At 47.7% G+C, this 70,885-nt stretch overlaps 2 protein-coding genes and 1 pseudogene across 2 annotated transcripts; all 3 read left to right on the plus strand.

Annotated features, from left to right (window-relative positions):
• The first annotated feature begins 6,734 nt into the window (after positions 1–6,734).
• On the plus strand, positions 6,735–31,934 carry LEMD1 (LEM domain containing 1). Its single transcript, XM_035009518.1, has 5 exons — positions 6,735–6,816; positions 7,424–7,546; positions 10,415–10,485; positions 30,506–30,582; positions 31,736–31,934. Exons 1-5 carry the CDS (start codon positions 6,735–6,737, stop codon positions 31,932–31,934), a joined length of 552 nt encoding a protein of 183 aa, XP_034865409.1.
• LOC118013670 lies at positions 25,191–25,696 on the plus strand (annotated as a pseudogene).
• Positions 31,935–64,401: 32,467 nt separating the features above from the next.
• On the plus strand, positions 64,402–70,635 carry KLHDC8A (kelch domain containing 8A). The gene is made up of 5 exons (XM_035009519.1): positions 64,402–64,790; positions 67,586–67,750; positions 67,993–68,208; positions 68,746–68,847; positions 69,724–70,635. Exons 1-5 carry the CDS (start codon positions 64,415–64,417, stop codon positions 69,915–69,917), a joined length of 1,053 nt encoding a protein of 350 aa, XP_034865410.1. The 5' UTR covers positions 64,402–64,414; the 3' UTR covers positions 69,918–70,635.
• Positions 70,636–70,885: the final 250 nt, after the last annotated feature.

The following is a 70,885-nucleotide window of genomic DNA, read 5'->3' on the forward strand; positions in this document are numbered from 1 at the left end:
CCTTGCTCTCATCACTGAACACCCTCTGTCAGTGGCCTCAAGGGGCGACCCATCATTGTCATCAGAGGGCCCCAGAATGGGAGGAACCTGGAGGCACAATGGTCCTGGGGCCCTACACCTTAATAGGAAATCCTAGGGCTCTCTGGTTCAACCGCATCCATCCGCTTCTCTAAGCAAATCCTACTCCATTCCTTTGTTCATAATGTGTCCCTGCCTAGAATGCCCATCCTCCTGCTTCCTGCCTATCCAGACCTTGCCAAAGCGTTAGCTCACACTCTGAATTCCACCTCCTCCAGGAAGCTTTCCCTGAACACTTGCGACTCCCAACCTGTGCTGATTTTTTTTCTCTGCTTCTGAACTTCTGTGGCACTCATGGGTACCACTGTGTTGGTATTCGATTATGAACTTTGATTTACCTTTACCCGTGTGTGTTTTTGATTTCTCCATTTAGAACATAATCCCTTTGAGGACAAAAACCACATTTTAGATATCTATCATCCATGGATTATCCAAAATTTCTTGCAGGTTTATGCAGAATAAATCTCCATATGCAGGACTTATAGGACACCAGGAAGGAGGCCCTCAGGATCATAATTTGTCAGTATCTAAGGTTTGGTTTGTCTTCATAACACGACTAGAAGTCATTTTGGTTTTAAGAAGCAGTGCAGAAAACGGTCTAGATTAGTAGCTTCCTAACTTTGTGTAGTAGTGACATTCTCCCTTTAAAGGCAGGCTTCAGGGGCGCCTGGGTGGCTCTGTCAGTTAAGCATCCTATTCTTGATTTCGGCTCAGGTCATGATCCCAGGGTCATGAGATGGAGCCCCAAGTCGAGGCTCCGCTCTGGGCATGGAGCCTGCTTAAAGATTCTCTCTCTCCCTCCCCCTCTGCCACTTGCCCCCACCCCCACTCATGCTCTCTCTCAATAAATAAATAAATAAATAAATAAATAAATAAATAAATAAATAAAACAGAGGCAGTCTTCATAGGAGCTCAATATGGAAAGCAGACAGGGGTGAGGTTTCTCTGGTTGCCCTTGAGTGGGGCTGCTCTGTGCCTCTACCCCTCCATGGTAGCTCAGAGGAAATCTTGGGGCCGAAGTATTATAGCTTAAAAATCATGAGGGAGCATCACATCTTACTTCACATAAGAGGAATTTACAAATTTGAGTTACTGAAAGAAAAAACTGTATGTACTCATTTTATTAAAAGCATATTTTAGGGGCACCTGGGCGGCTCAGTTGGTTGAGCGCCTGCCTTCGGCTCAGGTCATTATCTCAGGGTCCTGGGATCAAGTCCCCCTTGGGGCTCCCTGCTCGGCAGGGAGTCTGCTTCTCCTTCTGTCCTTCCCCCCTCTCATGCTCTCTCTCTCAAATAAATAAATAAAATCTTTTTAAAAAAGCATATTTGCTGGTATGCTTAAAAAACAACAATTAAGTGACTTTCTCCCCTTTGTTTCATACAAATTTGTTTTTGTTTTTTTCTCCATAAACCTTGTTCACGCCTTATTCTCTTGAGAAGGTGCTGCTGGAGAGCCCTGACTGCATTTGATTTGAACGATCTGTTTACTCCTCCATTGTCCCCATTAAACAGGCAGCTCCTTGACAGCAGAGACTCGCTGTGTTTGTCTTATCTTCAGGCTTAGCCAGGTGCTCAGTGCATAGTAGGTGCTCAGTGCCTGGACTCCCAAGGGATTTGAGTCTCTAGTTATAGGTGCCTCTCAGTGAGCTAGACCCAGCTCATGGCCCCCACGGATGATTCACCCTGAATTTTATTTTATTATTATTTTTTTTAAAGATTTTATTTATTTATTTGAGAGACAGAGAATGAGAGACAGAGAGCACGAGAGGGAAGAGGGAGAAGCAGACCCCCGCTGAGCAGGGAGCCCGATGTGGGACTCGATCCCGGGACTCCAGGATCATGACCTGAGCCGAAGGCAGTCGCTTAACCAACTGAGCCACCCAGGCGCCCTCACCCTGGATTTTAAACATGAAGTGGTTTTCTCCTGCTGCTCAGCCTGAGTCTGAGCAGCTACCCTGCCCTCCCCTTCCCCTGCTCCTCCCCTCCCCTGCCCAGCTGTTACAGGCTCAGAGAGTATTAGTTAATTTTAATATTAACCTAAGAAAGATTAATTAGGAAGGCAAATTTGCTCTAAAAGATGTAATTAATTCCAAAGCCAAATAGAAGAGAGTTTTGGATTATGTGCATTGCTGCTGCCTTCAAGTAGTGTGGATAATCAAGGGCTGACGAGACGAGAACAGGATCATTTCGGTGTCAGTGACGTGTAGACCACACTCCATATGGTTCCTTCTGTAACTGCGCTCATGGCTGAGACAAAAGATTTAGAGGGAGCTCATGCCCGCGCCACTGAAGTCAGGAGGAAACATCCAATCAGACATCCTGTCCTGGCTCTTCCAGCTCCTAAATCATTCACGAATCATGTATCTTCCTCTCCAGTCTTCCCTCCCGTTGGCCTGGTCCAAGTCTGAATCAACTCCTTTCTGGACTGTTGTAACAACTCCCCCAAGTAGCCTCCAGACTCTGCACCACCAACTCAGTCTCTGCTCAGAACCAAACCTAAATTGTATCAAATGCATGAACACAGAACCCCCCCAGCCAGTGTCAAACAGAAATTTAATCTTGTGGCGTCCCACTTCCAAACTTCCAAATGTGCCCAAAGGTGAAGGGTTAACCCTTCCACATGGCCCACAGGCTCCTTCACAAATTAGCCCCAACTTGTCCCCCAGCTCATTTCCCTCATTTCTCTTCTATCACTATGCTCCTAGAATGGCTGTCCTCAATCCCCTTGTTATAGGGCAAACTACTGCTCATTCTGGAAGTCTCAGCCTGAATGAATCTTTCAACACTTAGGGGCTTCCGAATCTGGGCTCTGGTAGCCCTCTGTTAACAGCTTACCTGATTTCCCCATCATTATTTGTTCTCTTTTTCTTAAAGGAGACAGTGAACACCTTAAAAGGAGGACTGTATCTTTGTATTCTCCTCTACCACTCTCTAATTTAGGCCAAGCCTGATGTCTGTCCCATAGGAGATGATCAATAAATATTCGTTGAAAGGGATGGAGTCAGTTAATGACTCCAGTGATGACGCCAACTGAATTTGCCCATTTGAAACCCAAACTTCCTCTTTTCCCCCTAGTCAATAGTAAATGAAGTTTGAAATATCTGGGAAGATGCCTCAGTTCTCCACTTCCTTTTGCCCGCCTCGCTGAGGCTCAGAGGCAGGTGCCTTCAGGAGGAAAGTCTAGGATAATGGCAAGTGATGCAGACTTCAGCCTGACAGCTGCTGATCTTTGCTTTAGTTGATTTCCCCCTTTGCAAACGGTTATTGGCAATTGAAACTGCAAATCTACTATCTGCTCCCCTATGTAAATTGCATTTACATTTAAATTGTGCATTCTTCCAAAGGATGGGGTTGGTAAATAACAGCAGATTAAACTTGAGGAGAGGAAATTGTGCCCCACGTCAAACCTGAGACCAAAGTGACATCTGGCTTTTACTATTTCCGTTATTTCAGTTTAATAACAGCATGTGGCATTAAGGGAAAAGAAATTGGATCTACATTTTAATGAAAAGAGGAAGCTCTCAGGGTTTAGATACCTTATCATGTTGAATACCTTCTCGATTGGCAGTTAAAACTTGCTTCCCTCAAGAAATGGAATAAAATATCTTTGCAGCCATGGAGAGAATAATAAACAAAAAACAAGCAAATGCCCAGGATTTCACAGATAAAACTGAGGAAAGGGGGTGCTGCAAACATCAAAACCAAGTATTTCTGGATCCTGCAGAGTATAGGAATTCTTAAACAGAATAATGCTGAGAACAGAATCATGGATAGGCCAGTGGGCTCTTCGGGAGAATAATTTCAGACAGAATGGTTTGCACATAATAGAAGGCTCAACCCAATCAGATCATCTGATTGAATCCTTTGTCAACCTAGCTTCCTTTAAACCGCAGAGGTCTAAGAAATTATTCTAGAAATGCCTGTTTCATCCTAATAGTCTGTTTAAATGCAAGCAGTTCCACCTGCTGGCTGCTTTTTTGTTGAAAGCAATTCTGGGAAATGTAAACAAAATGCTTGTGCATCCTAATAACCCAAGCCTATCATTTATTTGCTTTGATTGAAACAAATGTGTCAATTTTCCAAGTCTTTGTTTGGTGAATCCAATGTTTGGATGTTGGCAAACGTTTGCATTACATGTTTGTTTGGAAACTGATGCTCTATTCAGAAACTCTGGAGCTATAGCCCTCGAAACTACAGCCTGGAATCAGTCAATGAGTCTCCCTGACGATACACACAAAGATGCTTAATCTTTTCCCAGAATCCTGATAATGTTGAAATGGTCAAGTCCCATGGGCAAGTGTAAATGGGATGGGGCCTCCTGAGGAAGAAACTAGATGTGGAGACTTTGAGGATATGGCTCACGAATAATTAGAATAATGGGAAACATTTATATCGTGCTTACTAGGTGCCAAGCATTTTATGTGTATTATAAACTCATTGCGACCCAGTAACAGTCCTGTAAGGTAGGTACCATTGTCATCCCCATTACAGATGAGCAAAAGGAGACACAGCGAGGTTAGTAACTTACCTTCCCGATGTCACCCAGCTGGGAAGAGACAGAGCTGCAATTTGACTCCAGGCAGGCTGGCTCACTGTCCCCTTAACCCTTTCAAGTGACTCCCTCCTATCCCTGGCACTTAATTAAGGCAGTGTGTTCTCCCATATTTACATTTCGTCTTGCATAATTGTTTCTAAAGTCTCAGCAGTCTTTTTTAAAAGACTCAAGCTAATAGTCTGAAGAATGTTCTTATTCTTCAATGAGCAATTCCTTGACAAGTTAATATAGCTGTCTTCTCCTTTCTTACTCTGCCTAGAGCCCGTGGCCAAATTACCCATCTACTACTATGGATCTTTTGAGGATGGCCGAGATGCTTGAATTTGTTTAATTTTTCCTTTATCTTCCCAGTTTCCTGGCACTGTTTGGTTGGGTAGCAGCACTTTCCCCCCACTTCCTGTGCATAATGATAACTTCTCTGCATCTCTTGACCTTTTATCATGGCAGGCTGCCTATAAAGTCAACCAGTGTCTCCTTCTGTCTGAACGTAGGTTAAATTAATCATCTGGCTTTCACATCAGTCTGTTGCTATGGGGTTTACTGATGTCACACTGTCAGTATTGTGATTACCATAATATCTAACAGGCAAAAAGGGACTGGTTGCTACTAGAAACCCTTGGGTGAAACTCCCCCAGCTTTAGTACCCAACCCAACTGCATAGCCTTTAGACAACCATGTAAAGGGGTAAGTGGATTAATCATCCAGTTGGATTCCATTTGAATACTTTTCTTCCATATGTGTGTTCCCTCTAGGCAGTTGTCTAGTGTCACTTGAAATTGATGAGGGTTCTTTTGGAGGTTATTTTGGAGAAGGCGTTGAAACAACAGACAGCTGTTCTCAGGAAGAAATGTCGCAGGATGGGCCTAAGCTAGCTTCTAAGGGTAATAACAGTAATGTATTGTCCTCTTCCTTTCTATATTAGGTCGTTTCCTAGGGGCCAAACATGTTAATTCAGCTTCCCCAACACGTAGAGAAGAAGGAAACTTCCATTTACTAAGCCTCTACTCTGTGCCAGAATGTGACTCTGGTCCAAGTGTAGCTTTAAGGAGGGGAACTGTAAAGCGAGGCGTTCTCCAACAACCCTGTTATACATGACAACTCACAGCTTCTTCCAGCTTGTATACAATGTTCTTCCTAATTGGACATTGATTGATCACCAATAAAGGCAAAGTCATGACTTAAAATTGGTCCAGATCCTCTGATGCTGAGTGATCTTCTTGCAGTTGTTTTCACTGCAATATTAAAAAGCCTGGAAATAGCAGTGAGGTACAATAAATAAACTTCTACATTACAAATCTCTGTTGAAAGGTGTAACAAATGTGTCTTTTTCAGGATTTTGTTAAGTAGGTGGAGGGGTCCTTTTAGGGGGATAAAGAGATCAAGGGCATAAATGTGATTGAACTTGAGGCTGGTGTAGGACAGGAAAGCCAATCAAGACTTGTGTAAGCCTATATAAGTCAATTTATGTGCCAGAGAATGAATAGCTGACTTTTTTTTTTTTCAAATGCCAATTCAGCAATTACAAAGTCTGCTGGCGGTTAATTAAAAACTACCATCTCGTTATGTTCCGAGTTAAATTACAAGTGTGAAAACTACTAGTGTTTGCAATAACTGAACACTCTGGACTCTCATCAAAAGGAGGGCAGGGATAAATAACTTTTATTTAACTCACTAGAAAATCTCTCTCAGCTCTTTCATATTTAATTAACTTCTTATTTTTTCAGTGCCTGAGTCTTACTCAGAGTTCCTAAGCAGTCATAGAAATATTTGTTCACGTGTTCATTTGGTGCAGAAGACTTTTCTCACATGAGTTAAGTAGAAAAGTTAGAAATAATTCAACCCCAGAGACATTGGGGAAAGTGACACCCACCCAAAGCCTTGCATTGAGGCAACCTAAACCCAAGAGAGATTTATTGCAGAGAATGCTGATTTGGGGGGTTATTGCCCGTGTACCTTCAAAACTGGAGAGATTGGGTTGTAAAGCACTTCTGTGGACTTTCGGGAAATTTTTAGTTCTTATTTGTAAGGCTGCTTTAAAGAACTTAATGTTTTCCTCTTTCATAGATTCCACTGTCTGAAAGAGACCAAACTCCTATTACGCCATGGTGGATGTGAAGTGTCTGAGTGACTATGAATTACAGCATGAACTTAGTAAGCTTGGATTTTCACCTGGACCAATACTACGTACGTATGAGGCAAATATTAGAGACTCGTCATTTATTACTTATAAACTACCTCCCAAGATTTAAAATTATTTACAGTGGAAGGAACATATGCAATAAAAAACATTAAAATGGAAATAGAAAAAATTTCTTAAAGCACAGAAAACCATAAAGGGGGAAGAAGTGATAAATACACCCAGATGTTACACACAGGTTACTAAGTATGGGGCCTGAGAGAAAGGATTGGTTTTTTCCAACAAGGAAAACCCATTTACTCTTGGTTGTATCACCCTGTTGGTTTTTTTTCGTTTCTAGGATGTGCACTATGTTAACTGTTTATGTACTTATTGTTCATATTCCCCATAGATGGGAAGTACAACTTTGTCAGTCTTACTTTTGGATATATCCAATGCCTGCCTCCCTGGCTAATCCATGGAGGCCTCAACTTCATTGTTTGTGGAAGGATAGGAGCGCGTTGAATAGCTGTGGGGTGGACCTGATTGTAAAGGCCGTAATTAACCAACAGTGTAAGGTACACGAATAAGGATCCCGTGGTGAAATACCGAGCGTGCAGTGAGATCGCCTACACAAACGGGATAACTTAATCTGTTCTCCACATTCTTCTTCAGCTTCCACCAGAAAAGTGTATGAAAAAAAGTTGGTGCAACTGTTGGTCTCACCTCCCTGTACATCACCTGTGATGAATGGACCTGAGGAGCTGGACGGAGCTCAGGATGATGACGACAGTGAAGGTACCATCAGAAGCTGTACTGCTAGATAGCAACTGTGTGCTTATTCTTACCTTGTCTGGGATGATCTGTGTAGCTTGAAATGCTATGCAGGGTGACCTATGAAATGTCCAGATGGCCTGTTTGCACGCAGAGCCTGGAGAATAGGCCCCCGGGCTGCAAGAGGAATCCGTTATTCCATGTCCATGTTCATGCCAGTGACCCCACTGGATGGAAAGTGGTGGTGGTGGGGGGGGGGACCTGGTCAATTTTCATGTCCTCTTATTAATCCGAGCCAAATCTGTGTTTGATTTCTAAAACCGGGAGTTCCTGCAGGTAGTTTCCACATCTCCTTTGAGGTCCCAACCTCTGTTTTGCCTCAATCAATAAATGGGACAATTATTTTCTTCAGATTAAATGATTTCAAATCCGTTCAGAAAGATGAACCAAACGGTACCTTCCGGAACTCTTATGCCTACCGCCCTCCTGACTTCATGGGAGCTGACCACAGCTGGTCTCTTGCGGGCCCCAGGGTAGGTGCAGAGCTGTGGGGATCCGGGGGCTTCTGTTCCAGTGGCCCCTACCCCCACGGGCACCATTCTCCTGTAGGAGGTGGGCTTGAAGATTCCTATAATCCATTCCAAGGCTGTTTCATTCAATAAATATTTATTAGGAGTCCTCCATGAGCCACAGAAAAATAATAGGAACTACCATGCCTTGAAGGCCTCCAGTGCATGTCTGCCCTTAAGTGCAATATCTCGTTTAACCCTCACAAACTTTTTTTTTTTAAATATTTTATTTATTTATTTGAGAGACAGAGAATGAGAGAGAACACATGAGAGGGCATAGGGTCAGAGGGCAAAGCAGACTCCCTGCTGAGCAGGGAGCCCAATGCAGGACTCGATCCAGGGACTCCAGGATCATGACCTGAGCCGAAGGCAGTCGCTTAACCAACTGAGCCACCCAGGCGCCCTAACCCTCACAAACTTTTAGCTGAAGTTCTGAGAAGCTGAGTGGCCCAACATCGAACACCTAGGAAGCGCCCCCAGAATGTGCCATGAAGAGCAAGGTCCGTCGTCTCTGTCACCATTACATGTCCAGCTCCTGGAACAGTACCAGACATGGAGCAGGAATGCAGGATGTGTTTGTTGAAAGAGGGTGACAGAACTGAGATTTGAACCTAGGTCTGGTTCTCATAACTGTGCTCTTTCCACCATATGCCTTACACTGTTCTCACAATTTCTATTGTGAGGATGAACACATTACCTTTTTGACCATGTTTGACCTACCAAAAAATGGCAATTTCATACAGCTCAAGTGAATAGTTTAACAAGTAAGATAAGTGCCTGGGGCCTTCTGAAAAATCCCCTGGTGATGCCTGGTATCGAGGTGGTGCAGTTCTGAGAGCTTTCCCTAAGTCCCGTGTGGCCGGCCTCATTTGAAAGAGCAGCAGGACTGGGATATGGACCCCACCGGCCCCTGAGCATACCCCAGACCCTTTCTGGATGGGGGATATGTTCAGAGTCCTGCCCCAGACCTGGGACTGCGTGTGTTTCCTGCCCTAGACAGGAGCTGAAGGGACTAGAGTAGCCCTCTAATGAAATGAAGGGCCAGGTTGGAAGATTCCAGAGAGGAAGCCTTGTGTCCTTACTGCTCACAGCTGCCCAGGACTGCGGGTCAAAGCTGCACAGCCAAGCTGTGGTGGTCCTAGGCCAAGCTCTCTTGCTTCCCAGCGTGCAGCCCTCCGCAGAGGGGCATGTATGCCCAGGCCGCGAGAATGGGTCCTTCAGTTTGTAAGCTTTGCCTTTGCCTTACAGACTGTATCCACCTGACGCCAGCCATCTTCAGGCAGTCAGGTCAGAGGAGAAAGCTCTGGGTCAGTCCCTCCCTTGTCACGCAATGCTACGGTGTCAGTGGACGGTGCTTAGGTCAAGTAGGCAATGACTGCTGTCTCCGGGTCAGGTCTGAATCAGATGTTTGAGTCTGCTCATTGGAGGAGCCCCAGAGACCCCGGTGTCATCAGAATGAAGGGGTTGCCACGGGACTGATAAGGTCCTGGGGAGATTCAGCCTTGGGCGCTTCACAGAAACACCTCGTCCTGGGGTGGGGACACGGTGGGGAGTGTGTGACAGGGGCCCAGTGCAGACCTAAGGCGAAGCAGTAGGTTATCCAGACAATGGGTAGGTTTGATTTTTTTTCTCATTTTCACTCATTGTTTTGGCACCAAGTGGACATAGCTTCAATGGTCGAACCTCTTTTCCAGCTTCCCAAATATTCTGGAGTTGGAGGGCTCCTTTAAAATCCCCTCCAACAGCTCTTCTGAGTGTGTAACAGCCCCTGATTGCTCCGAGTTTATCAAAATGCTTCTCCACCAGCTGAAGCCAAGGGTTGACGAACAACCACCTTTCCTGCCCCCAGCAGTTTCCCGATGTTAAAGCCTTTTAGCACAGGTCTGGCCTTCCCTCCTCTGGGGGCTTCTTCAGACACAGGAGAAAATCCTCCCGCCTGATCTAGACATTCAAGGATGCGTGAGGCTTGCAGCTGGTTCAAAGGGGCACTGACTAGACTGAAACCAGCCGCCCAGAGGAGCGGCCAGCTTGAGCTCAGCAATGTATACAGTGTATAGAATGTATACAGACATGACGGCCTTCCTGTTATGACGGCCTTCCTGTTAGGAGCCCTCCCGTGTCCCCCGGGGACAGGCTCAGCGCTTTGCACAACGGCCACTGCAGAAATGCCCTTTGCCCTCAGAAGGGCAAAGTGAATTTTCTTCCCCTCATGAAATTCTCCTGCCCTACAATTGGGAGAATTCACCCCGATGACTGGTGTTTATTTCCCTTTCTAGCTCGTATGTTCTCATGGCCTATTTTCCTTTTGTTTTCCATGATCCAGAGCTTAATGCCACTATCATTTTGAAAGGAAATATCATTCTCTCATCAGAAAAAAACAAGGGACCCAAAAAAGTATGTACAATTCTAATGCATGAATACTTTTACCCATAATATATTAAATATAGGAAATAGCACTCCCGAAGGTATTAAGAAAGGAAATAGCAAGTGACTCCATTCTGGTCTAGCGGTAAAATCCTAGTTTACAGCAGCTCGTTGTAATGCAGGTTTCTGTTTTGTGAAACTATTTCCATGTTCTGGCTCAAGACCCAGAGTCACCGTCCTCCTGCCCCTCCCTGAGATTGCGGCTACCCTGCTTTGCCCTCCGGCTGCCATTCCCCTCCCCTTTCCTGGGGCTCCAGGGTCCACATTGGCAGGGAGCCCTGAGCACGGTTCCAGACTCACCATGAGCGTGAGCGGAGAAGCAATGTGAGTTCCTGCTTCCTTGTCTTTCCCAGACATTGAGCTCTGGCTTCCACCCTCACTGCCGTGTTGAAGCTCATGGCCAAGTGTGTGAGGGTCAGAGGTTTTACAGTGAGGCCTCGCTGGCTTAGAGTCCCTGTCCTTCCCTGGGCTTCGTTCTGGGGCTTTGGGAAAGTCACTTAACAGATGTCAACTCCTTGTGCAGCTTCATGGCAATACCTACCTCACAGGGTGGGTGCGAAGGGAAAGCTCTAGAAGGAGGCATGTAATTAGTTCACATCATGAACTCTAAGACGCCAACCCCAAGGACTTTTTCCCAGTCTTCTGACCACTGTCCCTCCGTATTTAGAGACGCCTCTCTCTTTCCATTTTGACAACACTGTGCTGGCTCGGTTCCTGATTCTGCCCCTCGGACAGTTTCCATTCTTTTTTTTTAAAGATTTTATTTATTTTTTAGAGAGTGAGCGAGAGAGAAACAGCATGAGAGGGGAGAGGGTCAGAGGGAGAAGCAGGCTCCCCGCTGAGCCGGGAGCCCAATGTGGGACTTGATCCCAGGACCCCGGGATCATGACCTGAGCCGAAGGCAGACGCTTAACCATCTGAGCCACCCAGGCGCCCCGACAGTTTCCATTCTGACCCTGTCTTCTGGCCCCTCACTGAGATCTGTCTCTAGCCCCCCTCTCCTCCTGCTCTACATCATTTCCATTGCCCGCCTCCTTCCCTTTACCTCATGTCATCTTTCCACACAGAAGCCTCCACACGGGCTCCTTCCCCCTAGGCAGAGGCCTCCACATCCAGCCCCCTCCCAGAGAGCTCTTTACTTTTCCTTGTCTTTTCTTCCTTCCTCCCCTCCTTCCTGCATTCATGCAGCAAATGTTACTTATAATCATGAACATTTCATAGATTGCAGAAGTGTATTTATCTTTCTCTCTGTGGTGAGCTCTACCTCCGAGCTCCTCCCACTGAGGACATCCAGGACCAAGCTCATTTTTGCTCACCCCAAACCTGCATTTGTGGCCTCTGTTCACCTTGATGGTTTCACCACCTTCCCGCTGTCCAGGCTCAAGGCCTCAGAGTTATCTTGGAATACCCATTGCCCCTCACATATAAACAGTTGCCAGTGGATTTGAATTATGATTTTTAAAAATCCATCCCTCCTTTCTGCTATCCTAACTTGCACCCATATTATTATTATTATTATTATTTAAGTAGGCTCCCCGTTGGGCATGGAGCCCAATGCAGGCTTGAACTCAGGACCCTGAGATCAAGACCTGAGCGGAGATCCAGTCTGACACTTAACCGACTGAGCCACCCAGACGCCCCCATATTACTTTTTATTTTTATCGGAACAATTGTAATATCCTCCTAACTGACCTCCGCCTCTAACCTTTCCTGATTCCAGTTCAGATATACAAGCAGAGCTTGAGCCATGACACTCACTTCGCCTGGAAACAAGGCGCAAACTTACCACGCACCACCAAGAGACTCCAGTATCTCCCTCATCACCCTATAGACTCTTCCCTGGTTTCCCACCTCTCTCACTTCCTTCCCATGTGCCTTTGCCTCAGCCGTTCCTTATGTCTGGCATGCTTTTCATCCTCCGCACCCCCATCCCCTGCCCATTTTCTTCTGGTTCAAATCCTGTGATTGTTTAAGGACCCGACTCCAAAGCCATGCCTGTGCATCCCCTTAAAATTGCCCTCCCTCCCCTGCAGTAGCTGTTACAGGCTCTCACACAGAGTAGGAGCCCAGAGCTCACCTCATCCCATCTGCCAAACCGCTCTAGCAACAAACAGGTTAGTTTGCCAATATGGTCTAGTGTTTATTTATTTATTTTTATTTTTTTAAAAGATTTTATTTATTTGACAGAGAGAGACACAACGAGAGAGGGAACACAAGCAGGGGAAGTGGGAGAGGGAGAAGAAGGCTCCTGCTGAGCGGAGAGCCCAATGCGGGACTCGATCCCAGGACCCCGGGACCATGACCTGAGCTGAAGGCAGACGCCTAATGGCTGAGCCACGCAGGCGCCCCAATATGTTCTAGTATTTAAACTCCTCGCTGAGTTTCAGCAAGTGAAAAGGAAACCCCGAGTACACATTCCTATAGTGGATGTAGCTTTGGCTTCCCATTTGAACAGAATTCAAATCTGATGAAGTAATTCTGATAGCTTATCAAACTTTCTAAAAGGATGTTTTAAATCTTCCAAATGGCTCATCAGAGGAATCCTTTCCATTCAAAAAACCTCCTGTGGGCAGAGCACCCCTTTGTCTAGATCCTGCACAGACACGGAGGGGGGAACAAAGCAACCTGAGTATTTGCAGTGCAGGCGGGCGGGACCAGCGCCCTTCAGGTCTTTGCTTTCCATAAACCTGAAATAAAACCACATCAATATTTTGAATTGGCAATAGAATTCAACCGAAAGTTTGTGAGGGCCCGAAATGTTTGGATCTGAAGGATTTATATAAGCCGTTCTGATTCTCAGAAGGGCCTCAAGACATCTGTTCAACATTAAATTCTGAAGGAAATGTAAATAAGCATTTAAATTTCCATGTAAAAGGTGGTAAAAAGTGTGTTTATGGAGTCACTTGTCTAACACCATAGACTTTAATTACTTAAGAGCAGTGGTGTGTACCTAACTGCCCTCAGAGTAGCTGGAGAGGCAGAATTTGCATTTTTTTGAAACACCAAGGAACACCTATTCCCCTCTCATCCTAGCAGGGTTTCCAGTGGAATACAAACTACTTTGAGATTTTCATTAAGTCCATTTCCAGACACTTTGTAATCCTGCATGTGTGTGTGTTTTATCAGATCACGAATGCAGCCCACTGCTTTGGAGATTAAGATCACTCAGGAAGTCAGGCCAATATATATTTTTTAATTGGGGATTTTTTCATCAGATGGACTCGGGGCACAGCGGGTGCCTCCTGTGATGGAGAAGGCAGGAAAGCCAATGTGTGTAATGCAGGCTCTAAGTCCCTTCTACCAAAGAGGGGGAGATGGGATTTGGGGTGTTGGGGAAGCAGAATGATCTGCAATGTCAGGCTGCATAAAGTGGCCTCTGAGTAAAGTGACCATGTCATTTACACCCCCGGCAGGATGCTTTTGAGAATGAAAGGGGACACTTCTAGAAGAGACGCTGGAATAACAGGAATCAAACAGGACTGTCCTGGCAAACCAGGGCATCTGGGCACCCTGGGCTTAAGAGTGGTTCCAGGGGTGGAGATGTTTGCACGTGCACTCCCGTCTCTGGACGGCTGCTTGTCCAATCCCCAGAGGGCTGCTGGGCCTGGGAGCTGGGTGCTCCGGAGCGCCCCTGGCCCCTTCGGTGTCTCCTTGTTCACTCCCAGACACGCATGTTCGTTCCTGCCAGAATCCTGGTTCTCCTGTTCTCCCTGTTCTCCCAGCCCGGAAAACTCTTCTCATCTTGCCACCTATGTGACACATTCCTCCAGGAGCTTCTAAAAATGTGTTCTGTGGGTCTGGGTCTAGCAATCTGCCCTTTCAATCCGCCCCAACTCCCACCCTCTGCCTAAGAGCTTTGGCTTCAGGTTGTAAAACTCCGAGCGTGAAAACCGATGTCTTTGAATCCTCTGCATTGAATCCAGTGCCAGCCATATGGGGAGAGGAAGGAGGGAGTTACTCAGTCTTTGTTGGCTGAACCCAAGGGAACCTTTGTTATATATTGATGTTGATGATCTCCCTTTCTCTGACTTCCTATTCTGTACTATCTCTTTTGTCTCTTAGACATACCTTAACGTATTCTCCTGAGGGACAATGCTTAGGGCACAGTGAATTGATGACCACCCAGGGAATGGTTGCAACAGACCTTCCACCCCTGGGTCTCAGCCTGTGAGTTCACAACTATTTATACTGGGCATTGTGCTAGACCTTTTTGAGGAAGAAAATAGATGCAAAAGGAGCCATGGTTCCTGCCCTGGAGAAACTTTAAAATAAGCTCTGGAAACAAAGAATATGTGTATCAAAAATCTGGACTCCAGAGCCAGACTGCCTGGGTTCAAATCCCAGCTCTGAAACTGACTTGGACAAGACACCTGACCTCCCGGTCTTAATTTCCTCATCTATAAATCAGGACAATAATGGTCTCAACTTCATAGAGCGTTGCGAGGATTAAGTTAACATATGTAAAACAGAGTAGCGATGCTACATCATAAGAGCCATATAAGTACAATAATAACTACTATTATCATCAGTATTATCATGAAAAAAGCACGATATTTAATTATCTACACAACAAAGCAAACTGCTTAATGGAAAATAGTATGATGGCAACTGAATCTCAGTATTGAACTCCTAAGTGCTGCAGAGAAGGATTTATCAGAGTGCCCACAGGTATATTTATCTATTATATAATTATATAACAGGTATATTTATCTTTTTTTACAAGATTTTATTTATTTATTTGAGAGAGCGAGAGAGAGAGCACAAGCAGGAGGTGAGGCAGGGAGAGAAGAAGAAGCAGGCAGGCTTCCGGCTGAGCAGGGGGCCCGATGCAGGGCTCCATTCCAGGACCTTGAGATCATGTCCTGAGCTGAAGGCAGATGCTTAACCATCTGAGCCACCCAGGCACCCAATATACAGATATAATTAAAGATTGTTCTCTGTGAGTGCTGTGTGTTGAATGAGGCAGACCAACCTTTAAAAAAAAAAGTCCTATGTGCCCTCCTTGTATCTAAGGACTCCTTCTTCTTAATCTTATGCTAAATCCTTCCCCTGCCTTTAGAAACATTGAAAAAATAATTTATTTTGAAATAACTTCAAACTTAGGGACAGTGGCAAGATTAGCATAAGGAACTCCTAGATTGCTTCCACCCAGGTTATCCAGTAGTTGGCTTTTACTGCATTTGCTCTGTGTGCATATGTGCACTGCCATTGTGTCTTTGAACCGTTTGAGGGCCAGCTGTAGACGGGAAGTCTCTCAGCTCCCCTGCACGTCTTCTGCCTACCACCAAAGGACACTTTCCTCCATAACCACCATGTGACACTCCAAAGAAGGACATTCACATTGATTCAGTGCTACCATCTAATATTTAGACCCCATACAAATTTCACCAATTGTCCCCAAAATGTCTTTCTGCTTTCTGGTCCACGACCAATCCAGGAATGCACTTTGCCTCTCGGTCTGGAGGAACGGTACCTCAATCTTTCCCTGTCATTCACACCCTTGACTATTTTAAAAAGTAAGGCCTTTCATTTCTGTTGGGTGATTTTTTCTGTCTGATTTTTCCTTTTGACTATTCATAGAGGCCTTGCATTCTGGGCAGAAATTCCTCAGACGGGGTGCTATGCTCTTCTCAGAGTGTCACAACAGGGAACAATGTCATCCTGTCCCACTGCTGGTGATGGTAACCTAAACCACCTGGGAAAGTTGGCATCTGTCAGATGTCTCCATAAAGCCATCATTTTCCCCTTTGTAACTGAACTGTCTTTTGTGGGGAATTATTCTGAAATGATACCAACATAGTGTTCCTCATCAAACCTCATCTGTTAGCCCCAGTACCCATGGAGGACTGCCTGATTCCACCTCCATTATGATGATGGCCCATTAAGATTTTTTATTCCTAGGGGCGCCTTGCTGGCTCAGTTGGTAGAGCGTGTGACTCTTGATCTCGGGGTTGCGAGTTCAAGCCCCACGCTGGGCAGAGAGATTACTTGAAAAAATTAAAAATAAGGACAAAAAGATTTTCTATTTCTATTCTTCCTTCTATATTTATTAGTTGACATTCTACCATAAGGAAGAGCTCCCCGTATTCATTAATCCATATATATTAGCATGGACTTGTTGATTCCTTTTGATTCAGTAGGTTGTATTCATTGATATCATTTTAATGCTTAAATTGTTTCAGATTTGGCCAGTGGGAGCCCCTTCAAAACAGATACTGTGTCCTTTTAATATGTCTTCATTATTCCTTGAGGATTTTCTTAATTTCCAGCACAAGATGTTTCAGCCCCTTCTTGTGCTTTTCCTGCTCTGGGAGCCTTGGTTCCTTTTATTGGAGGGTGGTATTTGGAAACCAAAATCTAGGCCTTTAGGGAGCTCACTGCTACTGGGGAGTTGTTGCTTCCAGGCCCTCTCAGTGCATAGAGATAAAAAATAAATGTCTGCAAATGTACACATACACCTAAACGTCTGTAACTATTTTTATCTCTCTACATATAAAGTTAAAAGCCACGAGTCCACGTTGACCTCCAGTTCCAATCCACCATTTCAGTGTCCCTTCTAACCTTTCCCCTTCCTACGACTGTGAGAAACCTGGCTTCCATTATCCTCAATATATTTTTGCTCAATTTAAAAATTTTACTCAGTGTAACCAATCTCCCATCGTAACAGCCACCACCCCTTCTGCATAACCCCCATCACCCCCTTCCTCCACCACTGGACTTGCCAACCCCTCCACGTGACCGTCCCCTCACCGTCTCTCTTCCTTGGCACACTAATGCCTTCATGCTGTCCCCTCCCCTACTGTTCCCATTCTTCAGCCACGAGGCACCCCAGTGCCCCCCTCCATATACACAGCCCCCTGCACTCCATCTCTTTGGCCTCTGGACATGCTGACCCTCCGCGTCCATGTTCCCTCTTCCCACACTGACTCCCAGGGGAGGAAAAGGAAGGGAAGGAAAGCTTCATTTCTCTTTTTTGCTTCCAATTTTGAGGTCTGTTTCCATATCTTTGTGCCAAAACTTTAATAGGATTTTTACTCTCCTATTATTGCTGATAAGTTACCTTGTAGGCCTATAATTAGCATGTGCATTGACTACCCCAAATGCTGCCATCAGGAGGCCCAATGTGCCAAGGGAGTAAGTATTTTTTTTTTAAGATTTTATTATTTATTTATTTGAGAGAGAGAGAATGAGAGAGAGCACATGAGAGGGGTTAGGGTCAGAGGGAGAAGCAGACTCCCTGCCGAGCAGGGAGCCCGATGCGGGACTCGATCCCGGGACTCCAGGATCATGACCTGAGCCGAAGGCAGTCGCTTAACGAACTGAGCCACCCAGGCGCCCGGGAATAAGTATTAAAGGACTATTTAAGTGTGCAGTTTGAGTTGAGTTGCATGAAAAGGTTTTAGGAGACCGACGTTAAACATCACTATAACAGTTTCTTAATCAATTGAAAAACATCCTTATTCCCAGTAGTAGTTGTATATTCCAATTGGGTCAAAGTGAAGAGTAAATTACATATTCTATAACTACTTAATAAGCCCTCTGTTCTTACCTGTAACATGTGCTAATGGGAGCTAAATGCTGTCTTTACAAGGAATGTAATTCAACATTCTCCCTGTAAAAATACTAACCTCCTGGTAGATATGCTTAAATACGCTTAACGATCAATATGACTTTATCTTATTGATTATATGCTGATTCTTTCTATGTAATAGAACCCAGTTTTTGAAATACAGGAACAGCAGGAAGAGATAGTGAAACCAAACTCTGATTACAGTGATAACATGTTAATAAAGGTAAAGTTATTTTCATAAAACTGAATTATGAGTAGTGGTGTTCTCTTTCTACCGGAAAATATGAATTTATTTAGAAAATTCAGCTTCTCCTTTTCACCTCTGATTATAACCCTGACTTTAGCTAATTTATCCGTTGCATTATGGGTCTATGGCTGTATGTATCAGTTTAGGGAGAGGAGTTTCCCCGTTGTACCTCCCATACGAGAACCCCAGATTACTTTAATCTCTTGGGACTTGTTAAGGTTTTGCAAGAACCAGGCCCTGTTCATCACTATTCATGAGTTCAGGAGTGATTTATTGTAATTATTGATCATGGAATTTCCTATTTGAAAGTCTTCTTGAAGGAGGCTGTGTGGTGAGGAATGATGAGGAAAATGGCCGAGAGGGATTATGACTCACCCAAGACCACACAGAGAGGTAGCAGAAAAATCGGAAATGGACTTCCAGCCTCCTAATTTCCATCCTATTGCCATTTCCATTAGATCAGGCTGCCATAAGGGAAGGAAGGACAACCAGGCACCTGAGTAGTGAAACAGCTCCCCCCAGTGTCTCTTTCCGTGATATCGCAGAAGGACTTCTGGACATCTGTTCACCCATGGAAGCAAAAGGCTTCTTTTCTGATGATTGCTTTGTAATGAGAATCCATATGAGGCACTCTTTGGTGGCCCTTCCATTCACATGTAGAAGCCCTGGTACAGAAATCAGCACAGTTTAAATGGGCTGACAGATATGCAGATGGGTAGCTGGAATTTGCCCAAGGGAATAGAAAAAAATTCAAACCTGAAAATATTTTTTGATGGTTTATGATAATAGATCTTATGCATCTAAAAAAGGTATAAAGAATTCTATAATGAGCAGTTAGATTCCCATCCCAGAGATTAAAAAAATAAATCAATTCTGTTGAAGACCAATGTAGCCCTCCCTGATCATATTCCTCTTCCCTGCTTTCCCCCAAGGTAACCACTATCCTGAATTTACTACTTTTCATTCTTTATTTTTTATTTTTTTTATTTTTTATTTTTTTTAAGATTTTATTTATTTATTTGAGAGAGAGAGACTGAGAGAGAGAGCACATGAGAGGGGGGAGGGTCAGAGGGAGAAGCAGACTCCCTGCCAAGCAGGGAGCCCGATGCGGGACTCGATCCAGGAACTCCAGGATCATGACCTGAGCCGAAGGCAGTCGCTTAACCAACTGAGCCACCCAGGCGCCCACTACTTTTCATTCTTTTCCTTTCTTTATAGTATCCACAACTTTAGTTTCTCCTGATTTTAGATTTTATTTAAATGACATCATCATGGGGCGCCTGGGTGGCTCAGTTGATCAGACATCCCACTCCTGATTTAGGCTCAGGTCATGATCTCAGGGTCATGAGATCGAGCCCCGCGTCAGGCTCCACACTGGGCGTGGAACCTGCTTGGGATTCTCTCTCTCTCTCCCTCTGCCCTGCGCCACCGCCCCTCACTTTCTCTCGCTCTCTCAGTAAATAAATAAATAAATAAATAAATAAATAAATAACATCATCATGTAAGTATTCTTCTATAACTTCGCATTATCATTCAGCATTATGCCATGGGCTTCTTCCAATATCTGTAGTCCTGGTTCATTCATTTGCACTGCTGTATAGTTATTGTAAAAATATATTGATCCAGGGGCGCCTTGGTGGCTCACTTGGTTAAGCGACTGCCTTCAGCTCAGGTCATGATCCCAGGGTCCTGGGATCAAGTCCCACATCAGGCTCCCCCTGCTCTGTGGGGAGCGTGCTTCTCCCTCTGCCTCTGCCTGCCACTCCCCCTGCTTGTGCTCTCTCTCTCTCTCTCTGTCAAATAAATAAATAAAATCTTTAAAAATATATATATATATTGATCCATTCCTTATTTATTGGACATTTGGATTGTTTCCAAGTTTTTCTATTATAAGCAATGCTGCTACAAACATTGTGATGTGTGAACCATTGTATACATGGGCAAGAATTTTTTTCTGATTGAATGAATACACCTAGGAGTGGAATTGTTAGATAGCCAAGGACACAGACCTCTTCAACTTTAGAGATCATGTTAAATCACCCTACAAAGTGACTGCACCATCTTACATTCCTACTAGCAATATATGGAGAGCTCTGTCATTCTCAATCTTCTTCAAAATTTAGTATCGCCACACTTAATGTTTATCAAAGTAATGGGTATAAGATTGTATTTCATTACAATAATAATTTGCTTATTATTGCTTATAAGGTTGAGCATCTTCTTACATGTTTTTGGTCATTTGTGTTTTCTCATCTATGAAGTGCCAGTTCATGTCTTTTGCTCATTTTTCTATTAGGTTATCTTTTTCTTGTTAATTTACAGGATCTCTTTATATATTTTGGATACTAATCCTTTGTCAGTCATAAGTGTAGCACATATCTTCTAGTAGTCTGGGCTTATCTATTTTTTGTTTACAGGAGTTTTGGGTTCACTGCAAATTTGAGAGGAAGGTGCAGAGATTTCTTATCTACTCCCTGCCCCCACACATGCATAGTCTCCTCCATTACCATCCCCCACCTGGGCCTTGTCTTTCACTCTTTCCTCAGTGCCTTTAAAAAAAAGTAATGAAAAAAATAATTTCAAGCTTACAGAAAGTTTCTAACAAATAATTCTTCTGTGGCCTTAACCCAGATTTACCAATTTTTAACATTTTGCCATATTTGTTTTATAATTTTATCTATTCTTTTCTTGGACTAAATTGTAAACATCATGATCATTTTACTCCCTCCCCAAAACTTCAGTATGTATTTCCTTAGACTGAAGACATAAGGATATTCACACTACAGTGACAAAAATCAGAAATTCTTCTTTTTTTAAAAGATTTTATTTATTTATTCAAAAGAGAGAACATGAGCGAAAGAGCACAAGCAGGGGGAGTGGCAGAGGGAGCAGCAGAGAGAGAGAGAGAGAGAGAAGCAGACTCCCTACTGAGCAGGGAGCCCAGGACTCTGGGATCATGACCTGAGCCGAAGGCAGATGCTTAACCGACTAAGCCACCAGGCACCCCAGAAATTTTTCGACTAGGATTAAATTCACATAAAATTTACTATTTTATTTTATTTTTTAAGATGTTATTTATTTGACAGAGAGAGACACAGCGAGAGAGGGAACACAAGCAGGGGGAGTGGGAGAGGGAGAAGCAGGCTCCCGCTGAGTGGAGAGCCCAATGCGGGGCTTGATCCCAGGACCCCAGGATCATGACCTGAGCCGAAGGCAGACGCTTAACGACTGAGCCACCTGGGCACCCCTAAAATTTACTAAAGTGCACAAATCACTGGCATTTGGGGCATTCATAATGCTGTGACACCATCACCTCTATCTAGTTTCAAAACATTTTCATGACCTCAAAATAAAACTCAGTACTCATTAAGCAGATCCTCCCCAACCCCTTCTTGGCAACTACTAATCTGCTTTCTGTTTCAATGGATTTACTTCTTCTAGCTATTTCATATAAGCGGAATATTCAGTATGTGCTATTTTGTGACTGGCTCCTTTCACCCAGCTGACGGTTTGTAAGGTTCATCCACATTATAGCATATATTTGCATCAGGGCTTGAGTGAATAGTGTTCCATTATATGAATAGACCACAGTTTGTTTATTCATTCATCTGTTGATGGACATTTAGCTTGTTTATACCTCTTGCATATTGGGAAAAGTGATACTGTAAAAATTCAAGGACAAGTATTTGAATACCTGTTTACAATTCTTTCAGGTATACACCTAGGAGTGGAATTATTGGGTCATGTGGTATTTCTGTATTCAACATTTTTAGTAATAGCCAAACCATTTTCCACAATAGCTGCAGCATGTTACATTCACACTAATGTCTGAGGGATCCAGTATCACCATATCCTTGACAACACTTGTCCTTCTATGCCAACTTGTTTTTAGTAGCCATCCTGGAAGATGTGAAATGGTATCTCAGTGTGTTTTGATTTGCATTTTGATGACTAATGACTAATGATGTTGAGCATTCTTTTCATGTGCTATTGGCCATTCATGTATCTTCTTTGGCGAAATGTCTAGTCCAGCCCTTTGTCCATTTTTTAACTAGGTTGCTTGTCTTTTTATTGTTGAGTTGTAAGAGTTCTATATATTCTGAAAGCCAGAGTGTTACCAGATGAAAGATATGCAAATATTTTTTCTCATTCTGTGGGTTGCCTTTTTACTTTCTTGGTGATGTCTCTTGATGCACAAAGGTCTTCAGAAGTTTGATTATGATTTGTATTTGGCATAGATTTCTTTGCATCTGTCCTGTTTGGAATTCAGTCAGCTTCCTGAATCTGTACATTTATGTCTTTGGCCAAATTTGGGACATTTTCAGCCATTATTTTTTCAAATATCTTTTTCAGCCTGACCTCATTCTCCTCTCCTTTAGGGACTCTGATGACAGAAATGTTAGATCTTCTATTGTAATCCCCCAAGACTCTGTTTATCTGTTTTTTGTGCTTTTTTTTTTTTCTCTTGTTTTCTCTCTGGGTTTTGTTGTGGGTGATTTGTACAGTTCTATCTTCATGTAGATTGATTCTTTCCTCTGTGTTCCCCATTCCTCTGTCAAGCCCATTTAGTGAGTTTTTAATTTTGGTGATTGCATTTTTTTCCACTTCTAAATTTACACGGGGCTCTTCTGTATATATTCTACTTCTCTGCAAGGAGTTGATTTTTTTTTTCATTTGTTACAAACCTTTCATATTGCTCCTGGAAGCATTTTATGATGGCTGCTTTAAAATCCTGGTCAGATAATTCCCACATTTGTGTCATCTCCATTTGTTGATGTTTATGAGACTCTGGATTTCAGTTAAATCTTTTGTTTTAGCAGGCCTCCTCAGACTCCACACTGGTGGGGATAGAGGGGTGTCAGCTCTTTGCTGTCAGGTAGGGATAGAAGTCCGGGTCCCCCACTGGGCCTCCACAGCCACCCTGGTGTTCATGTGGGGTGCCTTGTTGCTAGGCTGCTGGGGGGGCTCCCACGTGGCCTCCATTGACTCCACCCCTGTGGGAAGAGGGAGGGTTTGACACCTGGGGCTGGTGGTCCAGGCTTCCCCCTTGCACCTTGGGTGGTGGGGACGGGGGTAGGCTCTGTGGCTGGGGTAGGACAGTGACTGTCAAAAAGTCTTCTGTCTTACTTGGCTGCCCCTTTCTCCTTTCCTGTCCTTTGGTTTTTCTGGGGACTTTTTCCATTTGCACCCATCACCGTTTTCAGGTTGCCAGTTTCTCCAGCACTGCCTCTGGGGGTATGGGAGGTAAGAGGAAGACCCAGGGCACTCACCACGCGTCAGTCCTTGGGTGCCAAGGTCCCTAGTCCCTCTGCTTCTCTCCACCTTTCGGTGTCTTCTTACCTTTGCTTTATATATAATGTCCAGGTTTTGGAGCGATACTCAGCAGAAGAAACTGAGAGAAGCATATCTATCCCATCTTGTTCCCAATCTCATTTTTGAAGTCTGTTCTTTTTCTTCTGCTCTGCATTGTTAGCTTTTGTCCTATATCAGATTTCCGTACCTACATGGGTGTTTCAAAATGTACCCAGAATTTGTTTTTATCAGGTATGGTGACAGACACGAGACACTACCACTGAGAGAATTCATGGCAGGCAGGGCCACGTGGGGAAGTATCAGGGTCAAGTGGGGGGGTGGCAGTGAGGGGAAGATATGGGCACCGACTTTATTGTGGTTTTTGCAGGAGGAAAATGGTCAGGCAAGGTATGCATTTTAGGATTGGCTAGTTTGAGCAATTTCAGTGGACTCCGGGCTACAAGACTGGTTCCTAGTTGGCCAGGAATGGGGCCAAATTAGAGCAGGGGAAAATATTGGCTTGGGATATGAGAGACAAAGGCGGTAGCTGGGGATATGGGTTTGGGGTTGGTTGACTTGCCTATGAAAGGCTTGCTCATGTGCATTCTCTCTAGGATTAGCAAGACTCGAGATGTCAAAACATCATAAACCACGGAAAACAAAAGCTGTGATTAATTCAACGGGGTCTCTATTCTGATCAGCTTGTCCAGCATGTGCCGACAGCAGAATGTTTTAATGACCTTAGCAAGCCCACATCCTCCTTGTTGTTTTATTTTTTTTTTAAGATTTTATTTATTTATTTGAGAGAGAGAGAATGAGAGACAGAGAGCACGAGAGGGAAGAGGGCAGAGGGAGAAGCAGACCCCCTGCCGAGCAGGGAGCCCGATGCGGGACTCGATCCCGGGACTCCAGGACCATGACCTGAGCCGAAGGCAGTCGTTTAACCAACTGAGCCACCCAGGCACCCCTCCTTGTTGTTTTAAAATAGTGTCTCTATTTTACTTATCCTTTTGTCCTTCCATATAAATTTTAGAATGAGCGTATTAAGTTCCATGGAAAATTCATATTGAAATTTTGATTGAAATGTTATTGACTTTATGAATTAATTTGGAAAGAGCTAAAGCTTTACTCTGTTGAGTCTTCCTGCTCATGTTCTTTACATTAATTTAAATTTTCTTTAACGTCCTTCAGTAAGATTTTATAATTTTCTCAGTGTAGGTCATGCTCATCTTTTGTTAGCTTTAGTAGGTAGCTGTGCTAGGTTTTTAAATTTTGTTGCTATTGGGGATAGTATCTTTTAAAAATTATGTTTAAATGGTTTGTTGTTAGTATATAGAAACAAAATTGACTTTTGCATACTGATCTTATAACAATGACCCTCTGCAATTATAATAATTTTTCTGTAGATTTTTTTAGTCCAGTTTGTATACCTTTCATTTTTGTGGTCTTGTTTTGTTTTACTGGACTGACTAAGACCCCCTTTATTGTAGTATTAAGTAAGAGTGATAATAAGAATTCTTTCCTTAGTCCCATCCCTCACACCAGCGGCTCACTCCACATTTTACCATGCCTTTCACCCGAGACCCCTTCCAGCACCCTACGTTGGATAATGATGTTACCTTCCTGGGAAAACTCCGGGCTTCCAAGAAACTGCCATATAAGAACCCAGTTCACCTTGCTCAGCAACAGCAACCCTGGAGTCGGCTCAGCTCAACTCCCACAATCACCTCCATGAGGCAGGATGTTTATTTTTTTGATCCTGAGATACCAAAGGATGACCTGGATTTCCGCTTAGCAGCCTTGTACAACCACCACTCAGGGACATTCAAGAACAAAAGTGAGATACTCAGGAGACCACCCAGGATACCCATGGAATCATCAAGACCCAATTCCCTGGAGAACTTTTACCCCCTCCTCCGCCACCTTCCATCACTTCCCGAGCTAACATCAGACACTGGATCAACCCTAAGAAGGAGTCTATCCACAGTATCCAGGGATCCATAGTGTCCCCTCACACTGCAGCCACCAATGGAGGCTACTCCCGAAAGAATGATGGTGGCTTCTCTACCTAATGTTGACAGGTCCCTGGACTAAATTAATCATAATGGAACATCCTGCTGCCCACCTCCATTAAATAGAATTGTGCTGGATGAAAAAAAAAAAAAAAGAATTCTTTCCTTGGGGGCGCCTGGGTGGCTCAGTTAAGTGTCTGCCTTCGGCTCAGGTCATGATCCTGGAGTTCCAGGATCGAGCCCCACGGCTGGCTCCCTGCTCCCTGCCCTGGGGAGTCTGCTTCTCCCTTGCCCCCTGCTCCTACTCTCTCCGTCTCTCTCACTCTCTCAAATAAAGAAAGAAAGAAAGAAAGAAAGAAAGAAAGAAAGAAAGAAAGAAAGAAAGAAAGAAAGAAAGAAAGGAAAGAAAGAAAGAATTCTTTCCTTGGTTCTGATTCTAAAGGAAATGCATTTAGCATTTTGCCTTTGAGTATGGTTTTTGGTGTAGGTATTGGAAGACACTTTTTGTCAAGTTAAAGAAGTTCCCGTTCTATTCCTGGTTTGCTAGAAGATTCCCTTAAAAAAAAAGAAACAAGAATGGTGATGATCATAAGGTTTTCAATCTTTCTTTTGTTAATGTGGTACAGATTACTTTAGAAGGCATTTAATAAATTCAAAATCATGACTTAGGTTAACAGAGCACAATGTTGAAAATGAGAGCTTTATTAAATCAACGCTGAGGTAAAAACAATGAAGAGTCTGAAATTACTGTAGGATCTTTTATTAACGGAATCATTTTTAGTCAATAAAGGGATTTGAGGTTAATTCAATTTTAAAGAGCTCTAAATCAAAAGGTTTTTTCCTGCCTGGGAGCAGGTTCACAATTACCAGTTTGCTAAGCCATTGGTAAAAATGTCTGCTTCTATAATATAAGCTGTTTTTGAAAAACTGCGTCCACGAAGCAGAGTGACTGGAAAGTGTAACGCATTGCAGTTAGGAGAGGATTTCGTCCACACCGCCAAGAACAGCACTGCCTCCTGACTCTTCAGAGGCCAGCAGTAAGAAGTCCTGGGAGAGGGGCACCTGGGGGGCTCAGTCGGTTGAGCAGCTGCCTTTGGCTCAGGTCGTGGTCCCGGGGTCCCGGGATGGAGTCCTGCATCGGGCTCCCTGTTCAGCGGGGAGTCTTCTTGTCCCTCTCCCTGTGTCTGCTTCTCTCTCTGCTTGTGCTCTCTCTGTCTCTAACAATGAATAAATAAAATTTAAAAAAAGAAGAAGAGAAGTCCTGGGAGAGTAAGAGAAAGGAACGGGGAGGAAGCTGGCACAGCCCACGACACGCCTCTCTGATTGCCTGTAACTGCAGGGGTCAGGCTATGACAACTCTGGCTAGGTTTGGGTCTACCTTGTCAAATATACATCTCGTGGAAATGCAAACACACTCGTATTTCCTCATGCCCCAAAATGAATGGCTTTAGTCAAAGGAAATTGATCGTTGTCAAAAACCAAATACGTTTTTTGATGAGTAAGGATTGAATGGGAAAACAAAATGATTCTTGTTCGTCTGGTTCTGGATATTAGCCCAGAGTTTTGTACTTCCCTATAATACAGGAGAACATAATATCTCATACACGCTCCACTTTCGGATGCCACAGATATACTAAGTGGCCCAGAATTAGCACAAAATTAGCCTACCTAGAAAAATCTTCTTGAAAAACAAAACAAAACAATTCATCGAAAATATTTAAGAAGAGATCAGATGGTTACAAGTGTCACTGACACGGGAAACGAATTAATGATTTGATCATTTATCAATTAGTGAAAACAGTTTTTAGAAACATGTTTTTGCTCCATTTTTTATGATGAGTTTCCCCGGTAGAAATATTATAAAACAAGAACAACAGGGCACTGGAGACAGAATACAGGGGTTTCAGTCATGGTTGTGCCTTTTCCTAATTGTGTAACCCAGGCAAAAAGTTTCACTCCCATAAACCTCTCTTTTCTCATCTATAAAATGGTCACTACAGAGTTGTGAGAAAGATTACGTGGCTCGGGGCATGTTGAATGCCCAAGACAACAGATGCTCAGAACACAGTATTTCTAATTCTCTTCTAGTAAAGCCTCATTATCCACCCTCTGCAGGACAGCAGGGTGGTCGTCAGCAGGGGCTCTGAGACTACACCACCTGAGTTGACTCCTGGCTCCACCATCTCACCAGCTGTGTGACCAAGGGCACTTGACTTAAACTCTCCACGCCTCAGTTTTGTCATCTGTGAAATGGGCACCATAAAAGCACTTTCCTCATAGGGTGGTATTGAGAATTAAATGGGTTTATTTATGTAAGATGCTTAGAGTGGTGCTTGGCACACAGGAAATAACTATATAAGTGTCAGCTAGGATTATATTAAGACACTCATTGTTTATTGCATTGCCATATCTCAGAATTATTATTATATTTGTAACTACAGCTGTGATCAATGATATGTGGATGGGTGTCATTTTCTGACTTGAATGCCAGGGGCGGTAATGAAGAGGGTGGGGAAGCAGAGGCGGCCCCACATCCCCCTCATGGTCAGCTGTGAATGCTTTGGAAATAGCCAGCTTTTTTTTTTTGCAGATTCTAGCTCTGGGCATAGGGAGAAAGGAGCATTACACTCCCCCATGGGTGCGATTTCACCCTCACTAAGCCATTGCTTTAATGAACACCAATATTTTTTCGTTCCATTGTAAATGGTGTTCATAGTGAAACCGTATTTTAACATTAAAAGAATTTTTTTAAATGAAAAATGAATGAACTCTAAACATGCCACCTGACACAAAAACTGTTTCATTGTTTCTCTTTCCCTCTAGTTGTTGTTTATGTGCATGTGCTGGATGAGTTTAGCCAGTTGCCATCACTGTGTGTGTACTCTGTTTACTGTGATCAATAATCCTTTCCCCTGACTTTATAATTATTATTATTATTGATGGCTACACAGTCAGGTTGATAGGCCGTAATTGCTCCTTTTTTGAAAATCACAATGTCCACCTTTTACATGCTGTAGGAGAACTCGACATGTGAATGATAGTAAAGGACAGCAATGATAAAAGGAAAGGCAATCAAAGACCTAACCCTGCTGTGGCAGGGGAGAAGAGAAGGGAGGGAGTATTGGATGGCCTAAGAGCTGTGAAATCCTGTAATTTGATTTTGCAAAAAGACTTCCACCCCCAGTGTTTTATTTAACAGACCTATTTTTACATGTAAGAGAATTAAAAAGAAGTTGCATGTGATGGGTACGTGGAGGTTCATTATACTGTTGTCTACTTCTGTGTCTGCTTGAAGCTTTCTGTAATTAAAAAGGTTGGGAAAAAAAGGATGTGCCTATAAACGATTTTCCTACACCCTTGGAAATAGTTTGACGTGTCTCTCGGTGAGCAAACACTAGCCCACGTGGCTCCTTGGTGAGAATTTTCAAAGTCCCTTTTCCTCAAGGGTCCCCCTCTTCCAGGAAATCATAGAGGTATGTACGTGTGCTCTGTCTGCAGTGAGCTGCTTCCTTGGGTGCAGCACCCTGTGCTAGGCACGGGTTCCCACCATCGGCAGAGGCCTGGCTTGGGTACCACTAAACCACTGTTAAGAACAACTTCTTTAAGAAGCTGAGGCAGGGAGTGGAGGCGAGGGGTGGAGGTCGTAGCTGCTTGGGCATCCGTGGCCAGTACCGGGAAAGGGGTGACCAGCCGTAAATGATGGTACACCGGGCCCTGCCCTCCCCAGCCCACCTTGGGCTGAGACCATCGGTCCTGCAGACACAACACGCCTGGCCTGGACATTGCAGACATTTGAGGATGAGGAGGCCTGCATCATAACCATGAGTGGACAGTCAAGGAAAACCAGGCCCGTGAGGAAAAACAGCAATGCGCAATGAATAATAATTACCAGAATCATAATCATTATTGCTAACGTTCATTGAAGGCTGACTATGTGCCAGAAGGTGTTTTCATGATTTTGTGTATGTTATTTTTTTTCTTTTTCTTTTTTTTTCTTTTTAGACTTTATTTATTTATTTCAGAGAGAGAGAGAGAGAGCACGCAAACATGAGCAGGGGGACGGGTAGAGGGAGAAGCAAGCTTCCCACTGAGCAAGGAGCTCAATGCGGGGCTCGATCCCAGGACCCCGGGATCATGACCTGAGCTGAAGTCCTGACTTCTATCCCTCTTACAGGACAACAGTTTCATTTTCTGAAATTACTTTCCAGTTTTGGTCCATGGCCAACTTGCTTTTTTATTTTATTTTTTTTTATTTATTTAATTTTTAAAAAGATTTATTTATTTTTTGAGAGAGGGAGCATGCATATGGGAGCGTGCAAGTCGGGGGGTGGTTGCTGAGGCAGAGGGAGAGAGGATCTCAAGCAAATTCCCCACTGAGCACGGAGCCCCACGCAGGGCTCAATCTCATGACCCTGAGACCATGACCTGAGCCAAAACCAAGAGTCGGTCGCTTAACTGACTGAGCCACCCAGGCACCCCCCCAACTTGTTTTTTTGTTATTCTTTATATAGAAATGACACCTGCTCATAGAGAAAGCTCCAAGCAATAAAGTACAAAAGCAAAATAAAGAGTTGATATTTAAGACCAGAATGCTACTTGCATCATGTGACCCTATTTACCAGTGTGTCTATTGTTAATGTGTGAGTCACTAAAGTAAAATATTACTCCATGGCACTTGAATGTTTTTGCTAATTATTGAGTAAAGGCAAACTTAAAGTTCATGTTACGAGGTGGCTAAATACCTGACATACCAAAAACATTTATCAGTACTCAGATTATATGGCTTTTTCTAGAATAAAAAAATAAAGTCCTTTGTACAAGACATTGGAAACAATAAATTCTTCTTGATATTTTCTTTCTGTTCATTAGAGACCCGAGACTACCATCACTAAACCAAAAGCCCTAGATATCTACTGCCTGGCTTATAAGACTTCTGAGGGAATAAGGTAATGCTTTGCTTAGTGTATGAGAGGATATTGTTGTCTTATATAACTCCTGGGGAAAAATTTGTTATTCAGATTTCTGTGAAAGGTTTGAGGCTGAAAAGAATCTGTTGAGAAAGAAGAAAGGTTCATAGTATCTCATCATTTTTTAAAAAGTTTTCATTTATTTGTCAGAGAGGGGGAGAGAGAGAGAGAGAGAACATAAGCAGGGGGAGCGGCAGGCAGAGGGAGAAGCAGGCTCCCCGCTGAGCAAGGACCCCCCCCCCATGCAGGGCTCGATCCCAGGACCCCGAGATCATGACCTGAGCTGAAGGCAGACACTTAACCGACTGAGCCACCCAGGCATCCCATATCTCATCATTTCAAAGCTGAAAGGACTTTGTATACTGTCTAGTTCACCACTTATATTTGGAGATAAAGAAACAGGTCAGAGAGGCAGAGGAGGATGCCAAAAGTCACAGTGAACTGAGACCAGAAGTCACGTGTCTTGATTTGTAGTCTTTGGAGACGTTTATTCCTATTTGTGTCTTGGAAAATAGGGAGAAAGGGGGGAGAAAAGGAGCAGGTAGCTGAAATAAAAGCTCAGGACAGGCCATATTATTTGTTGTTCAGAAAGTAAAGTCTTCTGGAAAGTTCCAGAACTTCTGAATAAAGTGAGGCAGATTTCCAGGATTAGACAAGTGGGTACATAAAACTCTAAGAGATTTCAGAACGTACCATCTTGTCCTTTTAAACCAACATTAGCAGATTTCAAAAGCGCTTCCCATCCCACCCCTGAGGGGTAGTCCTTATTCACACCTGTGAAGAGAGACAGGAGAGAGCATGGGAACTGGCGTCCCCCATCTACCTGTACCCATTTCCAGTGGGGATTGGAGGATCTGCGGGTCCCTGCGGCAGGCCTTGGGCCAGCATTGAAAGATGTTATGCAAGCAGGTGGTAATACTAATGCTTTGGGGGATTTTAGGGATCTCACATCCCTGTGATACCTTGTTGATCTCACTTGTTGAAATCAGCTAGGTTTTAAACAAGTAGAGGGCTGCTCACTAAATTTTAGCCCCACCACGGTTGCTCCCGTGGGGCTCAAGGGCCACATACTTTAAGGGGGTGCTCAAGTCATAGCTGTCCACAACCCTAAGAGCCACTAATGTTTTCACAGGTTACCTTCAAGAGCATCAGACACCCGATTCAAAGGATGGAGTAGCACCCGAGAGACAGACTACTGGCCCGTGAACAGGAGTTTTGAGTGCGGGAACCTAGAAATTCTTCCAGTGGGCTTGAAGCTTGCTATGTTTGGCATCTTTATCATTGTGATCTTTGTCTACGTAACAGTGGAAAGGAAGCCGTTCTTTGGCTAAGTGCTTTAGGAAGTAATGAGAGAGCCCCTGAGTGCTACTCTAAGCCCTCCAGGTGCAGGAAAGAACAGAAAGACTGTTCCGAAGGGGGATGCCCAGCCCCATAGCCACGTCGCTATCCACTATGCTGCTCTCACAAATCCGTACCCGGCTCATAATTTCAAAGCCGATGGGGCCTTACGTGCTGTCTAGTTCACCACTCAAGTTTCAAGATAAGGAAATAGGCCAGGGAGGTAGAGGGCAATGAACAAAAGTCACAATGACCTGAAACCAGCATCCACGGTGGCAGGAACGAGGGAGAGAACGAGGCACTCTTGTCGAAGAGCTTGAGGATAGGGAATTCCCTGAGTCATGCTGGCCATCATTAAAAACGCTGCCACATTTGAGTATACTTCTGAAAAGAAAACCATGCCTGGTGTTTTTTCTTTTGAACTACGGTACTAAGCCCATAGGTCCCACTTGATTCACTCTTCCAATGGTATAGTAACTATGCGAAAGGCCACAACACAACAGGTAAATAACAAAAAAGGCATGTGTCTGGTTCGGCAAACACAGAGCCATATCCAGCATCACCAGTCGTGAAAGGAAAGCAATTTAGAACAAGACAGCATTTTTGCCAGTGAAACTAGCAAGGTTTGAAGAAATTAATGCCCGATGAGGGAATGTTGGCATTGTGGCCTCCGGGAGCAGGCAGAGCTGGGGAGGCGCCTGGCTCCCCTACTTATTGGTTCTGTGACCTTGGGTGAGTTCCTTGTTCTCTGTGCTTCAGTTTCAACTAAAAGTAGGGATAGAATAGACCTCTTAGGGGATGAAGAATTTGAAGAAATAATCCATACAAAGTACTTAGTGTGGTCCACTCCTGATGGGTAGTAAGCCTTCAAGAAATGCTCAAGCAGGGGCGCCTGGGTGGCTCAGTCGTTGGGCGTCTGCCTTCGGCTCGGGTCATGATCCCAGGGTCCTGGGATCGAGCCCCACGTCGGGCTCCCTGCTCGGCCGAAAGCCTGCTTCTCCCTCTCCCACTCCCCTGCTTGTGTTCCCTCTCTTGCTGTGTCTCTCTCTGTCAAATAAATAAATAAAATCTTTAAAAAAAAAAGAAATGCTCAAGCAATGTTACACTTCGGCACAATATTTCTCCTTCCTGGAGGGACTAATTCTAGATACGGAGAAGTCTTCCCGTCCCTCTCTTTTTAAAGTTTTTATTTAAATTCCAGTTAGTTAACATACAGTGTAATATTAGTTTCAGGTGTACAATATAGTGATTCAACACTTCCATACAAGACCCTCTGCTCATCACAACAAGTGCATTCCTTAATCCTCATCACCTGCTCAACCCATCCCCCCACCCACCTCCCCTCTGGTAACCAGCAGTTTGTTCTCTATAGTTAAGAAGGAGAAGTCTTTTTTTTTTTAAGTAAACTCTACATGCAACATGGGGCCCGAACTCACGACCCCGAACTCACGAGTCACTCGCTCTATTGACTGAGCCAGCCAGGTGCCCCAAGAGGAGTCTTAAGTATCAATTAGTTGACTGTAGCAATTTTTATGATAACCAAAATGTAGAACCATCCCAAATATCCAACAATAGGGGAATAGTTTGATAAATGGACGTATAGCCTCTTGATAGATTATACAACAATTAAAAATACTAGCAATGAATTTATCATAACAGAAAATGCTTATTTATAAAAATTTAATAACAGTTTTATTGAGAGATAATTTACAAGTCATCCAATTCACCTAAAGTGTACAATTTTATGATCTTTAGTATATTCATAGAGTTGTACAGTCATCACCACTATCAACTTTAGAATAGTTTCATCACCCCTAATATGCTGCTTTTTTTTTTTTTAAGAAAACTTTACACCCATCGTGGGGCTCAAACTCATGACCCCAAGATCGAGAGTTGCACATCTACTGACTGAGCCGGCCAGCTTCCCCACCCCTAATTTACTTTAATGTTTTTTTTATTTTTTATTTTTTTAACTTACTTTTTTTTTAATGGTACACAAAAGACACGGATTTGTTATTACTGTGTTATCCCAACTGTACACACAACACCAGAAGAAAATACACAAAAATGTTATCAGTACTTCAATGATGGGATTCTCTAATTTTCTTTTCCTATTCCTACTTTTCCACATTTTTAAAGATTTCGTAAGCAGGGTGTATTAATTTGCTAATGAGAGAGAATAAATTTTAATATTTAAAAATGGTAATACTGTATTACAGTTCAACTGTAAGGAACATAACACTCTGGTAAGGGGACTTAGATAAGAATTTATTTTTAATCTCATAAGAAATTTGGAGCTTAAGACATACAACATTGGTAAAAATAACCAAACATATGATTCTGATTCAACTAAATCAACTGTAGAAAAAATTATGATCAAAAAAATCTGAAACTGACTAGCTATTCAGTGACATTAAGAGAGGTTGGGGACCACCTGGCTGGCTCAGACTCTCAGGATCGTGAGTTCGAGCCCCCAACTGGGTGTAGAGATTACTTAAAAAGAGAGAGACAGATGTTAGATCTTATTGAGCAGCAGCAGCTATTCTGTGACCATGAGGTAAAAAGCATATGAGAAAGGCTGAGAGAATCACAAAGACATTGGCCTGCTATCTTTTTTTTTTTTAAAAGATTTTATTTATTTGACAGAGAGAGACACAGCTAGAGAGGGAACACAAGCAGGGGGAGTGGGAGAGGGAGAGGGAGAAGCAGGCTTCCCGCAGAGCAGGGAGCCGGATGCGGGGCTCAATCCCAGGACCCTGGGATCATGACCTGAGCCGAAGGCAGACGCTTAAGGACTGAGCCACCCAGGCGCCCCTGGCCTGCTATCTTTGAACTGCTGAAATTAGTTCTGCAGCTTAGGCCAGTGCATTAGCATTTAAGGCAGAACACAAGGGCTAACCACATCCATATCCGTAAGAACAGTAAGGGAAGGGGGCGCCTTGGTTGAGCGTCTGCCTTCAGCTCGGGTCACAATCCCAGAGTCCTGGGATCAAGCCCCACATCGGGCTCCCTGGCTCATTAGAGAGCCTGCTTCTCCCTCTCCCTCTGCTGCTCCCCCTGCTTGTGCTTTCTCTCCCTCCCTCCCCCCCTTTCTCTCTGTCAAAATAAATAAATAAAATCTTTAAAAAAAAGAACAGTAAGGGAGGCTGGGAGAGTGAGCATTTGAGCTTTAGCAGCCTCTGTATGAGGCAGACAGGGCAGAAGAGGATTGGGTATAAGAATAGGAGGAAGCAACCTACAGTGATGGTCACATGTTCTTAAAAAAGGACACTTCTGTTCTTAATATAATTAAGCATTAAAAAACCCAAATGTCTCCTAGAAAGGCTGCTTCAGTGCTTTCCACTTTTGCCAATAAATTTTTGTAAATTAGAATCCTGGAATCAGTTAAAGAGACTGCACAAAGCACCTGGTTATTGCCTTACCACTCAGGGCGTGAGTCCCCGACCAGCGGCGTTAGCATCTCAGGACCTACCCTCACCTACTAAGCTGGAACCTGCATTTTCACAGGATCCCAGGATTCCCACACATATTAAGGTTTAAAAAGTACTGCTGTGGTCCATCACCATCAGCTGCTTATGTAGGAAGGGTCCTAGCTCAAGCCTCAGCCAGGCTGACCCTAAGAGTTAGGCCAGAGGACCAGGGGGGTAGGTCCATCCGGAATCTATGCACTCTGGGGACTGGTTCCGTCTTTGGGAAAAAATTTGTCTAAAAGGAAGAGACTCGGGCATACAGAACGGGAGAGAAGACATCCATCGGGAGAGCAGCCGTGGGGCACCTCCATGGGCCGCCCAGGGAGAAAAGGAGTGGCCACGGTTGCCCAGGGCAAATAGGGTGGGGAATGAAAGGAAATCGTTAAAACCCCCCAAAATGCACTTGCCCTGTTTTCTGAATATTGATGATGTGACCAAGTATTTCTTGACCCTCTCTTCAAGACTCACCTTCCCCTGGTCATGTGGGGAAAGTGCGTATGGGGAGTGGGACTGACTGTCCTCCCAAGACAGCATCCTCCATAGGAAACTGGCCGCCACCAAGCTGACCTCAGCAGAGGGCTGGAGCAGAAGGCCGCTTCCACCACTGCCCGGTGCCCAAATTCTTCACAGCACTACAACTTGAGCTATATAACAGGCTTTTCTGAAATTTCAGACATAACGAGGAAGCTAAAATGTGGGCAGGAGAGACCTGAGCCTACATGGGTGCTCTTCCCAACAGGGTCATCTACCTGCCCCCCACCCCACCTCCAGCTCCACATGGATCCAGCAGAAGCCACGACACTGAGATTTTCTTACCTTGGGCCACATCAAATTCCCAGGCAGGGCTCCCTCTCCCCCTAGTCTCAGTAGTAGAAAGGGAATCTGTATAGAGATTTATTCTCCTCTTGTCAAGAGCAAACTCCCAGCCATCAGGATGTTGTATTTTTCCAGTCCTAACTACTCGTCTGCCTTCCCCTACAAATCCTGGAGCTGCTTGGGCTGGGGACTGTATCTTAATCATCTCTGGATCTCTTCTCCAAGTGCCGGCTTCACTCTATGCAGAACGAGCCCACTTCCTTTTTAAGCCTTTTCCAACCCAAATAGACATGTGAAACCACAAAACCAATACCCCAGATTTGGCCTCCTTTTCATCCCTGTGAGAAGTTCCTAAAATGAGCAAGCCGCTGCTGCCGAAAGGCATTCCTGATCAACCTCATTATGCAGTGTTTACCCCTGTAACAGGCTGTCATTCCCAGAGCAGCAGAGCGCTCATTCCTGTAAATGTCACTACTTACCTCCAGGGAAGACCTGCCGCCCAGACAGGGGGCTCTATCTCCCCTGATTGCCAAACAGTTCAGCGCTGGAGTGCTGGCTGGCAAAGCCGAATTCAGCTAATTGCATGTCACAGAGGGGCGCTGGGTTTCATGGGCTTGTGTTCTGCACAGAGGGCGAGGAGGCCCATCCTATCACATGTGTGCTGTTAAAATCTCTACCCAGCCAACATCCAGGCTGGCAGATGGAAGAAATTCTTAAAAGTTCTATTTCTGATTTGCAACATTCAAAGAAACACTGTGCTACCACCTCTTAAAAATAATTGGTTAGGTACCAAGTTATTTTCATTGCCATAGTCATAAATAAAGAAGTGCTAGACCACATTATTCATATCTATAGTAGCTGATGATAATTCTTCATGCAAGGAAAAAAGATTATTGACATTAGGGAGGTTGCCTTTTCTTGCCTTTTTTTCCCCCCCTCTTTCCTTCTCTCCCCAAGCCCCACCCCCACCCCAGCCAAGAAAAGTCTTGTTGATTAGAGTAATGTGAAGGGGCTGATGTTTGGAGTAAAATTAAACTTCACTCTTTCCTGAAGCAAGAAATTATCTCAAGATTAAAATGAGAAAGTGCCTAACCACCTTAACATGTGCTCTGGGAGGAAGACTCCCCGTAGAAACCTGTGTGGCAGAAAATGAGACAGAAGCCAGTTAGTTTGTGTGAAGCCCCCTCATTTTTAACAAGCTTGCTCAAGAAGGAATGAACCTGTTAAGAGGGTACGGAATGTCAGTGCCGCCGTCAGCCAGGGCTCCCGTGCCCACCTGGGTAGGCAGCCTGCCCCTGCATCCTTCTGGTGCGTTCTGGCAAAGCAGGTGAGTGCAGAGGAGGGGGGCAGATTGGCCAGGTGCCACGGAGGTGCAGCAGGGAGCGGGGAGGACATATGCATGCTCATCAGCATGGTTACCACGAGCTCCCTCTCAGCCTTAGAAGACCACATTCGCTGTTAAATAATTGCTCCTGCGAATGTTCTCTTGTGTGTTGGGGTGGGGGTGGAGGGATGTAACCTCTTGAATCAATCTCCAGAGAGCCAGAAGAAGGTTATTCTAGAAACACTCAGACATGAATGAGGGTGGCTCTCCTCATTTCCTGGCAATAAGAATGGTGTGACAGCTACAATTTCCTAGAGAGCCATTGTTAAAATCCTCTTTGGAGTTCAAGGATTCACTAAAAGTATGTGGAGGGGACAGGATGAGTTTGCCTTTTTTTTTTTTTTTTTGGTTGCAACTATGTTTTGGCCTTTAGGAGGGGAATAGGTTATTAACGTCCATCACCGTCCTCATTAGAGGGCACCTCCTTCCCGTTTCACGAGACCGATGTTGGGCAACCCTTCCAAGGGGCCAACCAGGAGGAGGGCAGGTTCACAACCCATATGAACAAGGATCACTCTGCTGCTGTGAAGAACACATCTTTCCTACTTGCCCTACTGGGGAGTCGAAATCTGGTCTAAGAAGAACAACGTGGGGTGCCTGGGTGGCTCAGTGGGTTAAGCATCTGCCTTCAGCCCACATAGGGCTCCCTGCTTAGCAGGGAGCCTGCTTCTCCCTCTCCTTCTGCTGCTCCCCCTGCTTGTGCGCTCTCTCTTTCTTTCTCTCTCGCTCTCAAATAAATAAAATCTTGAAGAAGTAGTAGAAGAAGGAGGAGGAGGAGGAGGAGAAGAAGAGAAGGAAGAAGAGTGACGTGGAGGAAAAGTGCTCTGAGCAGGGACTGAGAGGATCCAGTTTCCAAACCCATCTGGGCCCCGCGCTGCTTGTAGGAATGTAGGGCTTTTCTGGGGCCTCAGTTTCATCCGTAAACTGAGCCCCAGAATTCTGAGTCAGAAACTAGGCCATGAAGAGTCTTGAAGACATTGTGCTAAGTGAAGTGAGCCTGTCACAAAAGGACACGTGCCGTAGGACTTCCCTTCTATGAGGTGCCTAGAAGAGCCCAATTCCTAGAGACAGAAAGTAGAATGCTGGTTGCCAAGGGGGCGTGGAGAGTTGAACAGGCACAGAGTTTCCGTTTTGGAGGATGAAAGGCATTCTGGAGTTGGACGGGGGTGATGGTTGCACAGTAGTGTGAGTGTGCTTCGTCACAGAACTGTATGCTGAAAAATGGTTAAAATGGTAAATTTTGTGTATATTTTACTGCAATTAAAAAAAAAAAGAAAAAAGAAACCAAGCAATTATCCACAGCATTGGCCCACAGTATCAGGGGTCTCAAACTCACACACCCACAAGGGCCACGCAAGGTGCGCAAAGGGAAGTGTGAGCCCCGTGACTTGCAGGGTGTACATTATGCCAGAGGGGGCAGTGGCTCCCCAGCCCAACCAAGATGTGCCATGCGGAGTGATGTGGGTAGATTTTTCTAGAAAAGCAAAAATTCTGGGTATTTAGGTGAAATCTCTGAATTCTTCAAACTGGCAACTCATTCAAAATTTGTAAAAAAACAAAACAAAACTGTGGGCCAAACAAAATACATCTACAGTTTATATTCTACTTCCAGACCTCCAGTGTTCTCCCTCTATGGAAATGCAACTTTGGGGCACCTGCTGTCCTTTTCTTCTTTCTTTGCCAGCATCCCACCCCAGACAAACTGTATCTGGATAAGCCCTTGACTTTCCACATTGTGCCCATGGGAACCCAACCAGAATGTGCCAGAACAGGAAGGGCCCACTCAGGTACTGTAACTGGTGGATACGCAGGCATCAACCTCGGGGTGGTTCTAGCAGAGCCCATCTGAGATCTGAGGTACCCACCTGCATTTTCTAGCCCCAAAGTCACTTTCACCCCCCAAATTCCACTAACGCTTACCATTATTTTGTTTGGTATTAATGGAGATCTAGTGAAATAGCCCTTAACAGCCCCATCTCACTTGATGCCTTCCATCTCTTGATTTTTGTTTCGAAAGCAATCCACTTCCCCACCATATCTGGTGTCTGTTCCTGTAACCGTATTCAGAGGTCAGACAATATCCTGCATCCCTCTTGATTTTTGACAAGTGTGGAAAGTGAAAGTACATCCCAGTATGTGAGACCCCAGGGTCAAGGGATTTTCCTTTATCAGAGTAGTAGCGGCCATGCGGATTCCAGAGGTCTCCTGTATTTCACTTATAACCACAGTACTGCAACTTGCCAAGGGAACATAGACAGCTTTCTGCATTTGCTAGCAGCTTTATTTAAAGGTGGGACGTTGCTTGCAAAAGTAGGCCATTTGGAGAGGTGTAGAGAACACATCACTAATCATCTGCCAGTCTACTTCTTGCTTATACCAAATCTGGTAGCAAAAAGGAGAAAATTGGGCATTTCCTTAGGCTAGGCTTTCGACAATTAATTCTCAGTGACAGCACATAAGTCTCCTGCTTGTGAGAAGCCATCAAAATATTCTTTTTGATGTGATATGCTCTCCCAAAGTGGGGAAGCAGTATTGCTTAGATGAATAGATCTGCATTCTCAGCAAACCCGGCTGCCAATGGAAGTTTGGGGCCCCGTATTCAAAGAGTCTTTCTGCCTGTCCTCTCTTGAGCTCCAGTGTGGCCCTAAGCCCAGTGGTACCTCACTTAGCTGGCAATTTTTTCCAGATAACTAGAGTTTGCCTCTTTGAAAGCAGTGGCAATTTTCCTCCTGCGAATCATTCTGCTGATACTTACAGAGAGCCTATTATGTGCCAAGCCCTGTGCCAGGAACTGAGATATAATGACACGGAAGCTCACGATCAGGTGGGGAAAGCAAAGACACAGACAGAGGATTACACCTTGTCCAAGTATGTCAGTGGATGCTGTTTTGGTGCTCTGCCCAGATTTCCTCCCTGGCCCAGTGTACCCAGCCCTACTGTGTGCGTTGGCTGCTAAAAGCTCATGGAGGACCCCTCTTTCCGAGAGTTGTCCTCAGCTGCTTAGGGCTACTTCTCTTGTTCAGTTTATACCCACCCTGGGCAGCCCACAGCCAAAGACGAACTGATACGGAAAAATGAAAGGGCAGCCCCTTGGCATCAAGGTGGGGAGAGAACACTCTGCCATTTTATTTAGGATCCAGAGGACCCTGCCTGCCCACCCATCTACCGTGAATCAGGCCAGGGCTACAGTTTGCCTGGCACCAAAGCTCTACGTGGCTCTTTCCCTTTATCCCGCTTCAGAGCCTTACAGGTCTTTCTGAAGAACACTTCTTTTTTATTTTTAGAGGGGGGAGGGGCAGAGGGAGAGGTAGAGAGAGAATCTTTTTTTTTTTTAAAGATTTTATTTATTTGACAGAGAGAGACACTGCGAGAGAGGGAACACAAACAGAGAGAGTGGGAGAGGGAGAAGCAGGCTTCCCGCCGAGCAGGGAGCCCGATGCGGGGCTCGATCCCAGGACTCCGGGATCATGACCTGAGCTGAAGGCAGACGCTTAACGACTGAGCCACCCAGGCTCCCCGAGAGAGAGAATCTTTTTTTTTAAAGATTTTATTTATTTATTTATTTGAGAGAGAGAGAGAAAGCGAGTGGTGGGGAGAGGAGCAAAGGGAGAGGGACAGGCAGACTCGGCACTGAGGCTGGAACCCAACACGGGGCTCAATCCCACAGCCCTGAGATCACGACCTGAGCTGAAGCCAAGAGTCGGCCGCTCAACCAACTGAGCCACCCAGGCACCCCCTGAGGCACACTTCTTAACAAGTCACACACCCCAAGTGTCTATCTCAGGCTCTGTGCCTGGGGAACCCCGGCTGTGACAGTGTTATGGGGATAATATTTGGTGGAAATCTTCCTGAAATGTTATACCCTTCTTTGCCCTCTTAAGCGAAGAATCTTAATAAATATAATTCTGCATATTTGGAATGACTTTCCCTTCTGTTTCCTCCTCAGTCAAACAAGGGCCTCCCTGCCAACTCTCATGTGCTTTTGACTTCATAACCATGAGCATCACTTTGGGGATGGGTGGAAAGAGAGATAGACGTGGGCTCTAATTCTGACCCGGCACCTGCCAGCCGGGGGGCCGGGAAGCAGCACGGCTGGGCTCCAGTCCCCCCTCTGCCGAGTGGGGAACTGGGAGTCATGCCGGGTTGCTGTGAGGGTTCACTGAAACCGTCTATACCAGAGCCCACATGGTGCGGCATCTAGCAATAAGTCGTAGCTGTTATTATTAGTTATATTTTACTGCCATATTAAAAGAGGGGTGCCCACAGAGACCTATAAGACAGCTTGCCCTACACTAAAAGCCCCAGACTGCTGTGCTTTCTGAGCTGTTGGTTCTGTTTGTTTTTTTCCCTCTGCTTTCAGACCTCCCACTATTTCCAGCAGTTCTTCCCTGCATTTGCATCTTCTGGCTGTGCTCTTCTGGAGGTTGGAATGTTGTGGAAGGTCATCGAGAAGACGTGACTGCCAGCTGATGCATGAGCTGGACCCGGGTACTCAGAGGCTCCTCACCCTCTCCCCTGTCCTCAGAGTGTGGGTTCCCCTTGCCTTTTCCGCTCCCAGAGGCTCCTCCAAGGATGTAGCCCTGAGATGGTGAAGCGGTGTCGAGAACACCTGGACAGGATGCTTGCCTGAACCCAGTTAAGGCTTCTCTCTCTATAAATTTCAGATGTAGGGGGCGGCTGCGGGGATCCATTCATCTTGCTGTTGCCTAAGACAAGCCTCCTGTGTAAGTTCCCTTTGCTTGTTAAAATTGTCACCTACCAACTTGGAGTGACCTGCCTCTTCCTTGGTCTCTCCCTGCCCTCTGAGTATGGGGTGGGGGTGGGGGTGTGGGGTGGGGAAGGCTGGGAAGGCTGGGAAGGTGGGGGGCTGCAGTTTCAGATTTCACCAGAGTAGCTCCCGGGGAGGTTACAAACCAACATGGAGAAACCCTCTCACTGGACTTATAATTGATGGGGATTTTACTATTATTATTATTATTATTAAATCTCTTAGCCTAGTCGGACTCATCACCTGGTAAGGGGCAGATGTGTAGCTTTCAGCTAGATTGTGAATGCAGAGCACCAGGGCTGTGTCTGGATCCCCGATAAGTCTCCAGTGCCTAGCCGGTGCTGACAGAGAGTAAGGATCCAGTAAATGTTAGTGGGAACACAATTCTAATAAGGACTGGAAAGAAAATGTAGGTCAAGAGGCTCAAAACGAGGGCCTGAAACTCTGTCGCAGAAGTCAAGCCCATGTTTTTGTCCTGGGTAGCTGAGGTTTCTGGGTAAATGATTTTGAGATTAAACTAGGTGTTCATATGCATGTGGATCCTAAAAGGGAAAAGGGGAGGGTGAATCTTATCTTTCAATTAATGTTAATATGAGGGCTAAAATTCAGAATGTTCACACTCTGCTTTTCTTTTTCACAATCCCTGAGATGGGCAGAGCGTCTTCACAGTGTGGGGTTTGCAAACAATAGAGAAACCCCAGGGAAAATCACATGGGCTTCTGACTCCTCCAGTTCCTGATCGCCTCCCCGTCATTCTCCTTGGATGTCTTTCTCCTGTGTTTCCCAAAATGACATCGATCCTCCCAGCCTGTTTGGGGGCCAAGCCATCCCTTGCTCTTGAAGCGTCGGAGAGAAGCCAGAGGAGAGAGGTAGGCTGCTTAATCAGCTGTCTTTCCTGTCCAGGTCACCTGGTAGGTGTGGGAGGAGAGCTGGTTTTCCTCGCATCGAATTCCACAAACTGCTGCCGGGGTGCATTTTGTTCACGCAACTACTGAACTGGCTAAGCAACCGCCTGACCCTGGGGATTGCTGGCTGAGAGCCTGGGGTTTGGTCTTCTTATCTAACAGGAGCCTACAGTGCAAGAGTCTTGGCTGGGCTGTCTTTAGGCCTGGTAAGGAAGTATTTTTCTTCTCTATCTTAAAGGCCCAGCAGCTTCTGGGCAAATCTGATCGGGCCATGCGAGTGGAGATGGGGCATCTCCTCGGAGTCCTTCACGATGCAGGTTTGGACTGAAGGCTCAGAATCCGTACCACACAGATACCCCTGATCCAGTGGTCCTCAACCCGGCTGCCCATTAGAATCACTTGGGGACTTTACTTTTTTTTTAAACTTGAGAGAGAGAGTGGGGGTTGGGGAGGAGCAGAGGGAGAGGGACAAGCAGACTCTGTGCCCAGTGAAGAGCCCGAGGCGGGGCTCAATCCTGGGACCCCCAGATCATGACCTGAGCTGAAACCAAGCATGGGACGCTCAACCGACTGAGCCACTCAGGTGCCCCACTTGGGGACCTTTTAAGTGCTCTCTGACCCCGGGCTGTACCCCAGACCAATTACATCAGATTCTCTGGTGGAGGGACACAGGAACAGGTGCAGCCAAGGTTGGAAATGAGTTGCCTTAGGTGAAGGCCACTGTGGGGAAGGTTAAAACCTTTCAAACGATTTAGCTCAGAGAAGAGGAGGCGGTGTGGCTTTAAGATTGGTCTTCACTGGAGAACCAGACCAAGTATGAGAGAGGCCCCAGTGATCTGTGGTAGAAGGGGAAGAAGCTTCTGTACGGTATCAGACTCATGGGGGTCAGGTTCTGGTGCGACCACCTCCTACCTCTGTGATCTTGGGAAACTCACTCCGGGCTTCCGTTTTCTCATCTATAACACGGGAGTTAAAATAATCCCCCCCTGCGTGGGTTTTGTGAGGTAGATAATATATTAAAAATCTTTGTACATAGCAGGTATTCAAAAAGCAGCGTTTCTTCTTAATATAATGTTTCTTTGCCCCAGTTGAGATCCCTTTGGTTGGTTGTCTTATCTACACTTGTAAGCCTTTCCCCATTTAAGTCGGACAAGAGGATTAGAAGAAATGTAAACTGTTAAAGTTGTTCGTCCAAATGATTTCTTTTTTGCTCTAGGCTTTTTTACATTATTTTCCAATCTTCTCATATGTTCATAAGCAATTATGTTTGCACAGCATACCTTGCACGTGTAAATGCAAATGCTTAATTTTCACGGTTCACGTTTAAATGATGGAAAAATAAACACATGTGGAGGCTGAAGAAACTGTGGTAGAACTTTTCCTTGCTGTTCTGGCCCTGGTTATACCCTCTTTTAGTCAATCACATACCTACCAAGATGTCTTCATTGAATTCCTCTCAAAGGGTGTGACGTTGACATAAATGCCCCCTGCTGAGTTTGCTGTGAAACTTTTAACCAAAGTTAAACCATGGCTGTCTTTTGTTTGTTTGTTTGAGGATTGAGTTTCAACAGTTGAGAAGTATATTCCCTCGTTTCGAAATGCTATATGGAATGACACGGTTGTAACTTCCTTAAACGTACACACAGGCCCATGAAGTTTCCAGAGCATACTTTTGTATAAGTTAAGGTGCTAGAAGTAAGCGTGGTCTGTGGTCACACAAAAAGTTGGTACTCACCCAAACTTAGTGGCCTAGGTAACATTAATTAAAAGCTTACTGTATGCTTGGAGCGGTGCTAAGTGCTTTTACACGCATTATTTCATTTACTTCTCTCAGCAGTGCTGTGAAATAGGTATTATAATAATCCTGAGTTTGCAGATGAAGAAAAATTAAGACACAGAAAGTTGATTTATTCAAAATCAAATGGAGAACTGGGATACAAATCCATATCTACATGATGCTGACAGCTTTGCTCTTAAAAAAACAAACAGAAAAAGGGGTTACTGGGTGGCCCAGTCGATTAAGTGACTGACTCTTGATTTCGGCTCAGGTCATGATCTCAGGGTCATGGGATCGAGCCCCCCAACAGGCATTGAGCTCAGTGGGGAGTCTGCCTAAGATTCTCCCTCTCCCTCCCTCTCTGCAACCCACCCCTCTCCACCCACATGGGTGCACATGTGTGCTTTCTCTCTCTGAAATAAATAAATCTTAAAATTAATAAACAACAAAAAACAAAGCAAAAGCTTTAGAGATATAATTAATATACCATACAATTTAACTATTTAAAGTGTATGATTAGGTGGCTTTTACCAAACAGCTGTGCAACCATCACCACAATCCATTTTAGAACATTTTCATCACACCCTCCCCCCAAAGAAACCCTGTCAACTGATGAATAGGTAAAAAGATGTGTCGGGCGCCTGGGTGGCTCAGTTGGTTAAGCGACTGCCTTCGGCTCAGGTCATGATCCTGGGGTCCCGGGATCGAGCCCCACGTCTGGCTCCCTGCTTGGCAGGGAGTCTGCTTCTCCCTCTGACCCTTCCCCTCTCATGCTCTCTCTATCTCATTCTCTCTCTCAAATAAATAAAATCTTAAAAAAAAAAAAAAAAGGATGTGTCATGTCCATACGATGGAATATTATTAGGCAAAAGGAAAGAAAGAAAAAAGAAATGAAGTACTGATACAGAAGATTTTTTTCTTTTTGCTTCTGTTTCTGGTGTCCTAGCTAAGAAACCATTGCCTAACTAGAGTTAACAGAACTGTGTTATATAACTGAAAGTTGTTGGGGCGCCTGGGTGGCTCAGTCATTAAGCGTCTGCTTTCGGCTCAGGTCATGATCCCGGGGTCCTGGGATCAAGTCCCACGTTGGGATCCCTGCTCAGCGGGAGGCCTGCTTCTCCCTCTCCCTCTCCCCCTGCTTGTGTTCCCTCTCTAGCTGTCTCTCTCTCTCTGTCAAATAAATAAAATCTTAAAAAAAAAGAAAAGCCTACACTTAAAAAAAAAAAGTTGCTAAGAGAATGTATCTTAAATGTTATCACCACCAAAAAAAAGGGTAATTATGTGAGGTGATGGAGCTGTTAACTAACCTTACTGTGGTAATCATTTTGCAATATATACATGTATCAATCATATCATCACTTACACATCTGAAACTTACATATATGTCAATTATATCTCAATAAAACTGAAAAAAAAATGGCCTAATCCAAGGTCATGAAGATTTATGTCTCTGTTTTCTTCCAAGAGTTTTATGGTTGCAGCTCTTATATTTAGGTCTTTGGAGCTTTTACTCTTAGCCACTATGTTTTACTCCTTGAATAGACACAAATATATCCATAGCCCATAGAGGAGGGGGGAGTATGAGATACTATGTAATTGGAATTTAGAGTGACTGCTAGATTTTAATGATCTATGTTTCTCCCGCTCCAACTATCCTTATAATTAAGAATTAGGGGCTCTTGGGTGGCTCAGTTGGTTAAGCATCTGACTCTTGATCTCAGCTCAGGTCTTGATCTCAGGGTCATGAGTTCAAGCCTGTGTTGGGCTCCATGCTGGGCGTGAAGGCTACTTAAAAAATAAAAATAAATTTTAAAATGTTTAAAAAGAATTAAACCACTTGGTCATGTCCTGAATATATTGTAAAATCTTGATTTACAAAAGCAACATACAATCCCATCTCCATGGCTCTAATTCAGGTCCTCATCTCTTCGCCAGTATGCTATTTGCACAGTCTTCAAAGCAGGCCAAGTTCCTCATTCACAGAACTCATCACCCTATATTGAAATCAGTTGCCTGTCAATCTATTAGGTTAGAAGACAAAGACTATGCCGTTCCTTTTCATCAGCATGCCTTTGATGCCTAGTAGGTGCTCCATAAACCACTATAGAAAGGAAGACTGCATGGCGTCCTTCTCTCTCAGCTCTTCACCTGGACCAAACCCATTTTACAGTCTGAAGCCAGACTGAGATTCCAAACACTGCTCTGATCATTTCACTCCCTTGCTCAAAAACCTTCAAGGATTCTCTATTGCCTCTGGAGCAGCCCAGCGCCGTAGCCTGGCACTCAAGCACGAGCTGGCTCTGGCTCCCAGCCTCCCCTCACCTGGCATTTCAGCACTCCCAAGGCATCTTAGGAGTCCGTCAGGCTGAGGGCGAAGCCCTGTCTCTGCATTCGTTAATGCTTGACCAGAGTCACACGCTGCTTAAACCCTATAAGCCTCAGTTTCCTCACCTGTAAAATGGGTGCTGCCTTTGTAGAGGTCATTGCAGTGGGTTACAAATAACACATTTAGGCACCTGGAATATTGCAGGGACTTGACGTGAGAGCGGTCATTTGCTCCTGTCATACGATTACCAGATTCAGTAAATAAAAATACAGGATGCCCTTAGTTAAATCAGAACTTCTGGTTAATGACAAATAATTTTTTAGTATAAGTATATCCCAAATAGTCAAATTTAACCAGGTGTCCTATATTTATCTGACAACCTATAGTCAGTCTGCAAACATGGATCTACTTTGTCTCTGCTTGAATGCCCTCGGCTCTGACATGCCTTTGAAGACCTGATTCAGAGACTACCTCTCTTAAAAGGCGTTCTCTGGCGGTACCTGAGGTGGCTCAACCGCTTAAGCGTCTGCCTTTGGCTCGGGTAATGATCCCGGGGTCCTGGGATCAAGCCCCGCATTGGGCTCCCTGCTCAGCGGGGAGTCTGCTGCTCCCTCTCCCTTTGCCCGTCTCCCCACTCACACTCTCTCTCTGAAATAAATAAAATCTTAAAAACAAACAAACAAGGTGTTCTCTGCTACTCTCAAATAATTATGATTTCTTCTTCCTCTCTACCTCCAAAAAGCAGGCTGATTATATGTCACTCAACACACGCCCCCTTCCACTCAGGAGATGTATGTCCTGTGTTTTATCCCCTCTAGAGTCTGAAAGCTTCCCAAGCACACAGACCGTCCCTGCTATGCCACCTCATGCTTTGTGCTCAGGAGGTGCCCAGTTGATATGTGTTAAGTGAAAAAAAAAAAGAGATTTGATTGTCCTAAATCAAAGCTACTTTTTATTTTCATTTTCAGAGTGGATCTCCCCCTGTTAAATCCTGCAGTCAGTGGCACATGGGGGTCCCTGACATATGTGGCTTTTAAGAGACTTAATCTGAAATCTTCTATTGTAGGAGAAAGGGGAGAAATGTTCATCTTTTCCTTCTCTGGACAAAGGAACACGAGTTTATAAAAAGGAAAAAAAAAAAAAGACTCAGCATTGACAACACGTTACAAAATAAGATAATTATTATAACATTAAATGAAAACAGCTCCCTGTGAACGAAGTTCTCTCGTGTGTGCAAGCAGACAGGTGTATGTCTGCATCCGTTTGAGGAGGTTTGGACTGAAGAGGGAAAAAGGAAATCTCCCGGGCACTATTTGCCAAGGGATTTGCTCCCCTCCTTTGTTTGGCGTGTAAACCCCGGAGTGGCTGAAAGCTACACATTTTGTCTCTGGGTTCGGGCAGAAGGGAGGAATCTTTTCCAAAATAGCCCATAGGATGGCTGGGCTCCCTGAGGCAGGATTTGGGGGAGGACAAAGGCATCATGTGGGCATTTTATGAAGGGTGCCTGATTGGGGGCTCTGTCATTTGGAAGGCATCTGTTCCTGCCATTTGTACATCTTACAGTAATCCCCTCCTGACTGCCTGCCTTGCCTCGCTCCCCCCCACCCCGCCCACTTCGACTGGCCCTCCCCGCGGTGCCCTCTGATGTCAGGCCTCCTCTCTTACTGCGCTAATTCAATGCCTTCTAATTGGATGCTCTGCCTGGCTAATGGCTTCTACCCAACTGCAGGGCTGACATTTACTTACTTGATTTCCACCCCTCCCTGTGCTCTCTGGCCTTCTTTGTGAGCAGAGCTTAAATTAGGCAGGATTTCAGATCCAGCACCTTTTTATATTTCAGCTTGGGCCTCTTTTTTTTTTTTTTTCTGGCGGGGGGGGCGGGTTGCGGCCGGGGGTGGTGGCTGAGTAGAGAAGAGCCTTGGAAATAGACCCTGGGCTGATCAATTCTGACACCTGCAGATAAAGCCAGCTTTGTGACTTATATGTATCCCAGAACCCCAGCTGACTCCAGGCTGCTTTCCTTTGTTTGCTTTTTAACCTGGACCCCAGCCTGCTAATTTCAGCTGGAACACGCTTTTTTTTTTTTTTTTTAAGATTTTTATTTATTTATATGACAGAGAGACACAGAGAGGGAACACAAGCAGGGGGAATGGGAGAGGGAGAAGCAGGCTTCCCGCCGAGCAGGGAGCCCGATGCGGGGCTCGATCCCAGGACCCTGGGACCATGACCTGAGCTGAAGGCAGACGCCCAACGACTGAGCCACCCAGGCGCCCCTGGAACACGCTTTCTTTATTTCATCACCTAATATCAGATCACTGCCAAAAGAGTCGTTTTCATCATTGGAAAGGTTCTGCGCTGCACATCAGACCTCCTCCTCCCCAGGATTTCACGTTCAGAACTGTCATTTAGGGCAGCCATCATCTTAATGGCTACCTTTGCTGTCATGGTCTCGCCTCCTCCCCTTCTCTTCCCTGCCCCTGGGTGTGAGCATCACTGGAGAGATGAGAATTTTCCCCAACGGATTTCACATTTGAAACATCTTCATCCATCACCATCTTCACACCTGTCTCGCACTCAGTCTTGTAACCCCGAACAAAACAGAGAAGAAAGAAGAGCCAACACCACCAAATATTTGCTTAGAATGGACCATCACCAATTGAAGTTCAAATTATTCTCAGATTATGGATTATGTAATTTATTTATCTATAGGCATCGCCCCACAGGACAAATAGGGATCAACAAGCTTCCCTTTGGTTTGGGGCCATTGGGCAACTTGTGTCCAATCTCCAGCATCACCAGGCAGATCTCATTTAGGCAAGCTGTTTGCTTGTGGTCTATAATCTGTCTCCAGGGATCAGTTTCACTTGATTCTTAATTATATTCTACTTTCCACCCCCTCTAGTCGCTTTACACACACACACACACACACACACACACACCCCTTCTCTTTAATTGGGTTGTAGCAATCTCTCAGGCATTTCTAATGTGGCGCATAGTTTGTTCTTCGGCTGTTCTGATGGACAGCTGTTTCCCCAGGCCAACACTTCATTAGATGTGACAGCCTGCAGCCAATGGTCACCATGTCACCCTGTTCAGGGGCCAAAGTGCAGCTCCGAGGGGAGTCTGGGAGACAAAGGGATGGTTCTGGCAGCGAGGCCATGGTGAAGAAATGGCTCCCGGAACAGATGTTGAAAGCAAACTGGAGTGCCGTTCGCTCCCTTAGACCAGGTCATGAAATGAGAAGCCGCGTTACTAAAGGCAACTCAGTCACCCAGGTATTGCCTCTGCAGCTGAGAGATTGATGTTCAAGCCCCAGGAAACCTCCAGAATATCTCAAGTCTCCATAAGTGGCCCATTACCGACAATATCAATAGGGCTGATGTACGAGCACCTCCTCCCTCTGCAACCCCCCCCCCCTTGAACTTCTCACGCTCCCTTTCCGTCCTCTCTTTATGGGGAGAAGGCCAGGGCATAAGGAGGGAGTGACTCTTCCCTACGTTGAAATGCTCACGCTGATGTATCTGGTCACATAAACTCACATGAACATCGGGGTGTCATTTACATACAATAAAATCCATCATTGGATGGTTTTTTGACAAATGTACAGACCCTTGTAGCCATCCCATCAAGACTGAGCTCATAATGAATCCTCACACTGAATGCCCATGAGACAGATCGGTGTTACCGGCTCAGTCTTAGAGCTGAGGAAACAGGACCCAAAGCCTGATGACAGTAGCAATGATAAATGGCAAACACGCTGGACCAGGCGCTGTTCCAAGGCCATTACACGCATCCCCACCTTGAATCTTCTCCACAACCCCACCTCTCTCATTTTACAGGAGAAGAACTTGCCCAAGGTCTCACAGCTAAATAGCTGGAGTGGATGTCTCGTGTTCAGTTTATATTTCTTTAAAGATTTTATTTCTTTCTTTATTTAAGAGAGAGCACAAGCGGGGGGGGGGGCAGAGGGAGAGGCAGACTCCCCGCTGAGTGTGGAGCCTGACATGGGGCTCCCCGCAGGACTCGATCCCAGGACCCTGAGATCATCACCTAAGCCGAAGGCAGATGCTTAACCGACTGACCCACCCAGGTGCCCCTTCAGTTTACATTCTGACGCCAACAGGACCTCCTCGGAGAACACAAAAACGTTCCCCTCGTTAAGATTTTCTTTTACCCCAGAGAGATAATGCCCCCAAACAGAACTCGAAGTCCTAGAAAGGAGAAGCACCCGGACCGCATCTCTGTGAGCCCGCACCTGCTCTCTTTCCACACCAGACACTGCTCTAACTTCATGGACAGAGGCAGCCGGGCTTAAAAGGCAGCCGTGTTTTGTTATCCCTTGAAAAACTGGGCTTTTCATCTAAGAAACTTCTGTGAGCCACCTCTCCAAGCAAAGTGATCCAAACTGTCCTGAAAGGTTCAGCTCTACGTGGTAGAGCCCGTCTAGCTTGACCAGCAGCACTGAGCGTTTGAGGCAGGTGCTCACCCTCTCTAAACGCTGCTGCCCCATCTGAGAATGGAAAGGCAAAGGTATGGGGTGGCTCTTTGGGACTCTAGCACAAAAAGTTCACCCCACCCCTCCCCCTTTGGCCCACAGCACCCCCCCACCCCCGAGGGAGGAAACCTGCAATCAGCGGATTAAGGGCTGGGGGTGGGCTTTTGCCCCTTGCATAAACACCCTTCCCTTTCCCTCTTCCTTCCATTCTCTTCCATCTGGCAGAGGAGTCCGGCTCCCTAAATCTTTTTGTTGGTTAGTTTCCATGGCAGTCATTGTCTGTGTGTGCGAGCGAGTCCGCCCCTCACCCTCTCCCCTTCCAGAGCGGGCCCTCGCAGCGGGGGAGGCGGGCAAAGACGCCAGGGCTCTGGCCGGTGGGCTCAGGCCTCCTGGAGCTCAGGGACCCCCGAGCTTCCGTGCATTCAGGGTGGGGCGCTCTGCAGCCCGCCTGGCTTTATCCTGGTTCAGCGGCCAGAGGCAGCAGCCGTGGACTTGTCGGTTGTGGAGGAAGCCCCTCAGGACCCTGGGGCTCCATCCGGCTCCTGGGAGGAGCCTCCAAGCCAAGCCCTGCCCGACCCTCTGCAGCCCCCTCCCCTGCTTTGTCTTTGGCAGATGATCACCTGATATCCTTTATTCCCAGGTCAGGTAAGTTCTATTTCAATCTGTCTATGCAGAGTGTGGTGGGGGCATTCCCAGCGGCTGCTGCCGGGGAGCCAGGCAGTGGTGGAAGCGGGCGGAGGCTGCTCCGCCCAGACAGGCCAGCCGGTGGAGAGGTGAGGGTCTCAAAGTGCCTTTCTTGCTCAGCTGGGCCTCTCTGGCTTTGAAGTCAAGGGTTCCTTCCCAGCTGGTTTTAACCCAGATAATTACACTCAGAGATCAGCGTTTAGGGCACAGGCTGACTGACGTACACCCAACATCCAGGGCTTCTGGCTTCTGGTCTGACTTCAGTTCAATGTATTCGGTATCAAGCACTACAAATTGTTGTGCCTGGCTCCAGAGGAGCTGCATGAATGACCCGCAACGGGGTTCCTGCTTTTAAATGCTTACCATCTGGTGAAAAAGATAGAACACCTGCACAGACGGGTATGTGGACTCCCGGGCTCAGGTAAGGGGGACTCCATACCCTAGTCTGGCTATGTGACCTTGGCCAAGTCACGTAGACCTTCAAGTCTCAGTATCCTCATCTGTAAAATGTGGATAATAATAGTGCCTACCTTATAGGCTAAATTACACATGCACACAATCATAAAATTTAGGTCAGTTCATGACATGAAATGGTCACCATATGCTTGCTAACTATTATTACTATTTTTTAAATCATAGAAAATGTGTAAAGAATTCGGCGTAGCCCTCTGAATACCGGTGGGGATGGTTATTATCATGCAAGGCAGTCATTAAGTGCTAACACGGTGGCACTTATAGAAAGTTCTATGGAAACACGGGAGAGCTTACTCTCACCTGCAGGGATAGCGTGAAGCTCCCGGAGAAGGTGGCATTGAGACTGAGCACTGAAGAATGAATAGGATTTTGGCATGCAGCGAGGAGTATAGCCAGCAGAGAGCACTAAGCTGAGGTGTGGAGAAAGGAAAAGAGAGGCCTCTTGGCCGCCAGCTCAGAGAGCAGTTTGGCTGGGACCCAGGCACTGAGCCTGGACAGAGGCTGGGTTGCACTTTGGGCTCCCCAGCAACTTGAGGACCAGGGCCAAGTTTGAGGTGTGACACTGTGAATATTGGAGTAACCTAGCTAGCATTGGGAGGAAGGGGAGCGTGACACCTAAAAGAGACCCAAGCTGGGAGCCTGAGACCAGGGGGCAGGTCCTGGCTGAGCTCCCAGTTGAACCGGGTGCTCTGAGGCTAACCTCTTCACCTGCTCTGGGTTTGTTACTCACCTATGAAATGGGAATATTGAAACTTGATATACCTGACAATTTTACTATCATTATTAACCATGGCATAGGAGTATGCCATTGTAAATCAGTATGTAAAATGCAAAATACTACTCTTCAAGATAAAGGAGAATTAAGTGTATCATCAGCTCAGCTCTGGGGGAAATGCAAAGGACTAAATCATTTAACAAGGAGGCTTATGAAAATCATCTAGTACATAATAATAATAATAGTAGTTGACTCATAATAGTAGTTGAATGATCTCTCTCATAATTGATTGATTGGTTGACTCATTCATTCATTCATTCCATGTTCCTTGAGTACCTACTGCAGGCTTGGTGATGGGAAAGAGGGATGAATGAGACAGGCGTGGGTCCTGCTCTGAAATGCTTACAAACAGCTCACAGAACTGGCAACCTGAGGATGTCCCTGTGCCCCATGAGCAGCTTCCATTCCTGTGGCCGCCTTCCGGCTTCTTACTGCTGTTAGACATTTATTTTTAGTTGATTTTAGGCTCCCAAGACACACCACCTCATGGGTCTTCAGAACACCTCCTCTCTGCCCTCTACTGGCAGGGAGTTGTAAGGGCTTTGCAGTAAACAGTTCAATATGCATTACTCATAAATACCAAGCATTCCCTCTGCCTTCCATCACCCCTGAGATGAACTGAAGTGCCTTAATATTTAAGAAGGAATGAATTTGTAATTAGCACCTTAACGTTATATCTGAGCCATTCCAGAGGTTTTCTATTTAAATGCAAATTGAACTTTCCCCGAAGGAAAGCTAATAAGTGATGAAAATAGATAGTAGGAGAGGAAGAAGCAGGCAGGAGGAGGGAGGGGGAGCAGATGTGGAGTTGTTACTGTTGCCATGTTGTTGCTGCCTGTGGTCTACACTCCCCTCACCCAAAGACCAGGCTCAGGGAGCCAGAGGAGGGGCGTGGGTACCTAACCTGAGTCTCAATTTCCCCTATCTGTTCAGGGGAAGGGCAGGGGGCGGGGGGGTGGGGGGTGGAATCTCCAAACCAGCAGCCATTTGGGTGGGCCCTTATTGGGCTGCTGGACGTCATCTCAGCATCACGGTGGCCTAGAGAGGCTATGGGCTTTGGCGTCAGCCAGACCGGAGTTTGAATCCAGGATCCTCTTCTGAGCAGCTATGAGAGCTCGGGCAATTTCCTAATCTCTTGGTGCCTCCGTGCTTCCATAATGTAGCAACTATTAGTGCTTGTGCCTCTCAAGATTGCTGTAAAGATTATGGGACAAGCAGAAAAAAACGTGCCTCGTATACAGTAGGTGCGTAACAAATGTTAAGTTCCTTCCATTGTCTCAAGATATTGCTGTACCAATTTAACCTGTCAAGGTAAGTAAGAAAAAAAAAAAAAAGGTGGTATCCCTCTTTCCCTTAAAATAACCCAGATGAGGGGTTGGGAAACAGAAACGTTTTCTGTAAAGGGCCGGATAGTAAATATTTTGCACTTTGCGGGCCATATGCTCTCTCTGTTGCAGTGACTCCACTCCGTTGTCGTAGTGGGAAAGCAGCCCACAGGCAACACGTAAGTGAATGAGCGTGGCTGTGTTCCCAATATAACTTTATTTAAAGACACTGAAATGTGAATTTCATACAATTTTTCACCCATCACAAAATATTTTTCTTTAGATTTTTCTTCCCCCAAACATTTAAAAATGTAAAAACCGTTCTGAGATCACGAGCCATAGGCAGCAGGCTGGGTTTGGCCGGCAAGTAATTGCTTGCTCACCCCTCCCCTAAGATATGACAAGAGAGCTTCACCTGGGATTTGGGTGGAGTCTGTACCAAGGAACCCCTCGGAGTGTAACTCCTGAGGCTAAGACCACAGGGGAGCGATGTCATCCAAGGAAGCGATGTCATCCAAGGAAGCAAATAGCTCTTTCTGGGCCGGGACCAGCAAGGACAAAAGGACACACAGGATTCCTGATGGTGGCCCCTGCTGGGGTGCCGGCCATTAGGTCAGGGCATGAGTACAGCTGTCCTTCCACTTCTTCCTAGTGATGTCCAGGGAAGAACTAATGGCCCCTGGGTGCTGAGCAGGCAGACACATTCTCCTGGTGACAAGCCCTCGTCCAGCACCCGGGAGGAGGGGGAGTGTGAGCCTGAAAGAGATCGAGGCTAGGAGCCTGAGGCCAGGGTTCCAGAAGGATGCTCAAGGGCTCAGACCCTGCTGCTCTCTCCTCAACCGGGAGCTCAGTGCGGGTTCCCTGGGCTCCTCAGCCCGCCCTGGGGGTGCCTGCTGATGAGGACGGGCAGGCCTTCAGATTCACCCCAGGCTTGGCCTGTTTCTCCCCTTTTCTGGGCGCTCTGACATCTGTTCTTAAACACACACCCAGAGCGCACGTGCAGCTAGCCTGTCATGCCTCCCCGCCTCGTCTCCATCTCAAGCACAGAGGGAACACAGGTCACCGCACCAGATGGCAACCTCAACTGCTGCGGCAGATTGCCGGCCCCCCGGGGGAGGGGGGTTAACGCGGGGCACTGGATGATGCCTGTTCTCCGGGCCCCACCCCTCCTCTGTACTGTGCCTCTGCCCGGTCCCTTCCCCAGAACGTCTGGGGAGGAGGGCATGTGTGCGTGCACATGCATACGTGTGTAGTACGCGTGTGTGCGTGTGTGTGCGGTGAAGTGCCAGAGAAGAAGGGGAAGGGGTGAGGAGAGACGGTGCCAGAGTGAAAGCCCTGACCACGGTGGACCAGCCCCTCTTCCCAGCTGCAGGGTGAGCAGGACCTGCCTCTCTGGCACAGAGGGGGGTGGGCTCTTGAGGTGGGGGTGCTTGAGGCATGGCGGCACCCAGAAGGAGGCTGCTCTGCTTTAGAGGCTGCCCCAGGGCCTGGCTAGAAGGGAGAGGCCGGGGAGGGGTGGAGACCTCTGAGGGGACTGTGCTCCCGTCCTGGCTCTCTAGTGTCATCTCACAACGGTCCACCCCATGGACCCCCAGCAGCCCCTTCCCTTCCCCGTGAAGGGGGACATCCGACTCAGACAAAATGTTGTGCGAGCAGGGGGGCAATGGCCAAATAGAAGCCCAGGAATGTTACTTATCAGGTGAGCAGTACCCATCTGGAAATGGGGGGAACCTCTAGGGAGTGGCCCCTTTCTCTCCTGGGAGATGAGACAACAGCCTCACAGCGTGAGCTCCTGTCCTCCAGATGAGACAGTCTTGCCAGGATGAGGGACCCCAGCAGGAGGTAAGCAGGAGAGCCTTTTGTTTGGCCTTCTGTTAGCAGAAGGCTTTACCTCAGGCCTGCAGAGATCTACGGGACGGGGGGTGAGTCCCCGCCCCGCTCACTCAGAGCCTGTCAGAAGGGGAGCCAGCCCCCCTCACCTCCCCCCTCCCCCAGCACACACACATGCGCCATCCAAGACAGGCAGGCTGGCCCATCTGCCAATCCATTTTCCTTGCCGATTTCCTAGCTGGAGCAGCGGGGCTGGTGTGTAAATCATTCAGAGCCCTCTCCCAGCTCTTCCAGGATGTGGAGCTCCTTTTAATTAAGAAGAATGGAGGACGCTGCTGGCTCTGGAAATGGCGATAGTAGCTTACTAATGGGCATTTAAAGAGCCGTGCTGGAGTGGTAGTCTGCTGTTGCCTTCCCCAGCCCGCAGCCTCTGCTCCTCCACCCAGGCCCCCACGAAGAAGGCTCTGCTATCCTCTCCAGGAGAAGGGTTAATGTATAAGCCCCTGCCACCCCACACCCCCCCACTCCCCTCCCCCTCCAGGGCCCCTGCACCCAGCCGGTCCGCCTGCTGATCTGGGACAAACAGGCTCAATTTTGCATTTAGGGGAAGGGGCAGAATCCGATGACTTGAGCCCTTCAGGCCTCCGCCTCCTATCCTGGCAGCCTGGCTCCCCAGCAATGTCAGGACCCAATAGAAAGCGCAGTTAGGCTACCAGGTGGGTGCCCAAGGCCCACAAGGAGCCAGCCCGTCTGCACTCACTGCAGCTGTTGGAAATGAGGGTGGTGGCAGCAACAGGGCCAGGCACAGGCCCTCAATGCATCCCTTCTGGTGACTGGGCCTTGGGTAGCTGGCAGTGCCTATGAGAGCCGATGGAGCCAGACCCCTGTGTTTGCGCCACCGGGGAGAATGTGAGGATGTCCATTCTGGAACCCACTGCTTGGTCACCTTGGTTAAATGACTCTTTCTCTCGGGCTTCCCAACCTGTATACCCCTAGGAGTAAAGAACATTCCAGCTGGGAGAGACCTCCAGCTCGTGGGTTCTTCCTCTTTTTCCCTTCCCGTTTTACAGACGCCAGAATGGACACAACTGGTCCAGGGGCGCCCAGCGCAGTTATGACAACACGTGGCTGGAACAGATGTCTTCTGACTCTCGGCCCCGTGCCTTGCCTATTTCCAGTATCTCCCGGGGGAGGTGACGCCACGGCCTCTCAGCTCACCTCATGCTGGTGTTCTCATTTTCTGATGCTCTTGGGCAGGAAGTTCTTCCTTGTTTATAACCCAGATCCTCAGGCTTTATTCTAAGCCCCGTTTCCTCATACAGTCTCCTCAGTAAGCACAGGGAAGGGGCCACGGTCTCTCTGAGAAGGTCTGGCTCGCTGCAGTCCCTCTCATCTCTGTGCACTAAAGAGCACACCAGGGGCCAGCTTCCCGACTCTTCCTTCCAAATCGTGCAGCTCCTGAATCTGAAAACCAGAATGACCTCTTCCCTGCACCCCACCATCCCATACCTGAGACTCACTTCCCAGCAGAGGTACCCCTTAACTGATAGCCACGAAGTCCCTCTAGGTCCCAGGCTGGTGCTCTGCCCTGGAGGAGGACGGAGCAGGGCAGGTGGATGAAGGCATGTGGCTAATTCAACTATCTAGTCACGACTGTGGGGTCAGGAGGGGGTCGGTCCGCAGGACCCCAGACTGCCAACCCCAAGGGTTATGCTTCTGACTGCTGACACCTGCATCACACCGTCTCCCTTCGAGTCCTCTGGATCCCTAAATCCTTCTGGGCTCTGTCGGGACGGGGTGGGAGGAGGCCCCGATGAGGCTTTTCCATGTGGGGGAGGAAATTACCCCTCCCTGGATCTGCTCGTAGCCTCAGTCCTGACTGGATGAGCCATCCTCACTTCTACCCCCTGCATATCGCCACGCATCTGCTGAGGAAGGAGAGGTGATTCTCTACAGGAAGGGCACCAGCTGTTCTCCAGATCGGGATGCCATTTAGGCAGTGGAGGAGATTTCAGTGTGCTAAGAGGGAAGAAACCCTGCCCAAGACACAGGCCCAGACATGGTTGGGCATAGGAGAGCGTGAACCCTGGTAAGGGGTCTACTTTGTGAAACGGGCACCTGCTGTTTGGGTTCACTGGCCTGTATGCACAGAAAGTCAGGGTGCAGGAGCTTGTCATCACACAGGGAGGAACGGACTACCTCCTACAGGCCCAGGATCTATGCCTGGCATCTCGTTCCTCCCATACCTCTAGAAAGTAGATATTCTTTTTTTCTTTTAAAGATTTTATTTATTTGACAGAGAGAGACACAGCGAGAGAGGGAACACAAGCAGGGGGAGTGGGAGAGGGAGAAGCAGGCTTCCTGCCGAGCAGGGAGCCCGATGCAGGGCTCGATCCCAGGACCCTGAGATCATGACCTGAGCTGAAGGCAGATGCTTAATGACTGAGCCACCCAGGGACCCCTAGAAAGTAGATTTTCTTATTCCCCATTTCCCAGATGAGGAACTGAGATTCAGGGATATAAGTGACTTATTCATGGTCATACTGCTGGGGGTGGCAGAGCCAGGATTCAGACCCAGTCTGTCTGATTCCAGAGTCCATCCACTTTTCCCCTACCCCCTGCTCTGTGAGGCACCGCAAAAAAATGAACCACAGAAAGGTGATCCCGGCCTCAGGGAGCTCCTAGTGCGTCCCTCCAGCCCGCATGGAATCCCACAGAAGGTGTCCAAGTGGTGCCCACTGAAGGGAGGTCAACTGTATTTCCAAGGAAGGAGAAGGAGCTGCTCCAGCTTCTAATAACCAAACAATTTCTCCTTCCCCATCCCCCCAAAACATGCCCTACACTCCGAATTGCACCAGCCCCTTGAGGCCCTTCATGGTTCCTCCATCCATGGGCTGCCATGCTGGGACTCTGCAAGTGAACAGGGAAGAAACTGTCCTCCCACCCCGCCCTTGGCTTCCCCATGACCTACCCCAAGGTGGTGGTGCCAGGCCCTTGCTGAATACCTAATGAATTCAAACACTACGGTGCATTTTATTATATTTGAAATAGACCTTGGGGCGCCTGGGTGGCTCAGTGGGTTAAATGTCTGACTCTTGATTTTGGCTCAGATCATGATCTCAGGGTCGTGGATCAGGCCCCACGTCGGGCTCTGCGCTCAGTGTGGAGTCTGCTGGTCCCTCTCCTTCTGTTCCCGCCCCCTTCGGTTCTCTCTTGCTCTCTCTCTCAAATAAGTAAATAAATCTTAAAAATAATAATAATAATAAAATAAAATAGACCTTAAAAAACCCAAGGTGCGACTTCAGAAAAAAAAATACCGAGTGACTTTTTCTAGAGCTGAGCACCCCCTTAACAAGGCTAATGCAGCAATATCACAGTGAGAAAGACTCCACAGTACCAAAGAAAGGCTTTACTGTTAGACGCTTTCATCAACTTTCTTTCCCCCACCTCCCCACCGTCCCTGTGCCACCTTGTAACCAAAGCAGAAAGTCAAACACTTTTTAAGAGAGAAGAGAAACCCAGGCCCCATGCAATGCAAGGTCTCAGAGCGAGAAGGGTTTAGGTTTGACAGGAGGAAGAAGGTCCTGACAGGGAGAGTGGCCTCACTCTAGAGCAGGGTGGTGAGGCATCAAAGGGGTCCCCCGACTCCCTGCCTCTGCTTGGCACGCCTTCAGGGCCCAGCTTGGTGCACTCTGCCCAGGCATGGAAACCGCCTGTGACTCAGGGAATCTTAAGTGGCGGTTGCTAGGTTACAAGTTTCCTCAATGTGCACTTCAGTGTAAGGATTAAAGGATGTCACCTGGCTGAGAGGAAGAGCCGTGGGGGAAGGAGAGAAGCGAGTACTTCAGAACAAGCAATTAGACCATGGCCTGAAAGGCATCCGGTTCTTAGTACTTTTCCAAGGGTCTGAGTCCCTAGATCTCGTGGTCCTCACAGAGGGTAGTGCTTGCAAAAGAGAAGCGTTAGACTAGAATGGGGCCTCTTCTGGAGCTGGATTCCAGTCCTTTCCCAGCGATGCTGCCCAGCACACAGTCTGGCAATGGGGAGAGAGCAGTCGCTGGAACCCTCTTGGGGGCCTGGGCTCCTTCCTTCACTGCAACTGGACAAAAAGCCGGAAGCCAGGTGTGAGTGGAAAAGCTTGGTGTCCTTAATAATACACAATCTTTCGTTTGTGATTTAACTGTTAAAGTGGGAGAGTGTTGGATTTGGAATTCACAAACCAGACCCACCCTCGAGTGGCCATAAGTCCATTACTTTATCTCAGGAAGTCTCAGATTCCCCATCTGTGAAAGTACGGACTGATACCTGCCCGGGCCACCTTTCCCAGGGTTGTTTCAAAGATTGTGAGAAAATGGATGCGTGAGGGCTTAGGTTAGTGGATGAGTTTTGCAAACACAAAGTAGAATGGAACTCTGCTGCCCTGGCTGGGGTGGGTGGGGGCACAAGGAGCCTCGCCTCACTGCTCTGGGAAAAGGCTCAGTAGGCAAGGGGTGCCTGGGGGGCACAGTGGGTTAAGCATCTGACTCTTGATTTCGGCTCAGGTCATGATCTTGGCTCAGATCATGGTCTCAGCTTAGGTCATGATCTCAGAGTTGTGAGATGGAGCCCCAACTCGGGCTCCACGCGCAGTGGGGAGTCAGCTGGAGTTTCTCTTTCCCTCCCCCTGCTCCCACTCTCTCCCCACCCCTCTCTAAAATAAATAAATAAATTTTGTTTTGTTTTGTTTTTTAAAGGCTCAGTGGGCAAAAGAGACTGAAGACCCACCCCAACAAGCCCCTTTGAGGGAGGCCTATGGCTTTCAGTCTTCCTGATCACCCTGTGCTGGTTTTGTGAAGACAGCTCAAGTTGAGGGTTGAGTCTATTCCCTAGCCCCCCGGGGAGATTGTGATCCCTAGGACAGAAGAGAAATGTTTGGTGTTTCCTGTAAAACGTCATTAATTCAGACCACACTCTCTTGGAATTTATGAGTTCTTACTGAAGAGAGAAAACAGAACACAACCTTCCTCTGAAGGTTCTAGAGGTGCTTACTTTGTAAGTACAGAGAATTCAAACTGAAAGAAACAGTGGAATTTCTAAGCCAAGAACTCAAGATATTAAGATGGGCCTATTGTGAGTCGTGACTTCTGTTTCTCACAGGAAGTCATTTCTGAGCAAGGGGCAAAATGTCTGTGTTTGTTCTCAGTCTCCCTTTTTCCGCATGTTGGTGACAATAGTTGGTAGTAATGGTCTTAAAAGCGATTTACCAGGCCCTTGCTCTGTGTCGGAAACGGAACTGAGCCTTTTACAAACAGTGTCTCATTTAATCTTCACAAAAATCTACAAGGATCCATCCATACCATGGAATACTATGGATACTTCTATCAGAAATAAAAAGGAATGAACTATTGACACACATACGACAACCTGGCTGAATCTCCACGGAATTATGCCAGGAGGGGTGTGGGTAGTCAGTCCCAAAAGGTTACACACTATACCATTCTATTTATATAACATTCTTGAAATGACAAAATTATAGAAATGAAGAACAGATTAATAGTCGCCAGGGGCTGGAGAGAAAGGGGTGGGAGGGAAGTAGGTGTGGGTATAAAAGGCAACAGGAAGAATCCTAGTGGTGGAAATGTTCTATACCTTTACCGATCACTTCCCATAGCCTGGTTGTGATATTATTGTACTCTAAGTTTTGCAAGATGTTACCATCGAGGGAAACTGGGTAAAGGGTGTTATTTCCTACTATCGCATGTCCATCTCCAACTTATCTCCAAATAAAAAGATAAATTAAAATAATATAAGGAAATTGGGTCTCAGAGTAGTTAAATAATTTCAGAGCCAGAATTCAAACCCAGGTCTATCAGACTCCCAAGCCTGAGTGTTTCAAGACTTGACTGTTTTCAAGCGAACCAAGAAGAAGGGGGACTCCACAGGCCTTGCAGTCCTTCAGGCCAGGTGGCCCACTGGTGTCATGGGCACCTTTGTTAAAAGGGGACTGCTGTCCTGAAAAGGCCATGAGAATGTGGCTTGAGAAAACTATCTGGCAAGCCCCGTGGGTTGGTGCTGGGGGCCAACATTGAATAACCAGGTTTCCGCATCTCAAGGTGTGTGAAGAAGGGACGGAAGGGGGGTGGGTGCCCCCATGTGTTCGTCTATCTACATTGGTGTCTCTGGTTACGTGTCCACATGTCTGTGCGTCTGTCAGTTACTCCGTCTGCTTCCGGGTGGCAGAGAGTAGGGCGATGTGTAAGTCATGCAGAGGTATGCGGCTCCGCACACACGCTATGTTTGGGTGCACCTGCGTCGGCTCTGCGCGTGTCACACCCACGGAACTTGTTTCTATTAGGTTAAGCCATTTGATCACACCTCCCCCAAAGCAAAGCTATTGAGCCAGCCTGTCACGAACTGGGTCTGTGCGCTGTAGATAAACTGGGTAATTGGACTCCCCGCCTCCTCATCCAAAACAAACACTCACAAACCGCCCACCCCCACGCTGCAGGGAGTCTGGTCCCTGTCATCTGGGTTCCTGGCTCCAGCGCCCCGCCTCCTCTGACCCTGCAGACAAGGCGAGCGGCCCCCGCGGGGCCCTGGCCCTTCCCCGCGGGCGGGCGCTGCCAGCGCTTATGTAAAGAGGTCGGGCCCGGCCTGCTCCGCCGCGGGGCGCACGCGGCCTCCGGCTCAGGTGTGGCGGCTGCGGGTGGGGAGGTGCGCGGAGCAGCCGGGCCGGCCTCCTCCCCGCCGGCGGCTCCGCTTCCCCTTCGCGCTGCTCGTCCCTTCTCCTCGCCTGCCTGTGTGACGGCGGCGTGCGGGCTGGGGAAGGACCGCGCGCCCTCTCCCCGGCTCCCCGCCGTCCCGGCTGATGCGCGGTCTGCGCCCGGCCACCGCGCTCCTCGGGCCCGGCTGTGTAAGTGGCGCGGGGGCGGGGGCGCGAGGGCGCGGGCAGGGGGGCGGGGGAGGGAGGCGGCGGCGCCCGGAGGTGTTAAGTCCTCGCTCCGCCGGGCGGCCCCCGCCCCGCGCGCGCCCCGCGGGCGTCCGAGCCGCCAGCGCGGAGGGGCGGGGGGACACGGCGCTGCGGGGCGCGATGCCGCCGCGGGGTGGCGCCCTCGGCCGCCGCGCCTCCCCTTTAAAGTTGGCGAGGACCTGGGAGCCGGGAGCCCCGCCGGCCGGCCGCTCGAGGAGGCGAGGGCGCGGGGCCCCGACCGCCCTTGATTCGCCCCATCCCTCCCGCAGGGCCAGGCGCGGACGCCGCCGGACCGCGCAGTCTGGAGGGACCGTGAAGCGCTGGCCGGCGTCGGGGCCCTTGCCCGGGGTCGGGCGGGAGCCGGCGGACGCGAGCCAGATGGAGGCGGCGAGAGGGGGCGCCGAGTAGCGGGCGGCTCCCCAGGCTCGCACCTCCCGCGGCGCCCCGGCGCTCCGCGGGCACCGGGGCGCGGCGGGCGGGGCCGCCGGGGCTGCCATGGAGGTGCCTAACGTCAAGGACTTCCAGTGGAAGCGCCTGGCGCCGCTGCCCAGCCGCCGGGTCTACTGCTCCCTGCTGGAGAGCGGGGGGCAGGTCTATGCCATCGGGGGATGTGACGACAGCGGCATCCCCATGGACTGCTTTGAGGTCTACTCCCCCGAGGCCGACCAGTGGACCGCCCTGCCCCCCCTGCCCACAGCCCGGGCCGGGGTGGCCGCCATCGCCCTGGGGAAGCGGATCATGGTGATCGGGGGTGTGGGCGCCAGTCAGCTGCCCCTGAAGGTCGTGGAGATGTACAACATCGATGAGGGCAAGTGGAAGAGGAGGAGCGTGCTGCGCGAGGCCGCCATGGGCATTTCTGTCACGGCCAAAGGCGAGTGGGGCCAGGGCTGAGGGAGGGCAGAGAGAAGGGAGTGGGGGTCACGGGGAGAGGGATGGAAGCCAACACTGAATGGGGGGCCCACTCTCACAGGCCTGATCCCATTTGATCCCTGCAATAGACACTGAAACTGAAGACCCACTGGCCTTCTTTTACAGATGGGAAAACAGGCGCAGCAGGTGAAGTGTCTAGTAATTGCATATGATACCAGAACTCCACTCCCCCAGGCTCCTCCCAGCAAGCAGGGCAGGCCTGGCCAGAGGGGAGAGCTGAAGGTTTAGCGCCATGTCTCTGCAGACCCCTTCATTCAGCAGAATGACGAAGCCTCCCACCCACAGCACCTCATCCCCTGACATCTGCCTTTTAGGTACCACCACCTCTAGACACATATTTGGGGCCTTGGGGACGTTCCCTGCCTCCTTGTACCATCCCCAGGCCCCACTGGTGGGGCTTTGAGGCCTGACTCCAGGGCCTTTCCCGCCACCCTCAACCTCCCCCTCTGCCTCCTAATCTCAGAGATGCTAAGGAATGGAGACTAGAAATTTCCTGAGGGTGGAGCTCCTGCAGCACCTTACCCGGGTTTATAGGTCTCGGGGCGAGCATGTGCTGACCACACGGTTATTTGATCTTCATTTCACTTTGTCAAAGCCCCTTATTTCTTTCTCACTGGGCCTGGTACAGCCCAGAGCACAGAGGGGGTTCCAAAAGCTCTTTTGCTGAAACACAAAGGGTTTTATGGGAAATGGTCCAACAGGAATTAGAAGACCCCAAGTGCAGCTCAGACAGCCTTGGTGGGATACAACCCTCCCTCCATCTCTGGCAAAACCATCCCATTTACCTGTTGCATCTACTGTAGATCAGGAACCAGTATTTCTTGAGCACCTGCTGTGTCCCTGCAGTTCTAGGTCCCAGGGAGGAAGGAGAGAGGCAGAAGACCTGGCCTCTACTTTCAGAAGGCCGGGCTGACCAATGAAGGTGACCAGTGAGAAACTCTAACCCAGAATCCCTCAGGGCAGTGGCCAGTGGCGCCTCCACGAACTCTGGGTAGGAAGGACAGGAGACCTGGAGGCCTATGGGGGGAAAAAAGAGAGGGAAAGGGTATTCCTTGGTCTCCAGGCCTCAATAAATGTTGCCGGGAGATTAAGAACTAACATTTATTGAGTCCTTACTATAGATGCTTTATATATTTTAGCCCCTCTGATCTTCACAACCTGTGTGATGAGGTAAGTGCTATGATTATCCTCATTTTAGAGGGATGCCATGTGGGGCCCGAAGAGGTTAAATACCTTGCCCAAGGTCACACAGCTAGTGAGTGATGATGGAGTCTGTGCTCTTCACTGGGGCACTGAAGGAATGGGTTCAGCAGTTAGTCTGATAAGCTTTCATAGGCTTGTGTGTCAGGCACTGGAGCAGATGCTGGGGCCACAGACAAACAAATTCTCTAACCATCTAGCAGAAGAAACAGACAAGGATTATTTTGGTAACAAATGGCAAATAGGGTGAAGCCAATGCCATGGGAGGCACTGAGCTGGTGCTCTGAGCCCAGCTTTGCAGGTGGGGGACACCCAGGCGACCGTGAAGGGATGAGTAGGAGCTGGCCCAGGAGTCGTGGTGTGGCGTGGACCGAGGGTTCTCAGCTGGAGGTGTATTTCGGGTGACACAGGGATGGGAGAGGCAGAGTTCGGGTAAGGGAAATCCTCCCAATATTAGCAGGCCCAATCTCCTGACCTGAGGCTATGGTTGGGATTTTTTTTTCCTTTTTCAGTAAGACGAGAGGTAGTACTCAATAGAAGGAAATAGTACTCATCTCTATAATTTCCTTGAAGAATAAAAGCCTCTTAGAGCCAGAAGCGGTGAAGACTGGCTACTGGGAGATGGAATCCCAGGCAGGGGTGGGTCCCTGGGAAGGAGAGTGGCTTGTGGAGTGGGGGAGTGAGGGGAGCTATGTCTCCGGTAGGCTGCAGGAGGTACTGGGGCGAGGCCCCGGGAAACACGGATGCCTTGCTCATCCTCTCCGCTGCAGTGTCTCAAGGAGGTGCCTTCAAAGGCTACCTGCAGCCAAGAGCAGCGGGAAGCGAGAGGATTCGCTTCTCCTCTCACAGTGCCCAGCTTACGGCCCTGGCAGGGTTCTTTAAAGGGGCTAGTCTTTTGTCCTCCAAAGCCTCATCCTCATTCACCCCTAACCCTATCCCATCTAGTGCAGGATGCCTCTGGAGCCCACAAGCCTCCCAGTGTGTGAGGAGGGTGGCATTCACCCCCATGGGGCTGGCACACAGAGAAAACCAGCAGCAGGCCAGTGTCCCACAAGGCCAACGACAGCAGGGCTGACCTCATTTCCGAAGGCTCCTGCTGGGTCTGGAGAGTTCCGACCTGGGAGTGCCTAAGCAACAGTCCACTATTGGAGGGCATCGGAGGAATACCCCCTCCATTTTGGCATCCCCTCTAGCTGCCTACGCAGGAGGAACGTGGAGAGGACAAGACCTGCCAAGGGTTGTCCAGGCCTCCGCCCCAGTCTACCCCGTGCGAGGCTCAGCCAAGGGCTGGACACCAGGGAAGACTAAGGCATGCAGGCCTGACATGGCTTCAGGAAGACCCAGGCTCAACCCGGCAGGGACTTGTCGTGGTTCCATTAATCTCACTCTAGCACAGCAGTGGTTGGGAACCTGGCTTGGCCTTGGTGCCGGTGTTCGAGGGGTTAATGGAGCCCGGCCTGGTAGGTGATTACTGATGGGCCTGTCTCATGGTTTTCATGAGCTGAGCCAGGGGGTGTGTGTGGCCTTTCTCCTTAGATTGCCGAGTGTACGCGGCAGGCGGGATGGGCCTAGACCTCCGTCCGCACAACCACCTCCAGCACTATGACATGCTCAAGGACATGTGGGTTTCACTAGCACCCATGCCCACCCCGAGATATGCTGCCACCTCCTTCCTCCAAGGCTCCAAGATCTATGTGCTGGGTAAGGACGAGTTATCGGTCCCACATCTATCTCTCCTTCCCTCCCTGGGGCCCGTTCCCACGGGAAGCCGTGTCTGAGTGCTGAGCATCTCCTCAGTACTAGGGGGTAACCATGATGCCCCAACCCCTCAGGGAGCCCCCTGTATGGTTGGGTAATAGTCAGAAGGGGAAATGCAGCCCCTTGCCCTCAGGTACTTACATGGCCCCCCTCCCCCACCCCTCCAACCCCATCCTGGCCCCTAGGGGGACGACAGTCCAAGTATGCAGTCAATGCCTTTGAGGTCTTTGACATCGAGACTCGCTCCTGGACCAAGTTCCCCAACATTCCCTGCAAGCGGGCCTTCTCCAGCTTTGTGACCCTGGATGACCGCCTCTACAGCCTGGGGGGTCTGAGGCAGGGTCGGCTCTACCGGCAGCCCAAGTTCCTCCGGACCATGGACGTGTTCGACATGGAACAGGGTGAGCAGGGCACCAGCCTCTAGCTGCCCACCACCCCTCTAGCTGACTCCCCCCTACTTTCCCCGCGATCCCGTCCACCCTCCCAGGGCTGCTGACCCAGTGGCATGAGCCTTTCAGAGGTCTAGATAGCCCTCACCATTCCGGGCTACTGTTGGGCTCACTTTCTTCCATGTGGACAGGGCTCCTCTCGGCTGGCTGGTTATTTGTCTCCACGCCTTTCCCGTCTATTTTCTTGTCTTACAACATCCTGGCAGGGCCAGGGGAGGGAGGGCTTTTCCTGCTTTTTACCAATGCAGACACAGAAGGATCCTGGTCAGGATTACGGTTCCTTGGACTATAGCGAGCCTGGGAGTGGGGAGAGGCCACAGAGCTGTCATTTCAAACAGCAGGAGATGTAGTTTATGCCCTGAGCACGAAGGGTGGATGGAGTGGACTTCTGTCTCAGGTGTGAGCTCTGGGGACTCCGTGTGTATTCGGTGGGGGAGGGCAGCATCTAATTCTCTCTAAATTTATCCTGCCACAATCCGTGGCCCGTAGGGGGCTGGCTGAAGATGGAACGCTCGTTCTTCCTCAAGAAGCGGCGGGCAGACTTTGTGGCCGGCTCTCTGAGTGGACGGGTCATAGTGGCTGGAGGACTCGGTAAGGATGGCGCTTCCAGGCTGTTACTGCGGGTCGAGTGCTTGGTGGACACTTGGCGCTCTGCATGAGCAGGAGAAGGTCCTGGCTGCTTGCATACTGCCTGCCTACCCCTTTATCCCAAATAATTTAAAACACTCCCTCCCACGTATCCACAAACGGGCCCCCGTGTGCTCCCCCTCTTACACAGGGGAAACTGAGGCCAAGAGAGCATGCAGGACATGCTGCTGACCGTGGAACACAGGCTTGCTGAGCACAGCTCCCCGGGGCCCTATCCAGGAACACTGGAGACAAAAGTGTAGCAGGGATTAGCCTGGTCCTCTTTCTCTGGCCAGCTCTACTCCCTGGATACCCAGCTCCATCTTGGAATAGGAAAGCAATCTGATTAGACAGATTTTTGTAATGGATTCAGGATTTGCTGGGTTACTCCTCGCAGAGAGTAGTGGTATTTTGAAGGCAGGACCCCAGCTTCAACAGGGCAGAGATACATGGGGAGCAGGGCTTCTAGGCACCCAGAGTTCACTCAGTGTGGACAGACTCCCACTTCACCCGAGTATGAAAGGAGCTCAATGTGAGCCAGACCTTGGGGATGGCTTTTTAGTAAAAGGCAAAAGAGAGGCAGCAGCAGTATCTAGAAACTTCTGGTAAAAGCAGAGGGTGGAGGAGATGAAAAGAGGGAGAGAAGGCAAGCAGGGCAAAGTGGCTGTTTGACAAGAGCCGAGGCCTAGGGTAGGGAGGGAGCCGTTCTGCAGCCCAGGGACTGAGGTCCCTTGGCTTCTGCTTGGGGGTTCCAGAGGGAGCCAGGGAGGTGGCGGCCCTGTGGGGCATGGATCAGTGGCTGGGCTCCTTTGTAAGGTCCGGTTCTCTTGGCACTTTCAGGGAACCAACCCACGGTCCTGGAGACGGCAGAGGCGTTCCACCCCGGGAAGAGCAAGTGGGAGGTCCTCCCCACCATGCCCACGCCCCGCTGTGCCTGCTCCAGCATAGTTGTCAAGAACTGCCTCCTGGCTGTGGGGGGCGTCAACCAGGGTCTGAGCGCCGCGGTGGAAGCGCTGTGTGTCTCTGACTCCTAGCTGTCCCTGGGCCCAGCACCTTTGCTCCGGGCCAGATCACTCCACTCTTGGGCAGTTTGGGTGACTTCCCAGGATGCTAGGTCCTGTCAGCAGCTAGTGGGCTCAGGCCCTGGGGCTCTGAGGGACCTCCCTCCACCTCCAAACTGTACCAATCCCAGGAGACGGTAAGAAGACGCGTTGACTCCGCCAGCCTCCAGCTGGAGCCCAGCAGAGCTCTGAGGAGACTCCTCCCTTAGTGCTCAGGCAGAGGAAGGCCCAGGAGTACCTGCTACCTCCCCTTCCAGTGAGCTCTGCCCACCACCACCACCCCCACCCCCACCCCCGGCGTCCGGGGCAGGAGGTGGGTAGAGCAGAAGACAACGGCTACCATTATGAGGATGGGGAGGATTGGGATGGAAAATGGCGAAGGGCTGCAAGGAGTCCCAAACCCCTCTTCTCTCCCGTGGTCCGCATCCTTCCCCCATTTGGCGGTCAACCTCGGGCCTGCCCTAGCCCTCATCTGCTCGGCGAGAAGTGACCTTGGAACAGGGGCCGCTGGGTTGGAAGGGAAGCCAGGTTCGGCTTCCCCGCTCCTCTCCTCACTCACTTAGTCCTTCTGCCACCCCTCCCTGGCCCTTTCGTCCCCGGCGACCCCGGAGTGTTTCTGTGCAAAACCTCACATACACCGTGGCATCAAAGTCCACGAAGGCTGGATTCGCGGCACTCGGGTTAACAGGAGCAGCACAACGATTAAAATCTATATTCCTACCCTCTCGGGCAGCTGGTGCAGGGGCAGGGTGGACGGGTGTCTTGGTGGGTAGAGGGGACCCCAGGAAACAGTCCCTCTGACAGCCTCAGACTAAACAGGACCCCAGGCGACCAGCTGTCCTTGGCTGTTCCCACTGAGGAGGCTCCATCTCCAAACCACCCCCACCGAGTCCCCTCGCTCCCAGCACAGCTGCATCTCTGCCTTCTCTTCAGCGTGGAGA

This window comes from Mirounga leonina, unplaced genomic scaffold (genome assembly GCF_011800145.1).
Source record: "Mirounga leonina isolate KUSES-001 unplaced genomic scaffold, KU_Mleo_1.0 Mir_154, whole genome shotgun sequence".
Taxonomy (NCBI): domain Eukaryota; kingdom Metazoa; phylum Chordata; class Mammalia; order Carnivora; family Phocidae; genus Mirounga; species Mirounga leonina.

Bases quoted from the DNA above. Each gene is read 5' to 3' on its own strand.
- KLHDC8A (XM_035009519.1), top strand. From the start codon at position 64,415: ATGGAGGTGCCTAACGTCAAGGACTTCCAGTGGAAGCGCCTGGCGCCG. The intron at 67,751-67,992 runs GTAAGGACGAGT...CCTGGCCCCTAG, and splicing joins CTCCAAGATCTATGTGCTGG to GGGGACGACAGTCCAAGTAT. The intron at 68,209-68,745 runs GTGAGCAGGGCA...CGTGGCCCGTAG, and splicing joins CGTGTTCGACATGGAACAGG to GGGGCTGGCTGAAGATGGAA.
- LEMD1 (XM_035009518.1), top strand. From the start codon at position 6,735: ATGGTGGATGTGAAGTGTCTGAGTGACTATGAATTACAGCATGAACTT. The intron at 7,547-10,414 runs GTACCATCAGAA...TCCATGATCCAG, and splicing joins GGATGATGACGACAGTGAAG to AGCTTAATGCCACTATCATT. The intron at 30,583-31,735 runs GTAATGCTTTGC...ATGTTTTCACAG, and splicing joins AAGACTTCTGAGGGAATAAG to GTTACCTTCAAGAGCATCAG.